Source organism: Lytechinus pictus, chromosome 12 (assembly GCF_037042905.1).
Source record: "Lytechinus pictus isolate F3 Inbred chromosome 12, Lp3.0, whole genome shotgun sequence".
Taxonomy (NCBI): domain Eukaryota; kingdom Metazoa; phylum Echinodermata; class Echinoidea; order Temnopleuroida; family Toxopneustidae; genus Lytechinus; species Lytechinus pictus.
This window is the reverse complement of record NC_087256.1, coordinates 5,702,881-5,762,629: the sequence shown is the minus strand read 5'-3', so window position 1 is coordinate 5,762,629 and position 59,749 is coordinate 5,702,881. Positions and strand designations below refer to the sequence as shown.

Below are 59,749 nucleotides of genomic sequence, written 5' to 3'. Positions count from 1 at the left end.
CAAAATGAGGGCATTCCAGTAAAAGGGTGCATGTGTACGAGGGATCTAGCGTCCAACATGAAATAGTTCCTTCAAAAATCATATTTTAAAGGACAAGTCCACCCCAACAAAAAATTGATTTGAATAAAAAGAGAAAAATCCAACAAACATAACACTGAAAATTTCATCAAAATCGGATGTAAAATAAGAAAGTTATGACATTTTCAAATTTCGCCTAATTACACATAACAGTTATATGCACATCCTGGTTGGTATGCAAATGAGGAGACTGATGACGTCATCCACTCACTGTTTCTTTTGTATTTTATTATATGAAATATGAAATATTCGAATTTTCTCCTCATTGTCAAGTGAAACAGTGATTAATTCCTCCCTGAACATGTGGAATTAGCATTGTTTAATACCGTATGATTTAGTTGAGTCGGTCCCTGTGGTAAAATCTGTAAAAAATGAAATATTTTATAATTCAAACAATAAAAAACAAAAGAAATAGTGAGTGATGGACATCATCGATTGACTCATTTGCATGTCACTGAGTTGTGCATATCACTGTTTTGTGAAAAATAAGCGAAACTTTAAAATGCCATAACTTTCTTATTTTACGTCCGATTTTAATGAAATTTTCAGTGTTATGCTAGTTTGATTTTTCTCTATTTATTCAAATAAACATTTTGCTGGGGTGGACTTGACCTTTAACAAAATAGGCACCTGACCCGTGGGTTGTGGGGTGCTAGGGATCGAGTGAGGGGAGAGGTTTGACGAAACCACGTTGTGGGGGGTGCTCGTTATTTTTATTTTTTAAGGAAAACCACGTTCCTACGGGAGTGAAAACCCACTCCCCATCTATTTTTTTCTTGCCATTTTTGGAGGGCCGATTCGGGAGTGAAGATTTATTTTTTCCCCCCTTCTACAGCACGTACCAGCCATTTTTAGAAAATCTTTTTGATTCCGGCCTGATGCGCATGAGTTCCATTGATAAAGGGAGCAGACACGTCCCGATGGAGCAAACAAAAATTGTCCCACAGTAAAACCCCCCAAAAAAGGAGGAAAATAGGGAGGAGAAAGAAAGGAAAAGAAAAGAGACAGATAATGGAAAGGAAGGAAGAGAGAGAGAGTGAGGGAGAGAGAAAAAGAGGGACAGGGGACAAAAATAAGAACTTGGGGAAAATAAGATAGAAAAATGGCCAAACAATAATGTAGTAGGGGGAGGACATTGATGAAGGGAGGAAGGGAGGGGGAAAGAAATAGAAGCAAAAGAAATTAAACGGAAATGGGGAAGAAAACGAGATAAAAGAAGTTAGAAAGGACAGTATCTGTCCTTAGCGTCTATTAGGTTGATAAAGGGCAGGACTCTTTGAGCCTCTAAAATATATTTAGAATTTGTATTTCTTTTAATTTTTTCACTTTTTCCCTCAAAAGAAAATAAAAAGAAGGGAAAAGGGGAAGTAAGAGCGCGAAAGAGCTTTGTCTGCATGCGGATATAGGGGGCGAGGGAGCCTTGCCCCCTTCCCTCTCTCGCAGCAATAAAAATACCGTTTCGACTGTTTATTTAAAAACAGGGTAGTCCTTTCAGTGCTCAAATGCATGCTTTATATAAAGAGCCCTGTAGACATAGAATGATTTACAAAATGAATGGATTACAATTATAATTATGAAGCACAAAATACAATACACTAACAGAATTACCTATCATATCAGTGCTATCACATTAAATGAACTGAAACAAATTAAAAACCTAGATTAAAATCCAAAGACAATTTAAAAGAGAATGAATAGGCCTAATATTCCTAAAAAAAATTATAGATGTTTATTTTTCACGATTATAAAAACAGATCAGTAGGCATACAATATATCATATAATTTAGCTCGCGCTTCGTGTTCGCATGATGTTTACCGATAGCCTATATACACTTATCATCGTTATTAGCTCAAATGCTGCTTGAAATAGCCCCTTTGAATCCAACCCAAATAAAAACTTGTTTTTATAAGGAAAAGAGAAATCAGACAAGTTGATAGGTGAAAGTTTGAACAATATTGGACAAACAACAAGAAAGTTATGAATTTTTAAAAGTTGTAAATATTGGTAATCTCTATACCCATGGAGACTTCAAATTGGCCGCATATGGGATGTCATAGTGATGTAAGGCAAGGACTACTCTTCCATGTACTCCAATACATAATATGGCTAAAATGTCATTTTCCCCAAAAGTTTTATTTCAAATTATATTTTTCTTTTATGAGGACATAAAACAATATATATACTACCTGGGTTATATTTAGATTACTGCCCCAGGGGAATAGGTACGTATTATAGGAGAAAAACACAAATCCCTGATAATAAAGTACATGGCCTATGGGAAAGTTGTCCTTACCCCTTGTCATAATTTACTTACCCAGTTGCCAATTTGAAATCTACATAGTATTATTGATCTCAGTTTTAAAGCAGCTATAACTTTCTTTTTGCTTGTCCGATTTCTTTCAAACTTTCACCATGCTGTTTAATTTATTTTTCTCCTTCCCAACACAACATTTTATGGCCAAGGCTGGATTCCCCTTTAAGTGCAGTACTAAAAAAAGGAGCTTTAGTCCTTCGCGCTCTCATTATTTGTATTATATCGATTCTCTTCACGAATTCTATCCAGGCTAATCAAAATAATCATAAACTTGCGCATGTTCAGGATGGCAAGATAGCCTACAGCCAGAATGAAGTTTTTTATTATTGAATCAGGGCACTAACATGAACGAAAATATATGGATGAGTACATTAAGCTTAAAAATGAAGGGCAAACCATAAATGAATCACACGTTAATTCAAATCGATATACAGTATATTAAAGGTCAAGTCCACCCCAGGAAAATGTGACTTGAATAAATAGAGAAAAATCAAACTAGCATAGTGCTGAAAATTTCATCAAAATCGGATGTAAAATAAGAAAGTTATGACATTTTAAAGTTGCGCTTATTTTTCACAAAACAGTGATATGCACAACTATAGGTGAGTCAGTCGATGATGTCCATCACTCATTATTTCTTTTGTTTTTTATTGTTTGAATTAAACAATATTTCATTTTTTATAGATTTGACAATAACGACCAACTTGACTGAACCACATAGTATAAGTTTTCCCGTCCAATTTCGTCAAAATTTCAACCGATTTAATGATGTAATAATTCAATTTGCAACTAATTTGAATGACTTATGAGATCAGCATCTAAATATCAAAATACTTAATTCAATTTAATTCTATTGGCACGCGATTTCATGATTATCTCATTGAAACATGTATAAAGCACGATCAAATGAAAATATAGCTGAAGAAGTGTTTTCAAATTCGCACCGGTATACCTTCCTTGCGAACGTTTAGGAATTCAAAATCATTAATATGAAATCACTTATAGGATATGAACAGTGTTTTTCGTTTTTTTTTTTTTTTTTTTTTTTTTTTTTTTTTTTGTAAAATAACCATTGCTGGTCTTCTTTATTCATTAAACAAAATATATGAACAGTGTTTTTCGTTGTTGTTTACTTCTTTTGAATAATTATGAAAATGGGTTTTACTTCTAAATTGGATGTTTACAATTTTACTGAAATGTATCATCCATCTGACAAACCATCATCGGGACCACAACTCGTTTTTGTTCCACTTTCAATACCATGTTTCTTATCCCTACCCCAAAACGATATAAATTACAATTATGTAAAATAAGAAAGAACAATATGATGAAAAGAAAATACCTGCCATTTTACTCACTGGCGGATCCAGGGGGGAGGGGCACAAACGACTCATGCCCCTTTTTTTAGAGGCACAATTAATTTGTTTTCGTGGACGAAATACCCTTATTCTTTTATTAAAAACATTTTTTTTTTTGCTCGTCAAAGTCATCGGGAAAATGTGCCTCCCCTTTTGGGAAATCCTGGATCCGCCCCTGCACCCACTCATCAATATTTGCTCATCAAATTCCTCGGGAAAATGTGCCTCCCCTTTTGGGAAATCCTGGATCCGCCCCTGCACCCACTCATCAATCACTAAAACAATAAGCGTTTACAACCATATCCTATAAGTGTTACATGATTAAAGTCTTTATCAAACATAATGGAATAAAATTATTTTAACCGAAAAGGTCAGAAAAGATAGAAAGATAGGGTAAAGTTTGAAAAAAATATTGTATAACGTAATAAAAAAATGAACACAGAAACAAGCTATCTAAATTTGGACGTTTAAAGTGCAATTATGTGTGCCGATAAATTAAATTGAAAATGGCATCATAGGCGAAATTGAATGATCAGTTCATCGTCGCGAAATTAAATGAAACCTTTGGGCCATTAATTTGAACGAATTTCTCTCTAAAGGAATAATATAAAACGGAATTGAATGCAAAATAAATCAAAATGAACCATGTGTGCAGAGGGTGGACGAAATATTTCGAATTTGAACGTCCTTTCATTAATTTAAATGCAACTCTGATGAAATTCGACGGGAAAATCTATATCAAACAATGCTAATTCCACATGTTTGGAGAGGAATTAATAATTGTTTCACTTTACAATGAGGAGAAAATTAGAATATTTCATATAATAAAATACAAAAGAAATAGTGAGTGGATTACGTCATAAGTCTCCTCATTTGCATACAGACCAGGATGTGCATATAACTGTTTTGTGAAATTAAGCGAAACTTTAAAATGTCATAACTTTCTTATTTAACATCCGATTTTGATGAAATTTTCAGTGTTATGCTTGTTGGATTTTTCTCTTTTTATTCAAATCAACTTTTTATTGGGGTGGACTTGTCATTTAACTTTACCTCAGTAACTTAATAAAACAAATAGTAATGGAATCAATGCAATTGTTGGAATTAGGCCTGAAAATTAACTGGCACGACGTCTTTTCTTATCCTGTCAAGTACTGCTGTTAATTGCCCTCCTGGACATGCTCAAGGTATGTTGTGATGATGAGCCTGGTTGGATCATGGAGAATATCCCTGGTCAGGTTATGAATGATCAAAGGGGTTGACATGCTAGACAGTGTAAATCATACAAAAATTCTGCAACTTGGAATGGGCTGAAAAGCTCTGTTACTAAATAGGTTGTGCATTCTAAACCTCTGAAGCGAGGCAATGATTTTTTAAAATAAGAAGTTAGAACATGAAATGAGCTTTCTAGTTCTGCACATTTAATTGAGAATAATATTTTTTTTAAATTTATTTAGCTGTATAGGCTATCAGAGGGACATTTTTTGGGGGGAGGGGGGAGACGCGCTGTATAGATTTTGAAAAACAAAAATGTATATATTGCCAAACAATTAAAGTGAATAATTTTTCCTGGACTGCCCAGGATTTATGAAATAATTTATCGACCCAATCCCATGTCCACCATCTATACCCGTCCCATTCTGATCTTAAAGGAAAAATAAAATAAAATTGCGTCACCCCAAGAGCTGGAAACGATTTTCTAATAGTGCCAATTTTTAAGAAAAAAAAGTCAATATAAAAGGGTCTTCACTCCCGCGAAGATAATGGTGAATTTTGTCAAACCGCCCGATCCCCCCCCCCCCCCAAAAAAAAGGTATATGTGACTCGCTCAGTCGCTAAGGCTTATGTGTAAATAAAAATTTGATGTAGGCCTACATTTTTTAAGCCCAGAATAATCAGCAACATGCAGCTAGCTACCCAAGTTACCAGTGTATGCACCCCATGAAACAGAAGCTGGGGGGGGGGGCGGGGGGGGGGGAGGCTTCAGCCTCCTACTTTTTCCAAAACCATTAAAAAAAAACGTAAAAATTACCATCTGATTGTGATTTTTTGCATTCCCCCTTCAAAGCCGTTCCGCCGCCCCTGTGAAATTTCGAAAGAAATCAGATATATAGCATTCAACTGGGATACTATATAGTATATACTAACGTTACAGTAGCTAGCCTATTCAATCAACAAAACTTTACGCGCCATCTATCGCGAAAAACCAGAGAACAATTAAAATATGTTTCTTCAACAATGGCGGCGATTTCAACTGAGCCCGATCTCAATGAGACAAGTTGCAAGAAAGATTTCAACTTGCCGTTAATCAAACGTGATCTGTTGTATGCCACAAAACAATGCCAAGAAATGGGGCTGTTACAAAGTGCTAAATGGTAAGAGATTTTTGTAGTGATGATAAAAACAAATAGAATATAATTTAGTGTTTTTGTTTGACATCAATTTTAGCATACGGGACTGATAAGAGACGAGGGAGTACAGAACTACAGTATAGTGAGTGATTGTATTACCGACCGGCCTTGTATTACCGAACACACGCATCATACGCATCAGAAAATAAATTCATATGCTCAAAATTTTGCAACATCCTTCCAAAGAGAACTTGAATAGAAATTGATGAAAAATGGTCAAAAATACATTTTCAAAGTCTTAATATTCTAACAATAATAAAATATGGTCAAAATAGCTCATAAGTGTTTTTGTTGTTTTCTCAACTTTTCCCATAGAAAACACACGTTCGGTAATACGATACCTTTTTCAAGTGACCAAAATATTTCACGTGCGAAGAGGGGTCCGATTAGAAGCTAATATCGTAAAAAGGAAAAACGATTTCGGCAAAATTTTTACATATTTATATTTTGTAGGTAATTGTGTATTTATGTTCAAAGTTTGGTAAATTTTATGAGAATAATGTGTTTGATATGATTGAATTCATGAAAAGTGTTCGGTAATACGATCCACTACCATACCGGCTTCTCCTGGGCCTGGCATAAATGCCTGTGCCGCTGGAAGTGGAACACTCGCACTTGCACGCAGTATGATGGGGCTCCCATCAGAGCTGAGCACCTAAGTTGAAAATGATTGAAGATTAATGAAAAATTTATTTGATATTCCACAAAACTTAAAAGCTTTATTATGTACTACTACTAGGGGTAGTTACTAATATAATTATGTTAAAGATATATCTGCACACAGGCCAGGCTGAGGCAGGGTGGTGACCACCACTCCTAGTATGATGGGGGGACCTAAAGCTACGCACTTTGTTTTCAAACAATAAAAACTATCCCAATTTTAATATTTCAACAAATATCTTTCACTAATTTGTGGCAAACATTCTAAAGATCATTAACCAAGAAGAAAATATCGCAAAACTCACTAATACGAAAATCCCGCCGTGTTTTCCGAACACCTCTTGATTTCGCCGCCCGATGTAGAAGGGGTCCTAAAGCTACGCACTCGATTTATCATGCAAAAAATAGTATTTCCTGTGCCTCAATTTCTAAAATATATTCATATTATCATAGGATAAAATGAAATTTAAGCAAATATAACTCCAAAATTCCGAAACAGTTATTGGTTTTCTCTGCATTTAGAGATTTACTGCAGCCTCTGTAGAAAAAATTGAATAGGAATCGTTCGTCACTCTGCAGTCACAGTTCCACACACAGAGTGCGCATTTGCCATAAAAACTACATGCGCGATGAGTGGTGCGTAGCTTTAGGACCCGCGCAGCTTTAGGACCCCCTACCATACCAATGAGGTCCAAACATTAACATGTATGGACCTCATAGGCGACAATGCGTTAAAAACAGGTTAGAACTTCTGAACGTACTGTTTCCTGCACCCAAGTATGATATTACTCCCAAAATATGAGTTTTGTCCTCGTTTGTTTATCATTTATTAAAAGATTGCCCATTAAATATATTCCTATTCCTAATTTGAATTTAATAAAATAAAGGGAAACTTACATTTGAGTCATTTTTCGATCTTTTTTTGGCAGTCAGTCCGGTCACCGTCGAGTGCGATCAAAGCGGTATGAAGCTGATTTTCAGATCACGTGATACGTGTGGTCAATCGACTATCCTTTTTTAAAGACCGCAACAATTATAAATTTTATTATAAAATATATATAGAATGAATAGTTGCATGATATTATATATATTTCTACAATTAAAAATATTTTGTGATATGAATTTAATATTTGACGTAAAAATCGCTATTTAACAAAATATTTATTAAAAATAAAAAATCAAACAAAATAAAATCGCCTTGGACACAGTGCAAAAAACCTAACAATTTGGCCGCGTTCTTAACAACTATCGTAAGGGGCGCTCTATTTATAAATAAAGTTGCATATGTAGCTGTCTACCGCGACAGGAACAGCCGCAGAATTGAAGCCAGAAGCGTGGGAAATTGCCAGAAAATTCAAGAAAAGAACCGGTGAGTACCGATTTAACAGTACTAATTTATTAAGTAACATTTATTGAATCATTACAAGATTTATTTTTTAGTAAAACAAAGCTTAGTTCTAAGCTAGGGCGGCCCAAATGCGCGTGAGTGGAGTCCCAGTTTATTAGCACGGGTAAGTATTGGGGTGTCGCCTAGAGTGGTGACCACCCATGCCATGAGTGGGTTCATATCGTCTCGCGTGCGAAGCCGAAGGAATCAGTCAGATTCACACGACACATTGAAAGATATTGGGCTTTTGCCCACATAAAATATCACGCATAATCTGGTATTTCACATTCTGCTATGACACGTACCGAATCATTTAGATCCTTCCGTGACTTCTTGAAGTTTCTTTACAAAAATGTGTATATTTTCTTGATCTTTAGTGAAGATTTCACGGAGATAAAAATTGGTTGGCGTGGATATCAATTTTCTCCTAAAGAGGGCGCGCGATTTATATTCATATCAAAGACACGACAAGGGAAAGACTAGGCACCTACACTATTTTACACGCAAATCCACGCAAGGCATTACGCGAAGTCCGTGAAGTGTCCAATCTTTTCATTGTATAGACTTTGGTATACCGTATTATTGACGTTCGTGTGTGTGTTAACAATTCGTTGGTGTATGTGTGTTAAAGCTTGTACTGCTGGTTTCGTTCCAGGCATGTGTATTTTTTTCAATTTTATTTTATTAGTCATCGTTTTAAATTAATTGCAAAAAAGTGTCGCCAATAGTAATCTTGAATTACATTTTTAAAGGTATTTCATTTATTGGTGCCCATAATTAGTAAATTAATCATAAGAATTGCACATTCAAAGAATTTAGACACAGTTATAAAATTACCGAGGAGCTGAATCAAGGTTGTGTAATTTATTAGCGCCACCAACGGGCTTCCTTGTATTTCCGTAGAAGAGACAAACAAAGTCACTTGCTAGGCCGAGGTAAGCGAAATTTGCTCTTTTTATAATGAAATCATTTCAAAATCATATGTATAATTTTTTTATGTATTGCTACTTACCGGAAAGAGCCCCGGTGCGTAGCGAGAAGGATTTTCGGCAAATATTACTTCAGCAATGAAGCGATGTTTGCCGACTACTTCAAATCCAGGGTCAAACACGGTCCCTTGTACGAGGTTAGTATATATACTAACCTCGTATTAGTGTGAGTGGGTGGTGACCAGATTTCACAAAATGAAATACGGGACAATGTCACAATCGACAAAAAAGATCAACACAGTGTCAGTGTTAGACTTGTGAAAAAATATAAAGAATTGGAAGGGAGGGTGAACGAAAGAATGAAGGAGAGAAAGAAAAGAGATGAATTGAGAAGAAAGAAAGAAAAAATGAAGGGGAAAATGAAGGAAAAAATTTAAAAAAGAAAAAGAAAGTTAAAGAAAGAATAAAAGAGAAAAAATGTTTCCATCATTCTTTGAATTGAGTATAGAAAGAAAGGAAGGGAAGATGAATGTATGGAAGACAAAATAAAGGAGAGAAAGAAAAAAAAGTAAAAAAAAAGGAGGAGGAAAGAAAGAAAGAATGAAGGAAAGAAAAAAGTTTCCTTCATTCTTTGAAAGAAACAGAATAAAAACAGGAAGGGAGGGAGGAAAGAAGGAAGGGAGGGAAAGATCGAAAGAATAAGGGAAAATGATCAGAAGGAAAAATAAAGAATGAAAGAAAGGAGGAAAGAGAGGGAAAAAAGAATGAAGGGAGGAGAGAATGAAAAAAAAATAATGGAAGGAGAGAAAGAACGAAAAGAAAAAGGAGAGGAAGGGAGAAGGAAGCAAAAAAAATTTAAGGAAAGAAAGAATGAAGGAAATTAAAAAAGGATAAAGAAGGCAGGTAAGAGAAAGAGGGAAAGAAAGAAAAATGAACAGAGAGAGAAAGGATCTGGAAAGATAGATGGAACAAAAAAGGGCAAGCAGGAAGGATAGAAGGATCCAAAAAAAGAAAGGGAAAAAGTTCAAACTTCAAGCAAACAAAAACAATCCAATCATCTAACAAAAATCATAATGATATTTGGTGTTTTTGAAATATATTCTTAAACTTGTCAAATTAAACATCAGGCATCATACACAACAAGACTCAAAAGGAAAGCTGAAACAACTAGATCTAGTTATGAAAACCCAATAACTAAGAAGTAACTGTTTATCAATATCATGTTATCGTTTGCACCATTGAGAATCTGCTCTGATCCTACATGCCTAGTAGCCTGCCACACACAGGAAGGAGGCCAGTTTGTTGGCAATGTATTGGGTTAGCAAGAAAATCACTGCAGAACTGGTAAAAGTTTAGTTATCAATTTTATTTTCTCTGCTTCGTCATCTGTTGGTTATTTGATGAAAATTTGTCACTTTTAAATGTATTAACTACATTTTGTTCAATATTCTGAAATACGGGGAAAATAGGCATCCCGGGAAGGGTTTGTCGGGACGCTGGGTCAAAGGAGCAAAATACGGGACGATCCCGGGAAATACGGGACGTCTGGTCACCCTGACACAGACTCTCACAGAGCAAATTTTTTTTGCCCTTTTCACCGCAGTCACATAGCCAAAAACAGCCATGGTCTTGAGGGAAAAATCAAATTTCAACGCATTTCTGACATATTATCCGGTTATCAAAATTTAATGATTTTGTATAAAATGCTCCAAATAACCTACTTAGTTTACATTTGGTTACTACCTACCTCAAGTGATGTTCGTGCAGGCTCCACTCCACTTCACTACCGCTACACTATGCTCCACATACGCGAACATCAAGGTGGTGAACTCACTCGGATACTCTGAGTGGCAAAGGTGGGGAAAAATGCATATTTATTGTAAAAATTTTACGATGAAAAGGCATAAAAAAAGAATAAAAGCTTAATTTCTTACTTTACACCCTTATTTCACTCCATATCCATCCTCCAGTTAGCCTCAAAATTGGTGATTTAGAGCCAGTATCGTATTCCTCATACGTATTATTCACGGCTAATTTCAAAACATCGCATGCGCGAGGGTCGCAGGTCAAACAGCAATATTCACGCTGTTTGACCTGCGACCCTCGCGCATGCGCATGCAGCAATGTTTCTAATTCTATATTGTTTTGCTTGTGATTTTCCAGGTGCGCTGAGCTATCCTACTCTCTTCAAACTACAAAACCAGCTCCTCCAGTACAGATTGAAGAAGATCCACAGGTAATTATAAACACATTCAGCTTTCCCATTACGTGAGCTATTAGCAAGTGTTGTTCGAAAACATCAGATGTAGTTTTTGCCCCCCCCCCAAAAAAAAAAAAAAAAAAAAAAATGTGATTAACATTTTGCCTTGCACTAGACCTTATTTAGTTTTTTCTGGTAAGATTAAGAAATGTCCAAATTATTTTGTTTACCAGATCCTAATTGGTACACTTTTGAATCATTGTATAAAAATGAAGTTTCCTACTGTACTGGTGAAATGATGATTTATAGGAGGAATAAAAAATCATTTTGATTTATTTTCATCAGTATATCTGTTAATCTTTTTATTTGAGTTATGGTATTAAAAAATGATCATTGTATGATCAATGTACGAAGGAAATGATTAATTCAAAGACCAAGTGATTGAAATTGGTGTATGTCTTAATACATGCATACTCTCAGCAAAGTGAGATGGTCCTGAAAATGGGTCAAATCCAATGAAAGATACAAGTGTATTTGAGAAAATTTTGCTAGGGTATGTATATTATTTTTACTCTGTATTTTTCTATAGGATTTCCTGGAGGAGTTTGACAAGTACACCCTTGCCAAGACATTCTTTGACCTAAGAGAATATGAGAGAGCAGCTTTCTTTGTGGATGGTTGTCAAAGCAACAAGGCTTTCTTCCTTCACATGTATGCTAACTACTTGGTAAGGTTGTGGCCCATGGTGCAGAAACCTTTTCAGATATAGGGCAATTCCATATAATATGTACGTCCGACCTTTTATATGTGGGACCTTCATGAAATTTTCTGTCTCCGATTTCTTGTTCTTTTGACAGTCTGTAATGTTTTCAAAGGACCATGACTTGGTCAGTTTATGAAGTGAAGAAAAAATTGAGAAAAATGGGGGGGGGGGCGGATGTACAAAAAGGTTCATGATTTTATGGAATTGCCCTACAATTGCTCATATCTTAGGGTTAGGATTATGTTTGCAATATGGTATTTGGTTTCAGGATATACTGAAGCCGATGAAGAGGGTTAGCATTGTTATGGGGGGGGGGGGGTCAGTGGTTGTGTTTGGCTTTATGATTTTGCAGATTTTCTTGGGGAACAGTTTTTCAGTGTTGTAAATGTAATAAAATCCAAAGGTCTCTTAGAACTAGTCTTAAAAAAGTAAAAATGTTTCTGTTTGGTGTTATTGAAAGAATTGTATTCAGTTTTTTGTCCTCTTTAAAACACCACCTTTCTCTATGATCCCTGTTGTATCTAGCAATCATATAGAACAATATTTTTGCTTTATTGTTTTCAGTGACATAAAGCAGTTAAAAAAATGTTCGCGAAAACGATGATCTGAAAATAATTTCCTTAGTGTTCAAATATAGCACAAAACTATCGACACTTGATGATAGAGAATTCTCTGATTCCACCCTCTCCGAAGATGATGTTCAAATCATGTTTCTTAAAAAGAAAAAAATAGTGTCATTTGGAGTTACATAGGAAATAATGAAAATTTGACCTTGTTGGAATGTTGTTGTTTTTTTTAGACGAAGAGTGAGTCAATTAAAGCTGAATTTACAGTAATTAATTTTTGAAATTCCTAGTTTTTTACTTGGATTAAATGTCATATATTGTTTTCATTCGATCCTTTATCAATATAAAGTGATCAAATGTGTAGGGTCAAACCGGAAACCTATTTCTTAAGTTGTCAAGAATTTTAATTTGATTTTTTTTTTTAATTTCAATGTGTCCTTCAGAGATTGAAAATAGTGATTTTTACGATCTTTGCTAAACCATTTTTTTCATAAATCAACCAGGCTGGAGAGAAAAAGAAGTATGATGACCTTACCGACCTCATTGGACCCATCCAGTTCAAAACCATTCAGAATGGTTCGTTAAAAGCCTTGCGACGTGATTTGGAGAAGAGGTACAATGAAGGCCGATGCGATGGATATGCTCTCTACCTGTAAGTCACGCCCCACTGGGAAGTCTGTGAATTTGCATAGATATGGTATTTCTGCCAGGTGATGTTGATCAATCTTATGGTACCATTCTCTACAATTCAAGTCTAGAAATGAATTTGAATATACCATTTATAGGCCTGTAATATGTTTTGTTGGGCTCCTAAATATCAAGAGATTGTAAAATAAAAAATTATGGTATATTATGCTGGCTTATCTGATATTTAAGAATGGTTGTTTGATTGTCTATTATTTGAAATTTATTATGGATGTGAAGGCCTGTGAATTCCTTTGTAGAATTTTGATATTGTTCAGAAGATGAATTTATTGTCAATTATGCTTACCAGTAAAATTAATGCTATTGCAATTGATCAATGCAACCAATTAGTCATAAAATCAACATAAAGTTTTGTGTTACAGGCCTTGTATTGAATTCATGACTATTTCATTAAAGGTATGGAGTTGTTCTGAAGAAGCTTGAACTGCTTAAACCAGCCAAGACAGTACTAGTGGAAGCTCTTCATAAAGCCCCTCTTCATTGGGGTGCATGGATAGAATTAGCGGGACTAGTAACAGATTGGGAGAAGGTATGAAAATATTCCTTATAAAGTCGTCAGGAGTCAGTCAAAAGAGTTTTCCTTTATTCTTTGCCTTAGCAACTTTTGAAATTGTTTATGGAAAATGTTGTTATCAATCCTATACTTCAGTAGTTTCATTGAGCAGTGATATGGAAAGGAAGTGTTTGAAATAAAAGTGAATTTCATGGTGGTCTAGTGCTTAAGACTCGTCTATCAATCTGAAGGACATGGGTTCGATTCCAAGCCATGGAATGTTTTCCTTCAACAAGAAATTTACCCACATTGTGCTGCACTAAACCCAGGTGAGGTAAATGGGTACTGGCAGGAAGTAATTCATCAAAAAGCTGTTCGCACCGGAATCGATAGACTAGCTAAGCCGGGGTAATATAGGAGTGCCTTGAGCACCTAGCACTTGAGGTGGATACGTGCACTATACAAATCCTATATTAATCATGTTGTTATTGACCAAATTGTAGTAAAATCTGACATAGTTCACATCATCCAAACATTGTGAAATGAATTCTAGACTGAAAGAAAAGTATGCTCACTTTCCCACTTTCCCAGAAGTGGGCATTTGTGATATCTTTCCTTAGAAAAAGACCCTTCTGCTGACAGAATGCCTTGCCCGTGTTATTAAAGCACTGAGCAATACTCACTTTTTACCAATATAATTTTAAACATGAGTTTTAATTATTTACAAATACTTAGCTGGCCATTTTGTTGGATGGAAATAAAAACTTTGACTCTGACAGGCAAGACAGCTTTTATTCCTTGCTTTTTCAGGCTGTATGCCTCTATGTTAAATATGGGTCTTTTTGTCTTCTTGCATACTTTACTTACTGGTAACCCTGTAGGAAGTCCACATCTGTTGTAAAATTATTAATTTGTTATTCATTTAGGTAGGTGTCATAGTGTATTGGTTTTGACTTCATCAAAGGGGCGTGGGGTAAAATTCTTCTCCGGGCGTCAGTTTCTTATAGGCATTAATTTATCCATATTGTGTTTCACTCAACCCAAGTGAGGTAAATGGGGACCTGGCATGAATGTTTTCCTTGTAACACAGTGCCTGTAACATCTCTGCTATGGCTAGGGTGATTGTGGTTATTGTTGTAAAAGTGATTATTATTATTCATACATTGTATGCGCTATGGTACGTCTTGTTTTCAGTGGTTCTAAATATTCATGCTTGTGATTATGAATTATCATTATTATTGATTATTCTGCATTACTACACAATGCTTTAAGACTTCTGATAAAGTAAGTTTAAAGTGCTACATAAGCAAGTATATTTATCCTTTTTTCAGCTGACTAGTCTGAATCTTCCAGACCATTGGATGAAAGAGTTCTTTTTAGCATACACATGTGTTGAGCTCCAGTTGAATGAAGAAGCATTGAAGAGATACACAGCTCTGAGCGAAGCAGGGTTCCAGAAGAGCACTTTCATCATCTCACAGATTGCCAATGGGCATCACATTATCAGAAGTAAGCTAGCATTTGTATTGTATTAAAAAAAAATGAAGAGATTATTTTAAAACAAGGGCTAAATGAATTTTTTTGAAATTGGGTCAATAATCTCATAATTTCATTGTTCTGAGGCTACTAAATCAAATCTGTAACTTCTGAATTGGGAGTTATTTTATTTACTCAGAATCCTACTTAGAATGTTTGCATATTGCAAAGAAATGTGCCATCTGTATGCTAAAAATCTATTAAAGGTACATACCAGATGTGGTAACGATCTCAAGATCAGTTCGAACAGAATCCAATGAAATTACCACCAAAGTGTTTGATTGTAAATAAGAAATATGTGCCAATTACCTCTGGAAGAAAGTGCGTAATTGCCGAGAAATTAGCAAAATAATTGCAGAATTCCATCAAATGTCTGGTATTTTTCTAATCAATATTAATACACTGTCACACGTATGCTTTTCTGTGTTAGTGATCACAAGAATTTTGAGCTAAGACTTCATGATTTTACAAAGATAAGTTTACATTAATGTACCAGATTTAGATGTATGATAATGTTTTGACAATTAAGCTTGGTTGAAAAGACTTTCTCATGAAATAATTGTCTGCTGCAACTACTGTCTTTTACCTTTAATTTCAAATAAAATTATTTCAAAAGCTAAATATATGCATTCAGAAATGCTTTCGTAATCAAGCAAAATGTGAGCCGTCAAAGTTAGCAATGCATCAATTCATACAGGTCTTTAAAATCAAGGTGAGTTGTTGTTATATCAACACATTCAGTTTTGACATGATTTCAACGAAATATAACCAATTAAATCACAAGGGAGAATAGGACATATTAACAATATGACAGGGGCATTCACAAGATGGAAGGATTTTATACTAACCTTTATATGAGATTGGAAGTATGTTCCTGTGAAGATTATCAACTACAAGAAACATGTTACAGTCACACTTGCCACAGTCGACCATTCTGGTAATCATGCAATATTTTTAACTTAGATAGAAATTGAAGTTTTATGATAATTTCTCGGGCTGTGATTGCTGCTTTTGAAAATCTGCAAATTAAAACAAACTTCAAAGGTAAGCTTAAACCTCATAGCCAACCCCCTTGCATTTTTCGAAGCTGAAAGCCCTATCATAATCCTAAAACCTAATTTTTATCTCATCAAACAGAAGTAATGGTCAGAGCAAATGTCAGGATCACCAAAAGGTTTACACAATACACCATGAAATTAAAAAAACAGCAATAGAGAATGAAAATGAGGGATTTGGTAAAATTATGTATCTCCAATTATGTCAAGGTTAATTGTGCCAGTTTAACAGCATGAGACAATACGTTTATATTCCAATTTCAGCCCTTGATGTTGCAGTGGAGCTGTTCAGTCAACTCCAAAAGGTCGATCCATACAGGTTAGAAAACATGGATACCTACTCCAACCTTCTCTATGTAAAGGTAAGACCATGGAGCTATTAATAGCTCTATGGTAAGACACAAATAACTTTGAAACTGGGACCATTTCATGAAAGTTTTCAGTACTGACAAGTTGTCATTCTCTGAGAGTTACCATAGAAACAGTCAGATGCTTGTGCATCTCAGCCATTCAAACCAATGATAGTTGTCAGATATGACAACTTGTCAGACGACAAATGTCAAAACAAATTTTCAGAATAGATTGAATAGTACCATGTATTATTTAACTCCACTAAGTCAAATTTTCACCTGAGTTAAACATTTTGTTTTCGTCCCAAGACATTAGACTCAGAGGATATTGTCAGAAAACACTTGCAATTATAAACTGCAAATTTCTATTGCAATTTTACAATTGATAGGTCAGTTTCAATTCCTTGTCGCAAGAAGCAGATCCTGGACCCCGTCTTACAAAGAGTTACGATTGATCCAATCAATCATAACTATGGAAATCCATCAGTGTCATAATTTTTTCTACAGGAAATTTGCACAATATTCTTTGTAAGCAAAGAGAAGCACACTGAATTTTCAAGAAAAGGATGAATGCATGAATATACATCATAGTTAGAAAATATTTTAAACAAACATGCATAATAGACAATGACGTTGCTGGCCGTCCATAGTTGTGATTGAACGGATCAATCATAACTCTTTGCAAGACGGGCCCCTGAAATCAATTGAAAATTGGCAATGAATTGCAAGCCACATTATTGAGTTGAGGACCCCAGATAGTTTTGCAATTTGATTGTAAGTTTCTTGAAACACCCCATGGGACAGACTCACCTGTATGTTTTATTTATTCACAGGAAATGAAAGCTGAATTAAGCCACCTAGCTCATCAGGTGTGTGAGGTTGATAAATACAGAGTAGAGACATGCTGTGTTATCGGTAAGTAAAACATCAAAGTCATCAGTGGTGAAAAGAAAATTCATCAGTCATTTCATTGCTTTTTGTTCAAATCCAAAGTGCCACAAACCAGTAAATCTATACCAGCTCCTTTCGTAGCTTGTATTTTTGACTAAGTGAACTTCCCTTGTAATTGTTGCTTGCAAAAGTAAATATTTACTGTGTTTGTGAGACTTTTATTATAATTTTTGGTCCAATCTACTATTGTATTTAGCTTTTTTTTTTTTTTTTTTTTTTTTTTTTGGGGGGGGGGGTAACACATTGACCACAGTTTAAAAACAAAAATTGGCATTGAAATGCCATGATTAGAGTAGCACTGCATACCCAACCACAATTGCTTTCAGTGCAATTGGTTAACATGAGGGCCAAAGAAATGTCTAAGAAAATAGCCTTGTTTTATTTTGGGTTGTTTAAAGAACATGTACATGGGCCTTCATTTTTTTTTTACCAGGTAATTACTACTCCTTACGTGGTCAACATGAGAAGGCTGTGCTGTACTTCCAGCGATGCTTGAAACTGAATCCCCACTATCTTTCAGCCTGGACTCTAATGGGTCATGAGTACATGCAGATGAAGAATACTCCTGCTGCTACAGAAGCCTACAGGCAAGCCATAGGTAAATCAGAAATGATGATTAAATTATACTGTAAAGACTGAAGGATTGCTACTTTTTTGACATGATGAATACAGGGCCTGGAACTTGGTATTGCCATAGAAAATGCCTTTTTTCTGTATAAAAACATGTCTTGGTATGTTATTTCGCAGCTCTTTGTGATGCGTAGAATCAAGCCTGTAAACATAGTGGTGTAGTGGTTCTGAATCACGTCTCTCAATCATAAGGACCAGGTTTCAAATACTTAAGACATTTTACCGATACTAATGCATAAAACTACATGACGTTTATTGTGCTCAATTTGCTTCATTGTTCATTTTATTTGACATTTTAAAAGTTAGGTGTGTAATATATTTTTGGTCTTGCAATGATGGGAGCATAAATGTTGATTGTATGTTGTCAAGAATCCATCTTGTTTGATAGAGCTTCCTGCTTTACCTTATTACTTTATGTCAAATAGAAATATAGAAATGCAGAAATTGTCAATGTTTTATTCTTGCACACTAGTCTCCAACTTGAACTATTATCTTAAATTTTGAACATTTTCTTTTTTTTCAGAGGTAAATAAGCGTGATTTCAGAGCTTGGTATGGTCTGGGTCAGACGTATGATATTTTGCGAATGCCCTTCTATTCACTCTATTACTACAGGCAAGCTCAACAAGTCAGGTGGGTCTAAATATATTTATATTCCCATAACAATGCTCATGAATCAATCAAGCATTCTATTTTTTAATGTTATGAAATTAAGTGATGTAAAGAATAGAAATTTACAGGGCACCCGGCCTTGTTGGTTTTGAAGAAAAGAACCTGAATTTCAACCATTGGGACCTCCTGAATGCATATTATTCTTACATTTTTCCTATTTTTTATATTCCAAATTTCAATAGTAAATTTGTTTGTTTTCTCTTTTAGAGCTAAATCATCCCAGTATTTCAATTAGAATGGGTTGGGGGTATTGGCACTACAATTTCGCTTTTATTCATTGTCATATTTGTGATATTTTTTCATAAAGAATAAACATATTTATTTATTTGTTCATTTTGTTTGTTCATTCTTTCATTCATTCATGTTATAAGTCATTTATCAATTTATTCATTAAGTTGTTTTGATAGAAAGCAGTTTCATCAGAGATCTTGCATACACTTCTTAGAGGACCGCCCTGTTTGACAAATAATACATGATGAAACAAAATATGAACATGATTCTGAAACAAAATAATGAATACTAAGTGTACATCACAATTTGTGAACTGCATTGAGAATGATCATATCTCTTTGACAGACCCAATGATTCAAGGATGTTGGTTGCCCTTGGTGAAAGCTATGAACGTTTGGACAAGATTGCCGAAGCAAAGAAGTGCTACTGGAGGGCTTATTCTGTAGGGGATGTTGAAGGTGTAGCTTTAGTCAAGCTAGCAAGGTAAAAATATGAAAATCTGATATTTTATCAGTGGGAGAGTGAAACGCACTTTGTGAGCATTCACATTCTTTTTATTTCATGATATTAAAGGAGCTTTGAATGTCTTATCCATGGCGTGGAATCTTCTGATTGGTAAAATCAGCCTTGTTACACATGCATGAGATCATCCATCCTGTGCTGATTATTTAACCAATTTCGGGCTATTTTGCATTTTCGTCAAATTTGTGGCGTGGCAAGTTTGATTGTGTCGAATCCTGATATTCTATACAGTTTGTTTTGATGGATCACTCGTTTCTATAATTTTTTCCACGTTATTGTAATATAGTTTCATTATACCCAATATCAACATATGATGGCGTTGGTTATTTTACAGTAAGTGCCTGTCAATTATACCCGTAGTTCATATTGATTCAACCATTCTGGTTGCCAAATCATGGTGAATCCAAAATATGTAGAAATTGCACAGGTATATGTAGGGTGACAGCTAACAAGATGGTACTCACAACAATTTATTCCACGTTGGAAGGCTCTGTGATTTTGCCCTTGATTCAAATGCAAGCTTTAAGGCCACCGCACACCTTACGACTGTTCGCGATCCGATTTTGGAACAAATCGCATTTTGCTCATTTTCTGAAAATGTGAATGGAACATATGATTTTATTGTCTCACCTGCATAGCAGAGCGAGACTATAGGCGCCGCTTTTCCGACGGCGGCGGCGATGGCGGCGGCGGCGGCGACGGCGGCGTCAACACCAAATCTTAACCTGAGGTTAAGTTTTTGAAATGACAGCATAACTTAGAAAGTATATGGACCTAGTTCATGAAACTTGGCCATAAGGTTAATCAAGTATTACTGAACATCCTGCCTGAGTTTCATGTCACATGACCAAGGTCAAAGGTCATTTAGGGTCAATGAACTTAGACCATGTTGGGGGAATCAACATCAAAATCTTAACCTAAGGTTAAGTTTTTGAAATGTCATCATAACTTAGAAAATATATGGACCTAGTTCATGAAACTTATACATAAGGTTAATCAAGTATCACTGAACATCCTGCATGAGTTTCACGTCACATGACCAAGGTCAAAGGTCATTTAGGGTCAATGAACTTTGGCCGAATTGGGGGTATCTGTTGAATTACCATCATAACTTTGAAAGTTTATGGATCTGATTCATGAAACTTGGACATAATAGTAATTAAGTATTACTGAACATCCTGTGCAAGTTTCAGGTCACATGATCAAGGTCAAAGGTCATTTAGGGTCAATGAACTTTGGCCAAATTGGGGTATTTGTTGAATTACAGCCATAAATTTGAAAGTGTGTTGGTCTAGTTCATAAAACTTGGACATAATAGTAATCAAGTATCACTGAACATCCTGTGCGAGTTTCAGGTCACATGATCAAGGTCAAAGGTCATGTAAGGTCAAAGAACTTTGGCCACGTTGGGGGTATTTGTTGAATTGCCATCATATCTCTATAAGTGTATTGGTCTAGTTCATAAAACGTGGAAATAAGAGTAACCAAGTATCACTGAACATCTTGTGCGAGTTATAGTAGTTTTCAAAATCAGCACTGCTGCTATATTGAATCGCGTGATGCAGGTGAGACGGCCAGAGGCATTCCACTTGTTTGAGGTTAAAATCAATTTAAAGAATACCAATATAACCATTTTTAAAGATTGCAAGCCTTTATTCTGGAGTAAAGGCCAAATTAGTTTCAAATCGTAGCTAATCGTACGACTGCTATGACATCACTACGACTAGATATTAAATTTGCTTTTATTCTAAGAAGGATGATAGCGTAGTCACAGATTTGAATATAGGTATACGTACGATGATTTAGAACATTACATAGTAAGATATTTCATGTCTCGATATTAGCATCAAATTCTACTACATTTTATTCTGAAATTGGGTCGCAGACCAATCGTAACATGTGCGGTCACCTTAACACCAATCAGTCAAATTCAGTTAACATATTTCTGTTTTTAGCATACATGTAGGAAGTATGTTTCTTTTCAAGCTCAATTCAATTCAATTCATTTTATTTCCACAATTCAATAAAAAATACATCAAAATTGCACAAAGTGATTCAAAGAACAATGAATAATACAATACATAGACTTACTTGGTAAAAAAAACAAATGGATAAACAAAGTAAGGAACATTAACAGAATATTAAAAAGTGGAGGGACAAACAAAGGCCCGGGGCCTATCAAGGGCTTGTCCCCAACATATAAAGATAACATATGACTGATCATAAACAAACAAGAAAGCAATAAAGTCATTCAATAATTAAGAATAGAAGTAAAATCAGGGAGTATAAGAATTAATTAGATTATTTATATACATCTTCTTAAACCTAGACAATGTAGGGCAACTCTTCATATCAGGATCTAAACAGTTCCATAGCTATGGACCAATGAAAATAATTGCGGACCGAGAAAACTCATATTTTAATTTAGGGAAACGGATGTGAATTGACTGCCTAGTTGTGTAAGGAACAGTTAAATTATTCTCTTGAAAACAGTCATTTAAAAATTTAGGTAGTATATTGTGTAAATAAGAAAACATAAAGATTGCAACTTGTAATTTATGAATATCCTGAATTTTCAGTTGTCTAAATTTGAAAAATAAAGGATTGGTATGTGAAAAGGGAGCTGAGTCTGTGATGACGCGTATTACCCGTTTCTGCAACAAAAAAGAGTCTATTAAGATGTGTTGAGGAACATCCTCCCCACACAATATTACAATATATCAATTGAGATCCTATTAAAGATTGATAAATGGACAATAGAATGTTATGAGGTAAGACCTTCTTCAATCTACTTATTGCACCAATAACCCTTGATATTTTGTTAGATATGTAACTAATATGATTTTTCCAAGTTAATTCATCATCAATAACGACTCCCAAGAAATGGACTAATGGAATACGAAAATTGTCAATAAATAATTCGATATCAGAAAAATTGATTTGTTTATTCTTTGGTTTAAAGAGCATACAACATGTCTTAGTGACGTTGATTTTTAACTTGTTAGATGCAAACCACTCAGAAAACTTTACTAATTCAGAATTTGCTGTGTTACACAAAAAATCACCTTTTTCCCCAGACAAAAAAAGATTGGTATCATCGGCATAAATAATAGCATGAAACATTTTGCTTACAAATTGGATGTCGTTGATATACAAAAGAAAAAGTAAAGGCCCCAGGACAGACCCCTGGGGGACACCTATATTAATATTTCGCATAGTTGAAGATGTATTGTTCATATAAACATACTGTAAGTGATTAAACAAATAACTTGAAAACCAATCTAAAACTGTACCTCGAATACCATAATGTTCCATTTTTTTAATAAGGATTTGGTGATCAACACAGTCAAAGGCTTTGGATAAATCTAAGAAAATACCAATGACACAACTTTTATTTTCATACGCTTTAGAAATATTATTTGTAAGTTCAAGCAAAGCCATATACGAAGAATAACCTTCTCTGAATCCGAATTGTTTTGAATAAAGAATATTATGTTTAAGTAAAAAAGTAACTAAACGATTATACATGAGTTTTTCAAAGATTTTAGAAAATACTGATAAAACTGAAATCGGTCTGTAATTAGTCAACAAATCCTTATTTCCTTTTTTGAACACGGGGACAACTCTAGCTATTTTCATACTAGAGGGGAATATACCTGATTGAATGGAGAAATTAAATATTTCACTTAATGGTTGGGCTAATAAAACAATTGCTACTTTTATTACACAAATATTAATATTATCATAACCAGGACTCTTGTTATTATCAAGGTTTTTCACAACTTCCATAATCTCATGAGGCTGTATAGGATTTATGTACAAAGATTGGATATTACGTTCACTTGATAAAAAATGTGAAAAGTCAGTATGTGTATTAGGTAAAGTGCTTACAATATCTGAAGCAACTGTACAAAAATATTCATTAAATGTATTAACTATATCCTCAGCTTTATCAATACGCACACCATTTTTCTCAATATAATCACATTGCACATTACCCCGGGCAGAGGACAATAATTCATTAATGATTTTCCAAGTTGCTTTTTTGTTGGAACGAACATGATCAAATTTATTATAGTAATATTCCTTTTTACATTTACGTATAGCACAAGTTACTTCATTTCTGAGTGTTATATAAACAGATTTCCGGTAACTGCTGGGATTCTTGATATATTTACGGTACAACAAATTTTTCTTTTTACAAAGCTTTTTTAGATCAGGAGTAAACCAGGGCTTAGAAATGCGATTTCTCTTCCTATTAATATCTACTAAAGGAAAGCATCTATCATATATGTCATTCAACACATGCATAAAACTTTCAAATCGTTTATCAACTTGTGAATCATGTAAATGTACATTCCAATCAACTTTAGCTAACATGTTACAAATTCAGCAATATTTCTATCATTAATGATACGTTTAGTAATAACATTTGGTTTATAAAAATCTTTTGAACCCTTAATACATGAAAAAATTGGAAGACGATCACCGACATCACACAGCAAAATACCAGCCTTAACAAAATTCTCAGGTCTGTTTGAAAATATATTATCAATAAGAGTTGCCGAGGTCTTAGAGAACCTGGTTGGCTTAAGTATAAAAGGTGTAAAAGAATATGTCATAAGCAGATCAGAAAAATTATCAACATGTGTAGAAATTGTATTGTGTAATAAATCAATATTAAAGTCACCAATCAAAAGACACTCTTTATTTTCATCTGAAATCTTAAGGAGTGGTGCCTCTAATGTATCTAAAAATGCAGTTTCAGATTGATTTGGAGGTCTATATACAATTGCAAGAATGGCTTTGTCATGATCACCGTATAATTCAATAAATAACATTTCTACAACTTCACTAAAGATATCCAAGTCTTTTCGTCTTCGAAATTTGATTACATCTGTTATAAAGAAACCAATACCACCACCACGTTTACCAATCCTACCTTGGCCAACAAAAGTGTAACCATCTATATTTAAAGATTCTTCACCACTAAGCCAAGTTTCCGATAAAGCTATAATCGAAAAAGGATGAAAGAGTGCATATAAAATTATCAAAGTTTTTCTTCAGACTTCTACAATTGAAAATAATTATAGAAATGGAACTGCCACAATTATTTATACTACACATAATATTATCATCAAAGTCCTGTGGAAGAATGCATTGAGTGTCAAATACAAAATTATGCTGTATTGCCCTCAGATTCATAAACTGGATCTTTACAATTACACCCTGTGTTTTCCTTCCTGATTCTAGAAATTTGCTTTTTACATACATGACAAAACTGAGTAGCTGACATTATGAAAGTAACACATAAAACATACAAAGTTCAATAAAAGAAAAAGAAAAAAATTAAAAAGATACTACAAATAACAAGAAATATTCATTCTCACTCCTGGGGGAAAAAATAACGATGAAAAGTCAAGCATCGATAGTTCTGGATATAACTTTAGGAGGTTCATCACAAGGCTCTAAGGTCCACATCAGAATGTATAACTTTGGTAATCGATTTACCGTCTGAAGCTTGTAGTGTAGCGATGATTCTTCCGTCTTGGGTCCATGCAGCCCGTACTTTCGGATGTCTATATGTTCTGGTGTAGAGTTGAGCATTCTGTTGAGTGAGGTCTTCCTGAATCGTGATCCCTGTCTTCTTTAGGGACCTGCGAGCTTTGATGACTTCTGTACGCTTCCGATAGGAACAAAACTTGACAATGATGGCTCTTGCATTCCTTTCACTACGCTTTCCAACACGATAAGAGCGGTCTATATCACTGGCTGAAAGCTGGATACCAAGATGCTTCTGAGCAATATCACACACAATATCATCTGTGTTCTCCTTTGGTTTCTCTGCTACACCGAAGATGCGAAGTGAAGACCGTCGGGAATATTGCTGGAGATCATTGGTCTCATGTTCTAACTTTGATATTCTATCTTCCTTTTGTTCAACCATCTTTTCTAGATCCGCTACACGATGAGATTTCTCTTCTAATTTGACCTCAAGATCATGTAGCCTCCCTTCATTTAGTTCAACAATTTCTGTGAGTTTTGAAAGTGCAGAGTCAGCTACCTCATGAGCAATTGTTTTGGCAAGAATTCGCATTTCTTTCAAAAAAGTTTCATTCTGAAAAAGCTCCAAAACAAGTTCAGAAACTGAGGCGGATTCTGCTCGAGTAACTGGCATGTTGCGATAAGGTACACAAAACGATGGCAAGTGAAGGCAGTGCAAAATGAACGGAGATTCAAACTGACACGCGTGTAAGTGGATGGGACCGAAGTAAAAAAAACTTACGTGTGTGATGTATAGGCAAGATCATGGATGACAGAGGTAAAGACTAAAAAACGGTCACAATATCTCTAAAAGTACATTCAAAATCGATGATTCCAAAATAGATAGCGTCCCCAGGGTGAAGTAGAGCACACGTGAAAATTACATCAAGTGTCAATCAGTAAAAACAGAAATTCGGAAGATTCTTCTCTCAGTCCGGTATCCCGTCGCCGTCGCGAAGTATCAGAATTAAAATGGATGAATCTGGAATTCTTAACCTCACGAGTTCAAATCAAGTCGAAACTCTGAACAAACTTTGAACAAACTTTGAATCGAAGCAAACGAAGTAGCTCTGAAATGCTTAACTTTCCGAATATAACCGTATAAGAAATCTGTAACAACACAGCGAGACAGAAATGTGATAACACATTTTCTCTAGCTCCTCTGGTAGGAGACATCCTAGCGTGATCACTGAAAAGACTTGATTGCATTGTTTATTGGTCGACGCTTTATACTTTTGAAAACATGAGTAACCTCCATGCGATCAGACATTGGTTTCCTGGGTAGTTGAACATTATACATAACATCTTGCTTGCCTTGGATGTGGATATATCAAGTGATGTAATGATTTCCAGATATCATCAAAATTTTCATCACCTTTTTCTTTCAATGCTGTAGAAAAACAATTTTCTTCCTTTCATGAATTTCCTTTTTTTTGTGTGTGTTTATTTTGTATTGTTTTGACTCGGAACACAGAATCGACGGCTCCATCTTGTAATTGAGATATCAAAGTTTTCAATTCTTTTATCGCATCTTTGCTACTGGAAATATTAAAAACAGTGTTTCTAGTTTGTCTAAGATTTTGAGGTGAAATCGTGAAGACGTTGCCTAAAATCAGCAAGAGACTTGGCAGTAGCATAGGTTTTGGACTTACAAATCTTAAGTATGGGCATCTTGCTTCTGTATGAGCCTGAGATCTTGTGTTAGGCATTTTGACAAAGTTTAGCAAGCAAGCTAACAGATAAGTCACAAAAACATAGAAAAATTAACTTACTGACTGGAGTAAGTGGGATTTTCCTACAGAAGACACAGAACATTCAAGAAATCAATCCTCCAAAACCAAGGGCATCTTTAATATAAAAATAAAAAAAATTGTTTCTGTAGGGGACACTGAAGTCATGCATAACTTACTAAACATCTCACAAACACATCTTGTGCTGTTTTCAGGTTAAACTTTACAAAGTATAGTACACGCACTTATCTTGTTTGTTCCTCTTTTGTCATGCTTTGCTGGCAAATAATCTGTAGACTCCACCATCTTTCTACTTTGTTTTGCCCTTAAGTGTTTTTTTTGTGCAAGTTTTTTTTCTTCCTTTTTTCATTTCCTGGGCTAATCATTCTGTCTGCCCTAGTATGGTCATTAAATTCTTTTAAGTGACAATTTTCTCAATCGAGATTTCTATATTATTTTTAATCCTCTAACTTGCTGTATTCATGAATCTTTGACTACCAGCTATTTATTACCTATTTCTCCACAGATTACATGAGAAATTCAATGAAGAGGAAAAGGCAGCCTCATTCTATTCTAAATATGTTGAACAAATGGAGACGAGAGGGGTAAGTCTTTATTTTTTTCCCTCCATTCTTCTTTTAATTTTATAATTTGGAGGGCCACTCTGTGGAAAATCCAACCCTATAATGTCTGATTATACATAAAAAGTGAGAATGATTTGATCTACCGTTGCTCATCTTTTGATTTGGTTTATAAATTGCTTATAGATCATTAAAAATAAAAGAAAGAACTTGAGTAAACAAACAAGTTTTTGGTAAACTGTGATTACTTTGTAGCATTTATTCCCCCCTCTCTCTCTCTATCTTTGTTTTTCTCTCTCCCTGCTCTGTCTGTCTCTGCCTGTCCCTCTCTCTCTCTCTCACTTGATTACTATTTATTTACCTGTGTGTATCTTCATTTTTCTGCATCTCTAACTCTGTATGTCTCTCTCTCATTCTTACACCTCTATCCTCATCGACTTGTCTCTCATACTTTGCCACACCCCTCTCTTCACCATTCTCCATTTCTTCTTTGCTCTTTCTCCCGTATCCACACAGACTGCAGATACAGAGGATCACTGTCAAGCCTACCGTTACTTGGCCAGGTATCATCTCAAACAGAATAACTTTGATGAAGCCACCAACTATGCTCATAAATGCTGCGATCATAGTGAGGTAGGTTCCCCTTCTTTCTTTCCCCTTTATGGTTTATCCACAAGAACATGCACAATAGCTCACCACTTACATTCGCTCAATGCAATGAAAGAGATTGCCTAGAGTGCACACCCCAACTGCCTTGCTAACCTCAAAATTCCCCTATTGCTGACATTGATTCTAAGGCTATTTTTCACAATATTAGGAATACTGCAGTTTATTTTTCTGTTTATTTCAAACTTTCTCTATCATATCTCATTCCGATGATAGAAGATATAAGGGAATTCTTGTCTTTTCTGATGGTCTATTATAAAAGGCACAATACCCATTCCGATCACAAAGCTATTTCAATTTTAAATTTCTGATTCAATTCTAATTTTTAACATTTCCAATATCCAAACAAGTTCTATATTTGATTTCAGTAACCACTTTTCAATCCTTTTCCCAATTTCACTCCCAGTTTCAAATTCCATTCCAATTCAAATTTCCTATTAGATCAAATTTTGGAAGCAGGAGGATAAGAAGTGTTGGAATGAAAAGTCACTTGGGGAGACACCTGATTTAGCAATAGGAAAGGGCCAATTTACTATTCATTAAATCAATAGCTTACTGTTGGTGGTTGAATTTCTCCATTTCCAGGCTAATTCCAACTTTATTTCCAATAGAAACTTAGAATTCCAATAATCAATTTCAATTCCAATCCAATTTCAATTCTAGTACAGATTTCCAATTACAATTCCATTCCACAGACAAGAGAAGAAGGCAAGGCCATCCTGAAAGAGATCTCAACAAGACGACCTAGCGGTGAGACACCCCATCCTTCAACCCACCCCTCTGGTCTGGAGACGGACGGTGGCTCCATCACACAGGGACAGAATCAGATCAGCCGGACAGCAGGGGATGTAGCGGGTGATATCCTCAACAGAGTGACCCCGATGAACCTCACATTTACCCCTTGATCTCATCAGATCCCAGCAAAACATAGTGAACTGTAGTACTATACAATGTATAGAGGATTATATACTGAAGCTGCAAAGACTGAACCAAAATAACACATTTTTTAAAAGACAAGTACGTGTGTCTCACATCTCACACAAGGCGGATAGGGGCTCTATCATACAGGAACAGAATCAGATCAGCGTTGGATGTCCTTAACAGAGTGACCTGAAATTAACATCACATTTACCCATTGAATTCTTAGGATTACAACAAGAGTGGACCTTGCATCCCATCCATATAGCAGATGTTGCATTGAAGCTGTAAAGCTCTTTACGGGAGTGATAAGACTTTAAAAAAAAAAATATGGTTGACCTTTCCAAAGTCAGACTTGCATTACAATACCTTATTTATTGTCAAATGGAATGAATATGTGTAATCAATTTTATAGCCATAGGATTTTATTTATGCCTGGCTAAAATATTTTACTGAGCACTTAGTGTTTGTCACGTCTCATGTGATACAAAATGGAGAATTCATTTTCCTCTTTCCTTCATGAGAGATTTTAATAGTCGTAAAGCTAGTCCACAAACTGAATTTAGGTTTATGTATGTTAGACTCTTGGGGACATCGTAAAGTATTTATTAAAACTGAAAGGCTAGGGGGTTATCCCCCCCCCCCCCCCCGAGAATCAAAATTGGGGATTTATTTATAATTATTCTTGTAATAGTAAGCTATTACACTGTAGTAATCACTCACTTTACTTGCAATCGCAAAAACATGAGCTTTCAAAACGGAAAAAGGCAAAGATCCATTAGTAATCTTAATTTTCTGTCTTCTTCGCCTCCAGGCCATTTTTGAAAGCTCCTTGATGCTCTTAGTAAGACATCTTGTGAAAAAGGAAATTAAAAACCTTTCTTGTTTGTTGAAAGCTCCTTGATGCTCTTAGTAAGACATCTTGTGAAAAAGGAAATTAAAAACCTTTCTTGTTTGTTGAATATTGTTGATCTCTTTATTCCAAAATCATGTTTATTCATTTCATACAATAAATTTGACTTTGATTACAAATATTTTGTAATATGTTTAGTGTATTATCTTCATAAATATAGTTATAGAGAGAAGATATAAACCAGTAATCAGATAGAAAACAACCACACATAATTATACTGCATAGCTGTATTATATAATAAGTATTTTGCATGAAATTGGTGAGAGAGAGAGAGGGGGAGAGATAGAAAGACAGAAGAAACAGAATGGAGAGTAGAGAGAATAGAAAATAAATATAGACAAATGCTAAAGAAAACAAATGGATGGAATATACTCAAGGTGGATATCAATAAGCCTTAGTTATATATACTATTATTTACATATGTACACAATATTAACATTGATATAATTAATAAATAAAGATTATATATAAATCATGTCATTCATTTTTACAGAAATCTAAAAATGCAACAGGCACCAATGTTCAGGCACATGGCTAAATAATTCTTGCAAAAATTAATGTTTTGTTGTATATTTATGTGTGCTGCTTCAATCATTAGAGCACTGTGTCACATGGCTTCAGAAATTAATCAAAGTATATGTAATAATATACAAATAATGAATGTTTATGAGTGCAATGGACAGAATACTTCATGAGGCTATGAAATGATCCATTCAACGAGGCGTAGCCAAGTTGAATGGATCATTATTTCATCTTTCACCGAATGAAGTATTCTGTCCATAGCACGAATAAAAAAACATTTTTATTTGGTTAATATAACACCTAAAAATTGATTTTTTTTTTTTTTCATATGAAATTTGTAAATTTCGGTGCAAAACATGCTCATGCAGTGCGAGTTTGGTCTATTGATTGTTACGTCATTACAACATGCGCACTGCTGGTGCCTGCAGCTGCAGTCTCGGTGCGCCCGTGCAATGGACAAAATCGTATGGATCCAAAATTGCACAATGAATGGATCCAAAATTGCACGGTTGATGACGTCATTGCAAAATGGGCTGAATGAACGATATCAAACAACCAATCAGATCACAAGGATCTATCTAGGTGTCATATAAAACAAGATAAATGTTCAATATCAATCTACCAAAACATATTAGCAATGTGAGATTCAACAGTGACAATCATAAACGGACGGATATGTATGAATTACATCTGGAGCTAATATATTTTGTAGAATACACACTTTATGAAATATTTTTTTCTCATAAAATAAATATGTAAATCCAGTTCAAACCTCAGTCAATTAATAAATGTCTAATTTCATGTCTTTGGTCCTTGAATTTTTGCAATTCTTGCCATGCGAATGGAAATTTAATGGAGACATTGGAAGTACTTAGAATTCAATGAGATTGAATCCACATTCTGCAAAATACACAAATCATTAATAAAAATTAAATCATAGTACTAGAGGCATTGGTGGGATGAGCTTACAGTACATTGATTTTTTTTCAAATAACATCAATACCCAAACATTGGATTTCAATTATACCAATCATACATTATGCATCTTCTTGGGATTTGGGCTTCTTTTTCATTATCCCGTAGTACATGTCTTTAAAGAATACTTGACACACACTTATTCATGCCCACTAATATAATGACCTGAATCAAACCAATCTTAGAATTTTTAGTTCCTTGCAAGTAATACTATCTTTCCCTTCCCTTGTGTTCGTAAATAAATGAACTATAGAATACCACATTCTTCATGCTTAATTTTCTCATGCTGTACTACCTTTTTCGTTGGTACACAATAACACCCGATAATAAATTTCATCAAATGATTATTATAATATAAAAACCACCTCTACACTCTTTGGTATACCTAAACAATTCTAGGAAGCAAGGGCTAGCACTTTTGACCCAAAAGAAATGAATATAAACATCTCTATTTTATCTGCTGGAATGGATGTTAGGTCCTACATTTCAAACACATGTGACATTTGTTAGAGCGAAATTTGCTCAAAAATTGCTTAAACAGAAGATACTTATTAGTCCAGGATAGGCCCCATAGACAGGGGGTCGAACCTTGTTTTTTTAGATATACAATGTTTTTTTATGGTTTCTTGTCAATTCGAGGGTGCTGATTCCGAATCTGAATGATGCCACTCTTGTAACCTTGAGCATTTTCCGCAAATTGGCAAAATCCAATATGGCCGCCAAAATATGCAAAATACCCATGAAAATCATAAAATTGCCAATACATTAGTTATAAAATGCATGTAGTTGTTGTACAGAAGTTAAATACCAATTGGAAAAGCGACATTTGACAAAATATTTATTTTATTGATATTCAAAATGGCCGCCATAACCCCTGTATACTTTATTATGTAGAATATGAATGGGGAAAATATTTTTTCAGACAAGAGCACTATTATTGCATGTGATTGTGACCTGCGAGTGGACTACTGTCTGAAAACATGACTATTAACAAAACTATCTAATGTGATAAATGCTGTATTATGATATTCAAAATGGCTGTCATAGACCCCTTATACTGTGTACAATATATAAAAGGGGACAAATGATTTTCACAACCTTTGAATTTGTTTGACTTTAAAATGCCAATAACTGCAAAATATTGGTGTAACACTGTCTGACAACAAGGATTTCTAACGAAACATATCATTTCCCTTGCAATTTCGGTAATTATGCTGCATGTTGACATTCAAAATGGCTGCCATAGGCCCTATCTGTATTATGAACAAAGCGAATGAAGAAACTAATTTTCACAAGAGTAAAAATAATAAAATGAATGTAATTGTAATCTATACGAGTGAAATATTGTCTAAACACATGATTTCTGGCGAAACATATAATTTCATTTTTCATGCATGAGATAAATGCTGTATTGTAAAATTCAAAATGGCCCCTATGGGCCCTTACAGTATTATCTACAATGTAAATGGGGACAAATACTTTTGAAAGAATTAGGATTTGCCTGACTATGAAATCCATATAATTCTGTTGTATAAGGAAAATATTGTTTGAAAACGTGATTTTTTTAATGAAATATAACATTTCCTCTCCCATAGGTGATAAATACTGTATTTTGACTTTCAAAACGGCCGCACAAGCCCCTACAAATTCTGTAACATGCGTATAGGGAAACTAATCATCACCAGAATGAGAACCACAAACGCACGTAACTATGTGATGTATAGGTAAAATTTGGTCTTGAACATGATTTCTGACTAAATACATCACATAATGGTTGAGAAGGTAATAAAGGCCTTACTTTGAAATTCAAAATTGCTGCCATAGCCCAAAGTAGTATGTACATTGTAACTGGGGACAGATAATTTTGACATAATGGTTACTATGAAAATGGCTTAATTTTGATGTAAGTGTTAAGTATTGTCTAAACCCAATGATTTCTAACGAAATATATCATAGCTTGTGTCATAAAGGTGATGAATGCAGCCTTTTAAAAATGAAAAATGGCCGCCATAGTCCCTTATCTTAATATGTAAAATTTGAATGGGGAAAGATAATTTCCTCAAAGAAACATATTGCAGCCATTTTGAAATTTAAATATAGCATTTATCACCTAAATAACATAAGAAATGATCTATTTAGTTACAAAATCATATTTTCATACGATATTTCACTCATACATGCAACACCATTTAGTCAAGCAAAGCCAAATTCTGTTAAAATTATATGTTCCCATTCACAAAGTACATAATAGGCCTACCATTAGGGCCTGTAGCGGCCATTTTGACTTTCAAAATACATTATTTATCACCTACCTGGCAGAATGAATGATATATCTTGTTAGGAATTATGTTTTCAGACAATATTTTACTCTTAAATCACAATTATATGCATGTTATGGTGCTGACTCATGTGAAAATTGGTTTCCCAGATCGATTGTACATAATACAGTCAATGTCTTTTGGTGGCCATTTTGAAAGTCGAAATACAATATTTAACACAAAATATGAAACCCGAATAATATATTTCGTTGCAAATTATATTTGAAGACAGTATTCCACTAATTTACCACAAAAAAATACGTTTTAGTGCTCACCTTGTGATTGTTTTTGTCCTCTCTCACATCGTAGATCATAATTTTAGGGCCTTTGGCGGTCATATTAAATATCAAAATACAGGGTTTATCACATACATGGCATGTTAAATAATAAATTTCGTTAACAATAATGTTTTTAGTCAGTATTCCACTCGTTTATCTCAACAAAATGCATTTTAGTGCTCACTCTTGTGATTTTTTTGTGTCACCATTCACATTGTACATAATAGTGTTAGGGCTTTTGAAGGCCATTTTGAATATCAAAATACAGGATTTATCACATAACTGACATAACAAATGATATATATCGTTAGCAATCATGTTTACAGACATTGCTTCACTCATAGATCATAATTACTTGCATTTCAGTGCTCAATTTTGTAAATTAATTTTCCCCATTCATATTGTACAGGGGTCTATGATGGCGGCCATTTTGATATCAAGAAAATAAATATTTTGACAAAAATCGTTTTTTCAGATATTATTTCTCTCCGGCAGCACAATTGCATGTACTTTAAAGCCAATGTGTGGACAATTTTATGATTTTCATGGGTAATTTGAATATTTTGGCGGCCATATTGGATTTTGCCAATTTGCAGAAAATGCTCAAGGTTACACGAGTGGCATCATTCAGATTCGGAATCAGCACCCTCGAATTGACAAGAAACCATAAAAAAACATTGTATATATAAAAAAACAAGGTTCGACCCCTTCTATCCTGGACTATATGAGCTTGTTCACAAAGCCACTTACAGTATGTAGATTCAATGAGATGTCCATTTATGCATGCATGTATATTGAGCAGTGTGCACATTTTATGTAGGTAATGGCCATATGGATACCTAATTGACCCCATCAAGATCAACGTGACCTGGCCTGGGGCCCTTTTCATAAAACTTGTTATAATGACAAATTTGCAATAACAGTTTAAAGCTACTGAAATAATTCAATGTGATTGGCCGATAGTAAATTTGTCTATTTAACAACTAACAACTTTTATGAAATGGGCCCCAGGTTCATAACTGTTTGGAACCACTCCAATTTACACTGATTTCAAAGGAACTAAAGTAAAGCATGTATTCATGTAGCCAAATATTGGATCCCAATGAACCGATTCCCACAAAATTTGGGTTGTAAATGTTTTACATCATGCTCCACACTTTCACGTTATCAAAAACACTGAAATGCACCCCCCTCCCGAAAAAGTTAACAGCTTCGGTAGTCTTTTAGTCCAATTTGATATTAAACCAAACAATTAATGGACTGAATAGCAACACATACAAATTAACAAAAGACCAAATTGGCATATCAATGTGGAACTGTCTGAAAATTGGACCGATATGCAATGGACCAAATGGCTCTGAACTCTTAAGGTGAGTAGGAAACATTACGAATACGCTGTTTATAAAATTTAAAAAAAATCTCCATACCAAGCACGATTCTATACCTGTACAAAAAGTCAAACCTGTACAGTAACTTTCAAACCTTTCTTCAGTACATGTTCATTCAAGTTCAATACATTTTGGACTGTATTGGTACTATACGTCAACACATTCCTTTCAAGCATCATTGATGGACAGACACAGTAACTAATACTGTTTGTAGGCTGTGGTCAACATATATTTTTACCAAAGGAACATGTTTTAAGACGCTGAGTTCAGACCATGGTTGCATTCAAGCATTTTTTTGTCATGAAAATAACATCTTTCAAAACGCAAATACATATGCTGAAAACAGAGCATTTTGAAATGTGATTCTGCAGAACCACATCATTTCAAGATCACTTAAATGCAACAGCAATGCCAATCATGATTGTACAAAAGCGGCTGGCTCCCAGATTGGATTAGACATGGATGCTTGACTTAAAATGATGAAGAATCACAGATGATAAAAATCACTTGAACACTATCCTGCAGTAACCATGTTTTGTGTTTGCATCTTGAATTGTGAATCAGGGGAGCATTTCATGAAACAAATAGTGATTTTCACTGTCTATTTGCTAAAAGCTACTGAAATCCTTGCATCTAATTGGCTCAGAGGAAATTTGTAAGTAAAAATCACTGACTAGATGCTTGATGAAACACTCCAAAGGGTTGCGATTCCAATTGTTTGAATGCATCTCTAGACACAGGCAAATCCTAGTATCTGATTGGCTCAGAGCAAATTTGTCCATGCAAATCTCTGGCATGATCCTTCATGAAACAGGCTTGTGATTCTGAATGTCTAAACACACCCCTAGCCATGTTCTATCACGTGTTGATAAATTTCTTCGTGCGCGGTGGTCTAGGTGGATACAAAGAACCGTCCTGAAGCGGTCTCTTTGGATTGAGCTGGAAGTCGTGGATAGGGGAATCAGGAAGGGGGTCAAGACGGGCGTTGGACCCTGGACTGCTACCACTGGAAGATGTTCCACTAACACCAAAGTTCTTGGTACTCCCTCCAGTCAGATTCAGATTAGGGGCACTGACGTAGCGCTGGGAGGCAGAGTCGTCAGGAACGCTACCTCTCTTTTTCTGCAGTAAAGAAATTAATTAAATGAAAAAATGAATTAATAACTACAAAGGGCTGTGAAGGCAAGGGGAAAATGAACATGATATATAGATTCTCATTAACTTCTTGGAATATGATTCATAAAATCTTGTCAGAAGTTTGATTAAGTAAAGAGGAGATTGGAAAATAAAAAGTTGAAGTGCATGATGAACTTAGTACCAGGATTTTAATGACAGAAAAAAGAGATATTTTCTCAACAATCCTTGGATATTGTCAAACTTCAAGCCCAGTACATACTATGGGACGCGATTGCACTGAGATCCGAAATCAATAAATAGCCAATCGCTTCTCAGTGCAATGCCATCGCAGGCCAGCACACACATTGCAACAGCTCTGCAACACGCTGCATATCCATGGCACCTCTTATTGGCGCATATGTTGTCTGTGCTGCTACAACGCAGCGAATTGGCCATTTTAGGTTGATCATAACTTATTGTACATGGTATGCCAAAGGCTTATAGTGATGTTACATTGTATAATCGATTGAATTTGTTATGTCATAGGGCACAGGAAAGAACCCCATTTCACTTGGCTCACCTTGGTGGAAAGTGGATTCAGAACTCCAATGTTTGGGTTAGCGTTGAAAACTTTGTTGAAATTGGTCTCTCTGTTGATGAGTTCCATTTGGAAGAACCGTTTGTCATCCTGAAATGAAAATGATAGCAAATAAAGTTAAGAGATTCATGGCAATCCATAGGACCTGTGATACTGTTATATACATTAGGGGCAGTTTCATAAAGCTGTTTGTAAAGTTATGCATGGCTTAACAAATGAATGGCGTATGTTCATAGGTGCTATTTCCAAAACAAGTTTACTATCAGCCAATCAAATTGGATTTCAGCAGCTTTAAACTGTTATTGCAAATTTGATATTCTAACAAGTTTTATGAAACGAGCCCCAGATTCCCTGTCATTTCAATACAAATCAGATAAAGTGGAAACATGATCTTCCTCAATCAACTTTCTGTGTGTCAATAGGAAGTTCAATGCAAAGTGAATTTTTTTTATAGAAGTTGATTAGGGTTATAAGAAATTAATTCCCACAGTCTTATTTTTTCTGTACTGCGATAATGTATGTCATTTGCTTTGCATCCAAGAGAAGACAGTAGCTTCTCAATTGCAATCAGATTTCATTGGTTAAATACACTGTAAACAGACATTCCCTCAGCACTTTACACAATATCAAGTGAGCAATTCTTAAAAATTGCAAGGGTGGTAATATATCACCTTGTAATGATGTTGCCATTTAAAAAATAATAACCATAATAGTATAGACAGTACAACCTTGTTTTTTATAGGCCTTCATTTTTCCAGACAACTCTATATTGACAGGCTGCATCTCAAGGCCAAGTTTACTTTTTATATGCAAGGAAAATGTTTCAAACATCACAGATTTTCTATTTTCTTTAATTTCAAATTCATCTTGTACAAACAATATGATATAATCAATAATTAGAACCATCCACAACCCCAAACAAATAGATTATTCTACAAAAAAGACTCCCCTACCCAACCAATATTTCCAAATAAATGGTGTCCTGCTACATTACTCTCACATTTAGCTATTTCAATTACAGTATACAGAAATGCTAGAAAAGCAAGGTCAGACTATATAAGTTAACAATTCATATATAATTATCATGTTGATTAATCATAATATACCTGATATACAAATCAAAGTTAAAATAGAATACCCTTTTGTGCATAAATTGACTTGGACTAGAGTCACTAAAGATTATATATTTAATGGCATGCAAGTAAAATTATTATCTCAACAACAAGTTTTTCATTTCATGAAATCTTGTGTTGAAAAGAAGACCGTTGTTAAGTTCTCGTTGGATCATCGGTCTACAAAGTTTCTTTGATAAAGGTGATATCTGCAGGTACTTAACTTTTCATATTAAAAGTATAAAATCCAGAAATATACATAATACTATTGGTGAAATGAAATTAAATCATTTGACTAATACTATTTAGCATATGCTTCAACAAATCTATACAGGACATCTGCTCAGGAATCCAAAATAGATGCAGACAATTCATTCATAATTACTTGATATCAAATCTACAGATTGAATATTGGCATTAATCTATTCTATTCACATGTTACTATATGGGCATATATGTAATACATATTGTTAGGATTCAGGTACAATAGTGTTTTAAAAGGTTATGCAATCTTAGGTAAATTTTGAAGGCTTGCCTTTTTAATGACGTCGTCATCTCCTCAGCAAAAGGCTATGAAACATTACAAGGAAAACCAAAATGTGTACCAATGTTTACTTTCAGCCTTAACAATGGTTATATTCTTTTCACATTTTTCTGAGAGAGAGAAACATATGTACTCTATTGTTCAAAGCCACACTTAATATGATTAAAAAGAACAAGCTACAGTACTTACATGATATTTGAGTAAATGTACGGCTGTTGTATCAATATAATAAATATTTGTATAAAAACTGTAGTTGCCCAAATACTATTTATACGTATGTCAAAATAAAAAAGATAGCATCTACACACTACCCTGTCATGTGAAGATTCTTATTCATCCATCAATCCACAATTCACTTTGTATACTGAGTAAATTGCTGTAATGAACATTTTCAGTTGTCTCAGTTTTTATTTCATGGATTAAAAAGAAAGGTAAACAATCATTTGGGTACCTGAATTGGTAACACATTCAGGTAGTTTAAAAAAATGTATTTTTAACACATTTTGCAACCCAAGATTGTATACCCCTATCCTTTCAGACATCACAAAACAAGGAATTAAAATAAGAAATATGAAGAATGCAAACTTGAGGAAGAGTGTGATAAATGCCTCATCTCAAAACTGAATTGAGATAGAAATATGGGAAAGAATTAAAAGCAATGTGAGAAATATTCAAACTTACAATGAGTTTCTTGACAGCTTGTTCCTTCTCTGCTATCATATCTTTGAGTCTGGCTATCTGTTGGATATCTTCAGGTCTGGAGCTCCGGGATTGATATCTCTCTTCTGCTTCCTCAAGCCTAAAAGAACAATCATCAAGATCCAACATCTGATTGGGAATGTATTTGTCTCGAGATTTGTCATTCAGAATGTATATTGCATGTTATTAAAAACATCTGAAAGCCATTGCACAGTTTGCTTATAATCTTAAAAGCACACATGTCAGACAATTCAAATGAAGAAATAAATCAAAGATTTACATTTTTGTAAATCTTAACAAATTGGCTTTAACAAAGAGGAGTCTACACTCTGTTTGTCTATATTACTGCTCTTGGTATGAATGAAATATAAATCAAATAAAAACACCTTTTGATACTATTAATTCCTCATGTTTTATCAAGCACCATCTATCAATATCTTTAAATATCATCTCAAAAAATGATGAGTTTACCATCCTCTCAATTATATCCCCTCATTTACATAAATACTGCTGTGATTGTCAAGATGGGCTTATAAGCTGATATTTCAACATCCAAGTAAATCAAGTATGTAAATATCTTTCTCAACATCGCTCCAGAAAATTTGATAACATCCCAATTGCTTTGGAAGTGAAAGCATGTCCTAGTATGTCCTATCGAGAAGAAAGCACACTATCTGCAGAAGAAACAGGCCAACAGATGAAAGAAAACTCACATGATCTGGAGAGCAGAGATCTTGTCTTTGAGCAGATCCTGTGCTTTGTTGAACTCTGAAAGCATTGATTGCGTCTCTCTCAGGTGTTCAGCGGCTGCTTTGTCCAGATTGTCCTGGTGAGTCTTCAGAAGAGCCTGCTCTCGTTTCCTGGTAAAAACATCAAAACATAAAAATAAATCAGTCAAATTCAATAGTCAATTGGCCGGAATATTTATATATCAAACAAACAAATAGAGCAACAACTAACAATTGGCATCTCTGTATCCCCTTAGTTGAAAGAGGATTGACAAAAAACAAAAATGATTCAAAATACAAGTTATTATCTTACCTCAAATGAGCAACAGCTTCTGATTTGATCTTCTGGACTTCCTGAACCTTGAAATCAATCTCCTTCCTGACTTTCTCTAGCTGTGTCTTCAGATCACGGATCTGACCTTCCTTGCTGTCAAGATGACGGTCTCGCTGCTGGATGTCTTCCTTTAAGTCCTGGTTGCGCATCTCAAAGTCACGTTCCTAGGATAGGCATATTAATAAATATGATTGGAAAGAAGAATGCAGATATACAACCAACAAGAGTTAAAAGACCCTATATTGGATAACATTGTAACTCTTTAATATGATTTGGAGGCAAAATAATTATGGAGGAACATTCTTTAATTCAAAGGCTAACTGTAAAATTGCAAGTATGATATAATATGAGGACAACAATAAGAGTAACTTCCTAAATTTCAAAATATTATAGGTGATTAATACAATAATTTTGGGGAAAAGTCATTTCATGGACTATTCTACAAGAAAAATAAATTGAAGTGTCAAGTTATGCATGAGTGAGCTGACATCGAAACAAATGTCATTTTTAAAAACTACTGCATGATTGCAAGTGCACATCGCCCAGTTAATGTCTTCTGACATTATCCCAACTCATGAGCCCTTTTATTAAATCTTGGATCTGCTAGTACCCCACCCTTACCTGTCTCTGTTTGAGTTCAATAGCTCTATCAAGCTCCATCTTAGCAGCAGACATCTGGGTACGATGAGCTCTGGTTAGTTGATCTAACTCAGCTGACTGTCGATGGGTCATCTCAAGTCTTAGCTTCTCTGTAGCGTAACATGGACAAACACAAATACATCATGATCACAATATCAACAACTACTACATGTACTTACTACTACACAGACAATAATGACAATTATAAGACTATGCATTTTCACTGGAGCTTATTTAATATCCAATACTAATTGTATGGCATCTATTATGACATGGTCAGAAAAGCATACATTCACTGTAGAGATATGAACATATGACTTTTTAATTACCTATTGCTTTTCTGTGTCCTGTGGCTTGCATGTCAAGTTCACTGAGTCGGGTTTGGTCCATCTCAGCCTTGAGTCTCTGAATCTCATCCAGACGAGCTTTCTGCTCAGAGTCCACTGCTGACTTCTGCGCATTCTTTAGGTTCTCCTCCAACTCCTAAAAGAGAACACAAACTCTGTTTAACTATGGAAAGCCAACTACCTCAATTTTTTAAATAATGGATGCGTGGCTATTTCAGAAATTGTGGCATTTACCCCACCAAACTTGAGTAGTGGCACTGAGAAATAATTTGAAGACAAAGTTTACTGAAATCAAGGTGAATAGTTACAGCATCACTGTAAGTTATGCCATAGTTTAAGCAAGCAAAATGTTGAAATATAATGAAACTAGGTGAAAATTGCCTACACAGATAAGCACAAACGGGCACATGTGTTCATTATGCATAAGAAAATGTCTGGTTTAATGGCAGATGTCCAAGCTTTTCTTGCTCATTATTGATTGAGCGAGAACTCATTTCCAACATGATTCACTTGGAACATATTATCTATAAACCCAAACATTTAGTGACAATCTGTGATTTTGTACAATGAACTCAATGAGGAAACAATCACATTTTTTCTCAACATATCAGGTCTTCTCTCCGTTCTGTGGAATGGGGGCCTTAGGCCCCCATTCCACAGAACGGAGACCATTGAAAGACTTAAAATTGGTGAGGTCTTACAGCGGTCTTCAAAAATCTTGAGAGACTGCCGAAAGATCATTGAAAGACTATGAAGGCCTTTGAAAGTTCATCGAAAGACTGCTGAAAGACCACTGAAAGACCACTGTAAGACCGTTGTAAGACTGTTTTGAACCGTTTCAAAAAGTTTTGGAGCCCATGAAGACCACAAAGACCACTGAAAGATTGATCAGGACTCGTGTAAGACCTCAAAGACCATTGTAGGTTCATTGAGAGACCTCTGAAAGATGAACCAAAATTCATGGTCATTCATGGTCTTTCAAAGGTCTTTCAGTGGTCTTGTTCTCTGTGGAATGGGGGTTAGCAGACAATGAACCCAAAACCTTAAGGCCACCGCACACCTTACGACCCGACTGGTCGGCGACTGGCTTGCGACTGAGAGATGGGAGATGAATCGCAAGGTAGTCATAAGCCACGACACCGCACACCTTGCGATCCGATTTGCGACTCACGCATGCGCTTTTTGCTTTTTGGCATAACAACAAAGAGAATGCGTTTACTACTGCGTATGCGCGTTGTTTATCATATACGCGTCGTGCAACTCTGCTGTCTGATTGGCTGGAATTTGGATTGAGCTTGCGATCCAGTCATAAGGATTCGACATGTCAAATCCTTCCGATTTTCCTTGCGACTTGTCTCTGACCGGTCTGCGACTCTGAAGCTGACATGCGCTGTGACGTCACATCTCCCCTCACTCAGTCGCAAGCCAGTCGGCGACTGGTCGGGTCGTAAGGTGTGCGGTGGCCTTTAGGATCACTAGTATACATGTAAAACCAATTACCACATACCTCTAGTGCCTTCTTGTGTTCCTCTAGCATCCTTGACCGTTCTTTGTCCTGAGCAGTCTGGAGGTCACTCAGAATCTTGGCATGGCTCTCCTTAGCAGTGGTCATCTCAAACTTGAGCCAATTGATCTCCTGGTCAGCTTTCCTCTGCAGAGTGGCCATCTCCTCAAGTGACCGCTCTGACTTGTTTGTCAGGCGCTCCTTTAGACTGGAGATCTAAAAGCACATAATCCATTAATTAAACAGAATGAGCATATACTGTTCATGGGGATAGCCAACTGCTAGATAACCTATCATACATGTACACAGTCATGCATTTCAATTTCTGACAGCTGTGCTAAGCTACTGAAAATCTGGCATCTTATTGGCTGGGGCAAATTTGTCAGTAAAATTACGATAAAACAATAAGCTGTAGAGCATTTCATCACATGTCTTGGTAATGGCTGTCTTACACAGCTGTCATAAGCTACTGAAATCTTGATTTCTCATTGCTTAGAGGAGATTTGTCTGAAAAAATTGGCAAAGAAGAAATTTGTCAGATAAAAAAAAATCCTCAACTACAAGAAACCACACACTAAACAGTACAGAACATGTACTTCATTAAGACTCAAGTGAATTATTCTTTACAAACAAAAGTCATAAGCCTCTGAAATCTTCACATCGGATTTCCTGAGAGCAATTAATAAGTATAGGCACTAACAATACATTTAACAATACATTAAATGAAACATACAATGATATTTGAGGATTTTACAACCATATTCAGATATAATAGACATCTGGAAAAAGAAATACCTCTTGTAAGAGATCAGTGATCTTTTTCTGCCAGCCTTGTTTACTTGCATCTAACTCCTGGTTCTTGAGACTAGTCAACTGTTTGAGAGCGGCTTGTTTATCTTCATCATGCTGCTCTGTCAGCTCACTACGAAGTTTCTCACACTCTTTCCTACAAGATGAAAAAAAACCAGTATTAATTTATGATGAAAACAAAATGTAATGACGATATCATTTTTCATACTAATACTAGGAGCTAGAAATGCAATTGAAAGGTATTTAATACCTTCCACCCAATTATGTGTCTCATTTCATGAGCATTAACATGCAAAATCATGATTCATTACAATAATACAATAAGCTCAGCTGATACAATGGCAATGAAGTTTCTGACACATTAAAAGGATGTGAGTGGTGAATTGTATGAACATTGTTCAAGGAAACAAGGAAACTTGATCAACAATTTGTTTCACTTGATCTATTGACATTATCCATGACCATGGCAAAGCAAAGAATGTGTTACATATCTTCAACCAAAGGAATAATAGTGTGCTGATTTGAAAAGTATTACTTAATAAATAAGAAATTCTTGGGGCCACAGGATATTTTCATGTATTATTGATTATATTGACATGCTAACATAAAGTGCATTATGTAATTTGGCACTACAGGTTCCAGTACACCTACAGAGTGCATATTGCATTCATGATGGGGGGGGGGGTTCTAAAAGAAATGACCTTACCTGAGGGTTTCTGTCCACCTTGTATCAAGATCATGAGACAGCTTATCAAGTTTGTTCTTCAGTTCTTCCCTAGATTCAGCCATCTTGGTGGCATGAGTGTGTTTCAGCTTTTCAAGCTCCGTCTGATGGATGATAACAACAAAAACAACAGGACCAGGTAACAAATTGTTTACAAGCAATTGAACATTTGAAAACAATTACATATAGGTAGTTATATACTACACATGATCTTAGCCAAAAGGCCAAGAAGCGATAAGACTAATAATTTGAGGGTTCAACAGGCACAGATTAACAAAGTCTGATTGCTTACTCCGACTCGTCAGTTAAAAAAAAACGCACATCCAACAATTTTTAAGGTGTCATGATATAGTGGACTCGTTACTGGATTGTGGATCCCGCCAACATTATATGTTCCTTTACATGATGTGAATCTATATATTTGCCACTCTGCATCCAGGTGTACAACATGTTTGGGTATCTTCTTGAAAGCTGGGAGTACTGTAACAATTAGCCTGGCTGAGCTGGGATGACATCAGCACCTTGTTTGGTAGATATGGGTATGTATATTCTATAATGCCTACAAAATCTCTTTTTTATTCAATCATTTTTGTTAGTCTAATCCTGTCAATGAGTTTCAACACAGGATCAATCAAGCAGATCACGGGGGCGTCGTGGTCTAGTGGTTAAGACTCGTCTTTCAAACTGAAGGACGTGGGTTTGATTCCAAGCCATGGCGTGTTTTCCTTCAGCAAGAAATTCACTTACATTGTGCTGCACTCAACCCAGGTGAGGTAAATGGGTACCGGCAGGAAATAATTCCTCAAAAAGCTGTGCGCACCGGAATCGGTAGACTAGCTTAGCCGGGGTAATATAGGAGCGCCTTGAGCACCTAGCAAGGTGGACACATGCGCTATACAAATCCCATATCATTATTATATTATATAACTGCTACGAAAAAAAATTGCCACCTCTCAGTTCATGGAATATTTGTTTATACTAAGAGCAGCTAAGATAGGTCACTGACCTTGAATGCTGAAGCTTGGCTCTCTGTCTCCCTCCCTTCCTTCTGTGCTTTCTCCAGGTTCTCCAGGAGCCGAGCATTGGTCTGTTGGAGGGAGCTGATCCTGCCATTAGCGGAGCCCAGCCCCTTCTCATTGTCATTGAGGATCCCCTCCAACCGACGGACTTCTCCCTCTGCGTGCTTGAGCTTGTTGGTAAGCTCCGCCTCCAGGTGATTGAGCTGGGTCTGGAGGGAGTCTCGCTCTTTGCTCAGGCGCTCCTGCGTGGACTCCAACTCACCCTCAAGCTCCTAGTGTAGAATTTTTGACAAATTACTTTAATTATTATCCCCGGCCTGAATTCACAAAGATATACTAAACTTAACCGTGGTTTACATGAGTGGTCTGTTTATTTGTTTTAAATCACCATTTTACTTTTTTTCAAACCCTGATATCAGCCATGAAGCCGTTTTCAGTCTGTAGAGATTACACTAGGCATGAAATATGGAGCAATGTTCTATTTGATTTGCGGTTGTGAGCTTAAATAATCATCTTTTATATTTCTTACTGTATACATTACCTTTCATGATTTCAAAATGACTTAATTGGAAGACATTCCTTTTCAGTTTATTGACATCACCTTCCCATAATTAAGCCATACTAGCTAAAAATTTGATTAAAATACTTATTTTCCTGTATACCTGTTTTAAGCGAGCTAACTCTGCAGCAGCCTCTTTCTGTTGTTTCTCCAGCTCAGCCTTGTGTGCCTTCAGGACCTGGTCCATCTTACTATCATGGTCCTTCTGAAGATTAGCCAGGTCTTCTTGGCCCTTGGTCTGGGCACCCTCTAATGCACTTTCATATCGCTCCTTCAGCACCTGTTTCTCAATGGATAGGTCCTCAAGAGCCTGAAACATTGAAACGAGGGGAAACACTTGTATTACACTGCAAGACTTCAACAACAAAAACTATGTTTCTGAGTCTCACCAGCAGAATTAGGAAACTCTCATGGCACAATTAAGAATTCTGAATAACGGGCATTTATTTTTGGCAAAATTTTTCAGAATAAATAATTATGGCTTATAGAATACACTTCAAGGCACTTATGCCTGCTCTGGAAACACATCAATTGTTACTGGTAGGAAATCTTCAAATGTGAAAGAAAACCTCTCTGCACCTATCAACAAATTTTCATAGCATTCACCAACTGTGAGTTAACTTGGGAAACACATATTTGTGAAGTTCCTATTGCCATTTCATTCACCAAGTAAAAACCATTTCAGTCTTGCAGTGAGAAAGTTTTAAATTTTAAAACAATTATTTTGTTATGACATGAAAAAAAATCAATTTAGATAAATTATATCTTTAAAAAAGTGTTTTTAACATTCCTGTTTGGTTCATTTCATGCCAATACAGACTAAAAGAAGCAAGTTACCTTTTCCAGTGATTTGAGCTGACTAGATTGTTGTTGATTAAGTGATTGTTTACTAGATTCTAAGGAAGCTCTTTCCTTCTCTAACCATAGCACCTTGTCTTGTAACCTAGATAGATCAGATTCCATATCTTTGATTGTGGCTGCATTGCTGAGTTGTGTAGCTTCAAGTGTGCCTATGAGATCTGGGATGTTAAAAGGAGATATGACAAGTGATTGTAACTTTTCATACATGGTTTGCCATAGACCTACAGTAAAATGTACAATTAATTATTTCTTTTATGATTGATACATTGCCCTGGAAAATTTTTAATAAGTAAAGTTGACTAATTTTAAATGTACTGCAATATTAGCAAAACAGACCTACTGTTTTTTAATTACATTTGACAGATATTTCAAATGTACAATTAAAGAACTGAATCAAGTGCACCATTCTCATTCTTAATTTAATGCATACGAATACTATTAAAAACAAAATAAATTATGATATTTGTGACCATGTGCACCAATCAATTAACATAACACATTATACTATAATTTAATAATCAAGGTGTCAGGGAGATGATAGTAAAAACTTAAATTATGTGTAGATTTATCCCTTTCAAGATGAAATTACTTACTTGATTTTTTAACCATATCTGCAGCTTGTTCTTGGCATCTTTCTCTTGATGCTGCTAATTCTCCTTCAACCTCTTTTAATCTTGTCATTGCACTGTTTGCTTCTTTTCTTGAATCACGAAGCTAAAACATAAAGAGAACAAACCTCACATATTTTTTTTATAATAACTAACCTGTAGGTAATTTCACATTAAAAAATGTTCATCATTCTTAAAAATAAAAATATTCATATATATGTATCTTGTTCCAAATTCAATGTCAATCCAAGGATCTCCTAGTGTTCATTACAAAGCAAGAATATGAAGGAACTGCATTTTCTTTGTTGTATACCCGATCACCCCAAACGACAGAGAAATCAAGCATTTCATACGAAATGCATCTATAGGCTAGTAGGCTCTTTGAGATAGCATTTCTTATTGAATATGAATGATAAATAAAAGACATAGATATCACAGAGTGAAGGGGGAACGTGGAAGATTGTCTAAATACTGTCCTTAATACATAAATTGACATATTTAAAAATAAAACTTCTTTAAAATCATTTCAGAAAATTCTAACATTGATTTTCCATATTCATTCAAGGCTAATTATATCTAATATTAATAATTTTACTCCCACTTCCGTTTCACTTCATATTTTAAAAGGAATTGTGCACTCTAAATGTTCTGTCCTAAAGTTAAGGAATTTAATTTAAATAGTTACAGTGGACTGTTTTTACTGGGATCTTCATATACATGTATATTTCACTGTTTTTCTGTATTTTTTTTGGGTGTAATTTAAAGCCTGTACTGAAATCAATGATGAACGCATCAATTGTGAATTTTCAAGAGTCCCATCCTTATTCATCTGATGATCTGTAAAAGCCTCTAGTACAGAACATGTACACATTTAACTGTTGAATTTACATGAGAAAAAAATACTATTAGTCAATATTGAAATACCTGGATAGTGCATACCATGCACTGACCAACCAAATCTTCTTTTTAACAAATGAATTGAACTGCATGGTTTTGTATAGAAAGCTGGGATTTTAGACCTCTTGTTATGTAACACAGAAAAGAGGAGGATTTCTTCACTCCCTGCCTATTGAAAATGTCCATACATAATGCTGAAAGAGAGGTGTGTATTTAACAGGAATAAGAAAACATTGCTGTGACTTTTTGTCTCTCTTTCCTTTCTTGAGATGACAAGAGTGAATGAAAATGGTGGTTTTTCACAAAAGGGAGGGTAATGCATAATATTAGGGATAAGAACGGGATTTTTAAGACTTCCGAAACCTTGGAGTATCCATTCACTATACAGTTGATATGCAAGCTGAGATTCGTACAAGTGTCAGAGTATCTAAATTTTTTATTTAGTGTACTCCAATGTTTCAGAAATTCAGAGCTGAGCAGCTGGGAAGATGGCAAGTTGCACAGGGGCTGTTTATCCACTGGTCTTCACTTTCTACATACAACTCATTTGCAGCTGCTCTCTGTAACCAATATTTATGGAACCCTAGTTTTTACATTCGCTGGTGGAGTATCACCCTTTCCCCCCTCCCCAAGCATTCTTTTTTTTTGCTGGAGCAGAATCATAGTTTTTAACAACTTTAAGTACATATATGTACAAAGTTAATTTTACCTCAATCACTATGTTAACTATATAAAACAATGCTTCATGTACATGTTCATGTATGATTGCATTACATGTAACTTCCCGACCCTGTTCATCTCTGTGTATCATGCTTGCTACAGGCTCATTGTAAATAAAACCAGGTCCATGATAAAACAGACACCAGACCAACCAATGATGTAGCATTGGAAATAACATAATGGCTTTGGTCCGTCTGTGTTGGGGTGACTGGATTTACAGTGGTATTTAAGTGTTTATGACAAATATTTACCTGTTTAGGCTTTACCCTGCCAAATGATTATGTGGGGAATGCAAGTGGACATGTAGGAATTCTGTTTGTAAACTTATAAAAAGTGGATACACAAGATCAAAATCAGATAATAAATAACTACACATTTTATGGCTGAGAATTTGTAGTCTTCACAATAATCGTTTCATTTTATCATATTTTTAGCTATATGTATCAATGATCAGATCATGGACTATTAAATGCAGATTGGTTTCATTTGATCAACCCCATTGAAGTCTAGCGAGTCTTAATACGTATACATCCCCCATTTTCAGCTATATGCATGATTAGTGAAGAATTAAATCTCCAAATCTGCTATTACAATCCACTATAAAACATTTGAAAAAAAAGTTTACTTGGAGCCGGTGGGCACTGATTTATATCTCTGAAAGAATTTAAAATCCTGGATTAAATGTTTTTACAATACAATCATCAAGAGGGATGTTTACACACATTCATGAAAATAGCATGCATTAGCGAATCTGTGCTACATGTAGGTGTATATTAGTAAATGCTTAAAAAACTCAGCATACCACTCCAATCATGATGGGTGTATCAGAAAAAATATAAGAAAAAAAATATTTTTATGTCTTTTCCTAGGAAAAATACAAAATGAGTAAAAAAAAAAACCATTGAAAAATCTCCTTGAATTTATTGGCATTCAAATGGTACAATGGTTTGTTTCTAAGCCTACACATCATTGAACACCAATGTTTTTAAAATATCATGCCAAATGCACTTTAAGTCAAGTGCACAATGGACACAACGAATAATGAGGAGTCTTTGAAAAATTAATATCTCTTCTCTTTAATATCAGTATTTTTTTCACATTTAAGAACATTCTGCTTCAGACATACATGTACATGTATGTAACTATCTTTTATGCTTTTCACACTGCATTTCCTTAACCCCGGACTATCCTTAACCCCATACTATCTTTTTTTTTATTCACACTGTCTTTCTTAACCCCATACTATTTGCTTAGCCGGGGTTAACGCCTTAACCCCGGGCAATCACACAGCTCATAAATATTGATGATTTTACCATACAGAGTGCGATTAACGTGCAATTTCGACTTCTGTGATTGGCTAATGCTTAGCCCCACTTTTGCTTAGCCCTGTTTCGTTTCACACTGCATCTCTTAGCACCGCAATTGTGGTGCTAGCACCACAATAAGCCGGCTAACCCTGCTTTTTTGCAGGGCCAGATAGTACCATACTATTTACCGTGCTAGCCCGCTTTGCTAAAACATAGTGGGGTCATTCCATCTGGATTCACCCAGTGGTTGCACCCGACCGTCTCAGAATTCGTTGTAAATTGGTACACATAAAATTCACCATGGCCCACGCACAAAACAAAAAAATTAGTCCAATTGGTCCGTCGGTTCTCGCGCTACGGCCCGCCCTTTTCTCCTTGTTTTGACAAAAATGGGCGTGACCCTCAACTTTCAATGGCCACTGCGTCGTAACGTGTTGACCAATTTTCATGAAACAGGTACCATTTATTAGAAAATTCAGAGAGGAATCCAAAACATGCATCAAATAATGTATTGGAGCGATTTATAAGGTTATGACCTTTGACCTTTACTTTGACCTTGAGTTTGACCCCCGGACAAATAATTTTTTAACTTGATTTTCGTGTATGTTAATCATTTGTATGATATTGACAAAATATGTTAAAACCAATGATGATATTTTATGTCTTCACCTTTTAAAACTCTTCCAAAGATACCATGAAATTTCACTCTAGTCCTACATACTGATATTCATGTTAGTAAAGTGTTAACCAATTACATGATTTCTTCCAATCTTAAGTTACAGTATGCATGCACATGAAAAGAAATTAAGCTCATCAGTTCACAAATGAAACATTAAACATTTATGCTCATGAATAGGTATCTGTTTAGGCAATTTGATGTTCAGCAATATATGTCATATATATACATATATATATATATATATATTCTTGTTAGTAAATAGGCATATACTCAACAATTTGATGATAAAAGTAAACACTTTACTAACAAGAATATATATATATATGTATATATATGACATATATTGCTGAACATCAAATTGCCTAAACAGATACCTATTCATGAGCATAAATGTTTAATGTTTCATTTGTGAACTGATGAGCTTAATTTCTTTTCATGTGCATGCATACTGTAACTTAAGATTGGAAGAAATCATGTAAATGGTTAACACTTTACTAACATGAATATCAGTATGTAGGACTAGAGTGAAATGTCATGGTATCTTTGGAAGAGTTTTAAAAGGTGAAGAAATAAAATATCATCATTGATTTTAACATATTTTGTCAATATCATACTAATAATTAACATACATGAAAATCAAGTTAAAAAATTATTTGTCCGGGGGTCAAACTCAAGGTCAAAGTAAAGGTCAAAGGTCACGACCTTATAAATTGCTCCAATACATTATTTGATGCATGTTTTGGATTCCTCTCTGAATTTCCTAATAAATGGTACCTGTTTCATGAAAATTGGTCAACACGTTACGACGCAGTGGCCATTGAAAGTTGAGGGTCACGCCCATTTTTGTCAAAACAAGGAGAAAAGGGCAGGCCGTAGCGCGAGAACGGACGGACCAATTGGACTAATTTTTTTTGTTTTGTGCGTGGGCCATGGTGAATTTTATGTGTACCAATTTACAACGAATTCCGAGAGGGTCGGGTGCAAAATTGCACATTCATTGGGTGAATTGGCATGGAATGACCCAGTGTGAAAACGAAGTGGGCTAAGCTTAACCCTGGGAAATTGGTGGGGCTAAGACCCCCCCCCCCCCCTTAGCCCCACCAATTTCCTGGGGTTAAGGGAAAAAAGTGCAGTGTGAAAAGCATATTTGGGACATAATGACAGAGAAAATGCAGAAATCAATTCTTCAAAAGCAAAAATTTGCCTATTTTTTATTCAATAACATGCAGTGGGGTTGCACCACTTTGCTTTTTTGAACCACTTTTTTTTTTTAGAATAAAACATGTTCAGTGAAATGCTTAGTTATAGAAACCTAATTCAAGTGTACTTTGCTAATAATGATAACTAATAATTTTATGATCAGTTTCATCATGATTGAAGATTTTTCTTACAAACAAACAACAAGTTGGGATTCCTTTTCCCTTTTTTCTTTTTGTATTAGAAGAACTTTCCATTTATGTTGGATTCCCCATCGATAGACATAAAATCATATCACAAAGAGAAAATGATAAACTCACCTGTTGGGTAAGACTATTAGCATCTCCTTCTCGACTATCTAGAGCAGCCTCTGCCTTCTTTAATAAATCTTTATACTTTGATAGATCTTCATCTGACACAGCCAGCTCTGCAGTAAGCTCCTGTATCTTAGTGTTCATATTGTGCTCCTTCTGAGCAAATGTTCTCCTCAATGCCTCCTCCTTCTCCTTCCACTCCTGCTCTTGCTTACGAGACTCCCCATCCTGGAGAGCTGCTATCTCTCGCTCATGGAATGCTTTGAGTTTTTCTAGCTTTGATTCATAGTCCTCAATTAGATGAGCTTTATCTGATGACAGGCTTTCACAGTCCTGTTTTAATCTTGTCACTTCAGCTTCATGCCGTTTGACGAGTTCCACAACTTCACTCGAAGCACCAGATTGCTGCGCCTGATGAGCTTTATGGATTGCTTCTATTTCTTCCCTGTGTTTTGCCTGAAGCTGTTCCAGAGCAGCAACTTTCTCCTGGTTCAGTTTTTCCTTCACATCCCCAAATTGTCTTAACCTATCTTCAAAATCCCTCTTCACAGACAACAAATCCTGAGACAGACTCAGTAACTTTTGTGAATGTTCTGCTCGAATATTTCCTTCCCTGACCTCACTGGTTCTCTTAAAGTCACTGAACTCCGCTTGCGTTTCCCGCTTTTGTCGCTCAAAATCGGAAGCTTCCGCCTCCAGTTTGTTGACCCTCTGTTGGAGCTCAAGTTCTTTTCCAAGTTTGTTTTGGTATACTGTAATCTTCAGTTTGGTCTCTCCCATTAGTTGCTGTAGTTCTTCCTCATGACTTTCTTTCAAACTCTGGACCATGGCCTCATGCTCATCATTTTTAGTATTCAATGCATAGATAACCTGGAATGCAAACAAACATAATGCAGTTGTAATTAATGTTTTTGAGCAAATAAAGCATCAGCACCAAAAAAATTACATAAATTGTAACTAGCTTTGGTTCAACTTTAACTTCAAGTATTGACAATGTCAAGTATACACTGAAGAATGAACCTCACTATACAGACAATTGAAGAAAACAATGTGTTTGGTACGACTGAAGTCATGAAAAATATCATGAATGGAATACACCTCCATTTTATTTATTAGACTCAACATAATATGTTTATAAAAATATACAGATAAATTATGTTTGTAAAACTTTTGTTGCATTTTTTTCTCAAATGTTGATGTTCATTAAAAGTCTATATGAAGATGTGGTTAGTACCTACAATATCAGTAGAAGCAAAATGCCAATATCACAGACCATCTCCATTTGAGACGATTGCATCACAAAATTAAACAATTAAATATTACCGACCAGGGTCCTGTTGCATTTCAAGTTATTTTATGGTAACTTTGCCATCCAATGGTAGTTACCATGGTAATAAGGCTAAGCAGCCAATCAGAATCAATGATCCCATAATAGATACCATTGGATGGAAAAGTTACAAGTAACTTTTATGCAATAGGACCCAAGGTTTTTTTTTCAGCCAAGTCTTGACTCATCAAAGTGAGAATCCCATTGCTTGAATGGCCCAAAAAAATTGTTATAAAACAAAGGAAGATGGTACTTTAACGTTTAAACACTACATTAACACTGTATAGGTCCAATAATAGGGAAGGGATTTCAACAGCAATTGGAAGAAAGTGGGTTGCTAGGAAGTAAATAATTACTGCTATCATTTTCAATTTTGAATTGGTTGTTCATGACATTGAAATACATTGATTTATAATAATAAGTATACAGTTGTTTACAATAATGCAATGACATTTTCATTTGTTTTGATAGTAAATTATGCAGCCAACTTTGTCTTTAATATGCCCAGTTGCCACTAAATCTGTCGGACGAGGTGAAAACACAGTCAAAGTTTCTTATTTTTGTTGTCGAAATTCGCAACTGTCTGGTCTAATTTCAACAAAGAGGAATTTTCTTTTAAATTTATTCATCAAAATCATATCAAGTGCAGATTTAGACCACTCAACATGCAATTGATTGCACAATCAAGTGTTCTAAAAGCTTCATATGTAAATCCACTTCATGGAAATTCTTTACCTCTACATTCTATACTTTTGTGATATCTCATTCCTACTCCTATAGGTAGAATTCTTGCCAATTTGAGGATTGGTGGGTATTCCTTTTCTTTAAAAAAAAAATTAACAATAATGCGCTTACCAATCCTATATTTATAAAAAAAAATTCTACAAATTATGTTCGTTTACAACAAAAAAGTTTAAATAAAAATTGATGAATGGCGCCAATGCCTTGTCCAAGAGCAACTAGCAGGCCAGAGCCTGAGCCCATGGAAACAGTTGTGTCTGATGTCCAGACCTTCAAGTTCTATCTTCAATTTCATTTACGAATACTCCTCGATCGCCGTCAGCTACAACTGAGCGTGCGGACGCGCCAGCATGGTACGTTCATATGCTCAGCAGTAGCTGCGCTGACGGCGATCAAAGAATATGGCTATCCTGATCTGTTTGTCATCGAAATTCACCATCTTCCAGCAAATATTTTTCAGAAAGGTGGTATTAAAGCTGAATGTATTTAATACACTTTTATGTTTTTTATCTGTATTATTTCTTCCCTTTTCCCCCGTCAAAAAGACAAAAGAGGCGAGACAGTAGAGGCACCGGTCCAAAAATTGGATTGTCGCAGAAAACAAGGATATCCTCATAAACCAAGACAAATCATGTCTTGATAAATTGAGATTGTCCTTGTTTATGGGGACAGTTTTTCTTCACTTACCCCTGCGGGACATGTACGGCAATTACGGGGATTGAGAGTGCTAAAATTGAGTAAAAATAGATTCAGTGACCTCAATTCCACCCAGTTCACCGTCTATTTTTCACGACTTGCCGTCTTCCAATAATAATCTTGACTTATGATTATGAACATGATGAAACCTGATATGTTATAATTGACTAGCTCACTCCATTGAATTGATGACATGATGTCGGCACTTGACAGGTGAATGAACTTTCCAAGATTTCCTGTGGCTGTGTGGATAAATCTTTGAAAACTGAGACAGTCCCTGCAAACTGGGACAATCCTAATTTGCTGACCAGCGCCTCTGCTGTCTTTACTTACTGACAAAACGCAAAATTTTTAAATCTTAATAGAGAATTTCATAGAAAAATTATTCCATTTTAATTGACTTTCCTTTAGGCCCCCTAGGCCCTAATTATTAAATTAAACTGGGTTTTACTCCTTCCTCTACTTTTATTTTCTGGTAAAGTGGTAATGTCAATGATGCCCTTTCTTAATTATGTTTAATTTGTTATTTTTTGGTCTGTGTTGACCCAATAAAACATATAAATACAAAAAAAATGATACCCCTTTCTTTTTCCCCCAAGAAAGTAAAGTCTAACTGAATCTAACACCGAACTCAATGAGTGGGACCAAAGCAAATTTAACGTCAACTACATTATTCAGACACACTGCGGTCATTTTTGTAGATCTTGAACACTTTCTTGAAATGATCACATACCTTTGTAAGCTGTGCTATCTTCTTTGACATTTTAAGATGAAGTTCCGGGCTGACATCAATAGGTGCTGGTCCATTTGATGGACCAGCACCATATTTATTTTGTTGCTGGAAGAAATTTTGCGACATCTTCGCCGCCATGATTCCCCGAGCTGCGCAGATTTATTTTGATCGTAATTTTCGCGGAGGGATCTTCCTGAAACTTCTTGAAGTTAAATTATCTTCTAAAATTATTGTTTATTTCTCATTGATATTGTTTATTGTTTATGATAGCAAAAAGTCAATGAATGTATTGTAAGACATTTATCACTTTTGATTGATAATATTTATTTCACCTGAAACAATACCAATATCATATTGTGTGCGGAACTAATTTTTATTCGCGGGGAGTGGATAATCTCGTTTCTCTTCCTGAAAGTAGTTCTAGCCCGGATCGCAGTTGTGTACTGTTGCTACGCGATATAACGCCAGCTGATCTCAGTTGGCTCAGCTCAGTGGATCAGCGATGAATCCCGGAACAGGAACGATTCGAGAGATTAAATTTGAACTTGCATGAGTTTAGTTTTAAGCATGATTATTACCATAGATCACTAGCGTACCTACGGGGGGGGGGGGGGGGGGCAGGGGGGCACTCTGCCCCCCCTGACGAGTCACATCCCATGCAAAAACGTATCTTTGCCCCCCCCCCCCCCCTGACGTGCTTGAAGACCTTTTTTTTTTTTTTTTTTTTTTTTTTTTTTTTTTGCTTGTCAATTTTTGACGGTTTTGCCCCCCCTGTGGAAAATCCTAGGTACGCCACTGCCATAGATATATAAGTATACATCTCTATGATTATTACAGACTTCCCTAATTCTAACACAGGGGCTGCGGAACGGTTTTGAAAGGGGAGGGATGTGACCATACAAATTAAAAATCACAATCAGCTAGATGGTTATTTTTAACGTTTTTTGGTTTTTGTACACTGTTTGGGGAAATGTGGGGTCTGAACTCTGAACTAAACCCCCCACCCCACCCGCCCCGCCCTGGTTCCACCCTCTGCTATATAATTTTACTTGTTGATTTTCTTAGATGATTTTTTTTTCACAAACATAAATATGGTGTAAGGAGCTGCTCGTTGACATGCATGCAGGGTTGGCATCAACATATTTTACAGGAGAAGTCAAGCCCTGGGAAACGTAGCACGATCCAAACCCAGAAATCTCTCTCTCTATTTATTTTTCTTTTATATTCTTCTCCTTTCCTTATTTCTCTTCCTCAATCTTCGCATTTTCTCATTCATTTTCCTCCTTTTTTCACTAACTTTAAAAATCATCGGAGCGGTCGCCCGGGACCCTCCCGTCGGCACTCCAACCCAATTAGAGGCCATAAAAAGATATGGTACATGCAGGGCTATGCCTATAAATATTATGAAACACGATTTTAACCTGTAGGCCGAGTCCCCAAGTACAAATTTAGGCGTGTAAGAGAGATGTTTATACTAGTTCTATTTGGTTTATATATATATATATATATATATATTATATATAAGACTGCATTATATAGGCCCATTGAATTGAATTTAATTGAATTTAAGGAGGCTCATACATGTCATAGCTTAGCTAAGGTCTGATTGAAATTTATACAGTGTCATATTTAGGGTCAAGGGGCACTCAGTTGGACGTCAGTTTCAAGGGCGCCCAAAAAGTCAGAAATAGAAGAGAACAGAAACATTGGAAGAAGTTAATCTGAAGAACAAAGAAGAAATCGGGATCGGAATTTTGGGGGCGATCAAAGAGAGTTGCCCCTTGAAAGATGGCAATGGCTTTGGATTTTGACATCCCTATAAATTCCACCATCGCATTTTGGAAGAAATATGGTCAGCAAAAATTATTGAATCCATTTAAAGTGACTATTGCTCCCTAAGTAGATAATGGTGTCGGAAGGACAAGAAAATACTCTAAAAGATACTTCAGGGGGGATCTAAAATGCCCCTCTCTTTTAATGAATTTTCTGGATTTTTTCCTCCTAACATATAGCCCCGCAAATATAAACCTTAAACCTGCTAAATAAAGATTCTTCTGGGCAAATTCTCTAATATCCCCCTCTATCATCTAGTTTTTGTTTCTTTTTCCTTAATTACAGCCCCGCAATTCTGAAGGAAAAGAATGTTTCAGAGCTTGACCTAAGGGGACGCTACGGGCAAACTGGGTTTTGAGAAGGAAAAAATAAATGGAAGGGTGATTAGCGGACCTCTAATACAGAGCAGCCAAATATAATCGCGTAAAATTATATTTACTGCCTGATGGGCCTAAACAGGGGCGGATCCAGGGTTTTCTAAGGGGGGCACATTTGCCCAAGGAAAAAAATGACAAGCAAAAAAAAAAAAAAAAGTTTTCAACAAAAAAATTAAGGACATTTCGTCCACGAAAAAATTTGACAAGCCAAAAAAAAAAGGCCTTCACTTTCAAAGGGGGCACACTTATCTTTTAACGGCATTTTTACATTACATTACATTACAAGGGGGCATGGGCCTGCTTTGCCCCCCCCCCCCTCTGGATCCGCCAGTGGGCCTAAAGTATACATGTGTAGACGATTAATGGAAAATAGACTCTCGTTTCTTTTCACCCAAGCTCATTAAATTGAAAAAACATGAATATAAGATGTTGATTATGACGGATTTTCTGACTATCTTATAGTTTCCGTATAAATTTTCTCGCGGAAAGAAAGAATAGTAAGCGAAGAGAGAAGAAGATGAGAGGAGGGGATAAAGACTGAAGTGAGAACAGAGAAAAGAGTGGATTCAATGAGGGAGAGGAGGAGTTAAATGAAGAGGGATGTGTATTATGTGAAGACAGGGAGAACTGGGGTCGATAGACAGGGGCGTCGATCCATTTTTCAGATTGGGGGGGGGGGGCAAAATCATGAATCGTTCTAAAGGCGCTCGATCACACCAAACAAACTCACCCACACACACACACAGGCCTAAGTATATATGTATATGAGAAAGAGACTCGGACACATATCTCACCAACAAATTAATGCGAGCGCGAAGCGCGAGCTGAATTTTTTGGAATGCTGACCTGAAAACAGGAATGGAGGATACATATCTCACTACACAGATAATGCGAGTACCGAGAGCGAGCTAAAATTTCTTTATATTTTGACCTGAAAGATTCATTTTTGGTACTTATGATTAGGATGGGTATCTAAAATAACAATAGATGCGAGCGCGAAGCGCGAGCTGAAAATTTTGATATTTCGATCTGAAAAAATTGACAGGTTAATGGACGTTTTTAATAAAGAACAAGATATATAT

General features: G+C 35.5%; 2 protein-coding genes and 1 pseudogene across 2 annotated transcripts; 1 reads left to right on the top strand and 2 right to left on the bottom strand.

Annotated features, from left to right (window-relative positions):
* Nucleotides 1-5,964: 5,964 nt before the first annotated feature.
* LOC129273433 (cell division cycle protein 23 homolog) lies at nucleotides 5,965-30,284 on the top strand. Its single transcript, XM_064107433.1, has 14 exons — nucleotides 5,965-6,126; nucleotides 11,302-11,374; nucleotides 11,928-12,065; nucleotides 13,171-13,319; nucleotides 13,769-13,901; nucleotides 15,197-15,374; nucleotides 16,721-16,818; nucleotides 17,640-17,721; nucleotides 18,191-18,355; nucleotides 18,911-19,019; nucleotides 19,635-19,772; nucleotides 27,612-27,690; nucleotides 28,183-28,299; nucleotides 29,028-30,284. Exons 1-14 carry the CDS (start codon nucleotides 5,990-5,992, stop codon nucleotides 29,235-29,237), a joined length of 1,806 nt encoding a protein of 601 aa, XP_063963503.1. The 5' UTR covers nucleotides 5,965-5,989; the 3' UTR covers nucleotides 29,238-30,284.
* Nucleotides 30,285-35,238: 4,954 nt separating this feature from the next.
* On the bottom strand, nucleotides 35,239-56,629 carry LOC129273432 (protein FAM184A-like). The gene is made up of 16 exons (XM_064107432.1): nucleotides 56,458-56,629; nucleotides 52,967-53,830; nucleotides 47,832-47,952; nucleotides 47,215-47,396; nucleotides 46,481-46,687; nucleotides 45,806-46,090; nucleotides 44,782-44,903; nucleotides 44,061-44,211; nucleotides 43,269-43,481; nucleotides 41,744-41,897; nucleotides 41,397-41,524; nucleotides 40,755-40,939; nucleotides 40,427-40,573; nucleotides 39,696-39,813; nucleotides 37,341-37,448; nucleotides 35,239-36,766 (listed from the first exon to the last, which is right to left on the bottom strand). Exons 1-16 carry the CDS (start codon nucleotides 56,593-56,595, stop codon nucleotides 36,503-36,505), a joined length of 3,387 nt encoding a protein of 1,128 aa, XP_063963502.1. The 5' UTR covers nucleotides 56,596-56,629; the 3' UTR covers nucleotides 35,239-36,502.
* LOC129273712 (U2 spliceosomal RNA) lies at nucleotides 44,897-45,035 on the bottom strand (annotated as a pseudogene).
* Nucleotides 56,630-59,749: the final 3,120 nt, after the last annotated feature.

Excerpts from the sequence above, each read along its gene's own strand:
- LOC129273432 (XM_064107432.1), bottom strand. The coding sequence starts at position 56,595 with ATGGCGGCGAAGATGTCGCAAAATTTCTTCCAGCAACAAAATAAATAT. Across the intron at positions 53,831-56,457 it reads AGATAGCACAGCTTACAAAG|GTTATCTATGCATTGAATAC; the intron begins GTATGTGATCAT and ends TTTGCATTCCAG. Across the intron at positions 44,212-44,781 it reads AGGTGGACAGAAACCCTCAG|GAAAGAGTGTGAGAAACTTC; the intron begins GTAAGGTCATTT and ends TTCATCTTGTAG.
- LOC129273433 (XM_064107433.1), top strand. The coding sequence starts at position 5,990 with ATGGCGGCGATTTCAACTGAGCCCGATCTCAATGAGACAAGTTGCAAG. Across the intron at positions 15,375-16,720 it reads TGGGCATCACATTATCAGAA|CCCTTGATGTTGCAGTGGAG; the intron begins GTAAGCTAGCAT and ends TTCCAATTTCAG. Across the intron at positions 18,356-18,910 it reads AGCCTACAGGCAAGCCATAG|AGGTAAATAAGCGTGATTTC; the intron begins GTAAATCAGAAA and ends CTTTTTTTTCAG.